At 46.1% G+C, this 72,089-nt stretch overlaps 1 protein-coding gene across 1 annotated transcript; it reads left to right on the top strand.

Annotated features, from left to right (window-relative positions):
• The first annotated feature begins 42,030 nt into the window (after positions 1 to 42,030).
• LOC139832201 (uncharacterized) lies at positions 42,031 to 44,612 on the top strand. The gene is made up of 8 exons (XM_071821841.1): positions 42,031 to 42,549; positions 42,644 to 42,790; positions 42,872 to 43,084; positions 43,163 to 43,634; positions 43,720 to 43,916; positions 44,007 to 44,204; positions 44,288 to 44,416; positions 44,508 to 44,612. The coding sequence occupies exons 1-8, from the start codon at positions 42,031 to 42,033 to the stop codon at positions 44,610 to 44,612; spliced, it is 1,980 nt and encodes a 659-aa protein (XP_071677942.1).
• The last annotated feature ends 27,477 nt before the right edge of the window (positions 44,613 to 72,089 follow it).

Below are 72,089 nucleotides of genomic sequence, written 5' to 3'. Positions count from 1 at the left end.
TTGGGGGAGTGATATTCCTTTGAGAATATCATGATCCTAAACAATGTGTGTACATGAGGAATATCACTTAGAATTGATATTGCGAGATTATCTAGTCGTTATGTGGTATGTCATCTTCATGAGAAATTCAAATTCTAATGTCCATTAATATCTCTACTTGGATCTTATTTGCCTCTTGTGAAAATAAATTCCTTATCACATTATGGGGGAGTAATAAGCTTTGTGCATATTACAAGCCTAGAAAATGTGAACATTTGAGGTTGTGTCACATAGAATTGATACCGTAAATTATCTCTCTCCTATGGGGCATGTTTGCTCAAACAAGCTCCAATTTGCTTAAATGGCTTCATTGCTAATATCTTTGTGGATCTTATTTGTGAAAGTTTGTCTTGGCATGGTTTTTCACAACGTGTCCCTCAATACATTTTTGGAAAACCATGTGCTTCAAGTCATACTATTAATTGCTTTGCATGTTGGTATGAATACTATTAATTGCTTTGCATGTTGGTATGAATGCTATTAATTGCCTTGCATGTTGGTATGACTAAATGAAGCTATCAAGAAACTATCTTTGCATGATGGTTAACTCTTATCTTTTACCATATGCTTTGTTCGTTGTAAATATGATCTTATGTATACTTACAAACTACCACCGGGAAATATTTCCTAATACCTCTTGTCCTAGGACAATTGGTAATCAATTATGAGGTAGATATTTATTGATCATATCTACATTGGCTCTTGTATTTATATTGCCTTATTTATTGCCATGAATTTGTTGTGCTTTGACTCCCATGTGTCTTCCTTGCATCTTATGGATCTAAGTTGTCTATTCAAACTTTCTTAGCAATCTTAGAAGATATAGGTAGCGTGATGATCCTAGTTTTGTGCATTTTGTATTCATATAAAAAATCCTAGATAATGCACCAAACTTGGGGGAGCTCTTCTATATTATTAGAATGCTTAACATCTCTTGATCTTTATAAAAAATTTGGTTTTGGGAGACATAAAATTTTATTTTTGGTACTTTGTGCCATCATAAAAAGTTTTGAGGGTTTGGTTTATTTGTTGGAACCTTGCTCTCTTGGGAGTTGGTTATCTCATTCCTTTGTGTTTAGGTTTAATTAGCTTCTTATAATGAGATAAGTCCTTGAAGTCAATCTTGTGTTGATTTGATTCTTTGACATAATTTGGACAACCATTGTCTCTTGGTTTATTTGGTGTTTTTGTCCAAATTGTATCTTCCTTTGGTTCTTGAAAGTATTGTGCATGCATATTTAATATATGTATATCTTATGGCATGTGTCACTTTCTTTGATCCAATATATAGGGTAAACTCCATCAAATCCTAATTTGGCTAAGATGTGCATGAAATTCAATTTCATATCTATATGCACATAGAATTGTGGAGTTTGTCCTATATGTTGTAGTGTGTCTAACTACTTTGAACCCAATTAGTTTGGGGACCTTTTTGTACTTACCTTTGTGTTAGGTACAATGGATATGCATTGGATGCTTGTCTCACTCTTGGGGAGAAGTGGTGACTCAATGGTAACTTGAGGCAAGCTAGGATGGTCAACGAACACATATCTACTACATCCTCACCAATGCTATCTCGGTAACAAGTATCTTCTCATGCATATTTTTCTAGCATCCAACCATGTGGTTGCATCTTGGCATGAATCTCTTGATTTGCAAATGTTGTGCTTCTTGCTAAATCTTAACGAAACCTCTTTATTGTGAATGTGAGTAGTTTGAGATGAGCACATATGTTGGGAAGTATATAAAATCATGATCATGATTCACCCATCCCATCTATGCCTATCTAGCAATTTTATTGCATATCAATTCCTCAAGCCTCTCACATGTGCAATATCGATGAAAGTGCAAATTGAGTTATTTCTTTTAGTATCCCCGTTTGTGATACTTGTTGCCTTTCTCAAATGCATCCCAACTATCTTCTATCCCTTGTTGATATTTGTGATGTATTTTAGTTGTTTGTGGTTGAAGTTCATGAATGTACAATAAGATAAAATTGAGCCTTTGGCCATGCTATTAAGCAAAAATTCTTATTGGTATATTGCATGACTTTGTCTTGGATATCATGCTATATTTCTTGTGTATCTATTTTGTGTGTGCATGTTTCTTTGTGGATAAATATCTTTGTGATATTGCTCACTTAGAGAAACTTATACACATAAGAGATGATACATCTCCATTCGATATCTTATTTATTTGTTGCGTGTTGATTGGTCATGCTAAGCAATATAATTCATTGAAGACTATGATGATGCTTTTTGCTCATCCTTGTAATAGTCTTATAATATGCTTTATCATGCCTTTCACATATCCTCTTGGTTGAGCCTTTTATTATGGTGCCTCTTACTTGTTGCTCAACCATTTGTTTGTTGCAAGTGGTAAGCTTAATTTTCTATCTATGATCTATTGCAAATGTTTGTGTTTTAAATGGTAATGAGGGTGAGGATTCCATGTTATGCATATTGTATTCAAATGCAACATTTTATTTTATGCATGTACCTTGGGGAGCTTCCTCATATTATTTAGAGCAATCTTCTTGATCTTATCATAATATCTATCTTCCTTGTGGTTCATTTGGTTGCTTGCTTCATTTGTTGAAGCTTCTTGACTTTGTTATCTTTTTGCAATCTTTGATCCTATCTATAGTGTGATTCCTTCCAAATATTCGTCATTGGATATGTGCATTTGATTCCACTCAAATTATGAGAAATGCACACGCTATGGAGGAACTCTCACTATATTGGCCTTCTAAATTTTTCACCCATTTCGGCAATTGGTGCCAATGGGGGAGAAGTTTGGAGGGTTTCAGGGAATTTGGTTATGTCTTTGCTTTGTGCTTAAGCATGTGCCTTTATTGCATTGCATCTTGTTGCTTTGCATAGTTGAATATTTAGAGGAAACTCCACTAGGCTTTGAATGCCAATATATGCAATGAAAGTCAAGATCATTCACACATGCATATATTATGGGGGAGTTTGCTCTATATATTCAACTTATTTGTTACTTAAATTCCTTATATAAACCCTCTCAAAGAGATTGTCATCAATTACCAAAATGGGGGAGATTGAAAGTGCATGGAGCCCCCATGTGTGGTTTTGGTAATTAATGACAATCCCTATGGACTAATGTTTGCATTGAGTTATATTTGTAGGAGTTGTCCATAGGCAATTCTTGAACCATTTGTTGGCTTCAAGGTTGCAATAAGAAGAAATTGATGAAGGAGATCAAGTGTCAAGTATGTCTTGAAGATGAAGATGAAGTGAGCCCTCAAGTTACTTCAAGACATCAATATGATGAAGAATGAAGAATGAAGTGCAAGTTCAAGATGAGCCATCTCGAAGAGATCCTTTGCTTGAGTCTTGCCATCCACATGGTGGTCATGGTTATGTGAAGATGCGCCGAAGAAGAAGCTCTCCCATGGTGGATTATGGGGGAGCAATCCACAAGACTTCGTCAAGCAAGCACAAGCAAGAAAGGCGTTCCATCTTGTTGAGGTCAAGATCGTCGTCATCGAGCTCAAGTGGAATGCGCAAGTATAAGGTTTGCTCTTGATAGGGTTTCTTTCTCACCGGTCTCATAGTGTAGTTGGAGACCGGTTTATAGTTTAGTTGCCGTACTATCAAGAGGGCTCTCGAGTGAGTATCTCGATCGTATCGTTCGGAGAGAGCTCAAACCTTTGCATCCTTGCATCATCTTTCTTGGTTGTTATTTGGACCTTATCCATGTGATGTTTTAGAGCTTGTGCTTATTCTCATGACAAGCTCTAGTTCATCGAAAACGGATTTCGCATAGATCACTTGTTGCGTTTTCGAGTTTGGTTCATCATCTTACTTGGTTTTATTTGGATATTATCCATGTGATGTTTTAGAGCTTGTGCTTATTCTCATGACAAGCTCTAGTTCATTGAGAATGGTTTTTCCATGGGCAACTTGTTGCATTTTCAAGATTGGAGGTTTTACCGGTATGTCTTTTTGAGATAGGTCAAACCTTTCATCATTTGTTTCTATCCTCCTTTGCTGGACTATGATGTTTCTATGCATATTGTTGTAGAGCTCGTTGTTGTGATTTCAACGAGCCCAAGATCATCGAAATCGGAGTCCGGATGCAAAAGTTATGCCCGTTTTAGTTTTGGTGTTTCTGCAGTTTGCTTAGGCCGGATATTTCGGAAATATCCGGGCCGGATATTTCGGAAATATCCGGCCCCCTCGAAATCGGCTAAGGACCTCAGGAATTGCTGCTCAGTATAGGGGCCGGACATTTGCCCGGATTTTGACCAGGTTTTGTCCCAGAGGCCGGATTATCCGGGGGGCGGATTATCCGGCCCTTACTTAGGCCGGATTATCCGGCCCTGGTTTTGCCCAACGGCTCGATTTTCTTGGGGGGTATAAATACCCCCCTTCTTCCTCCTTGGGCTGTTGCTTCTTCTACTCTCTCTCTCCTCCATTGTTGTTCTTGAGAAACTTGCCCTTTCTCTCTATCCCTCCATGATTCTTGCCCCATTTTGAGGGAAAAGAGAGAGGAGATCTAGATCCACACTTTGACCAAACCAAATCATCTCTTTGTGAGTGAATCTTTGGGATCTAGATCTTGGAGAATTTTGTGTTCTCCTCTTTGTTCTTCCTCTCCTATTCCCCCAATAGCTTTTGTAGCTTTGTTGGAATTTGAGAGAGAAGGACTTGAGCATCTTTGTGGTGTTCTTGCCATTGCATTTGGTGCATCGGTTTGAGTTCTCCACGGTGATTCGTGGTGGTGAAAGCAAGAAGATTGTTACTCTTGGGTTCTTGGAACCCTAGATGGATTCTAGGCCTTTGTGGCGGTTTGTTGGGAGCCTCCAATTAAGTTGTGGATGTGTGCCCCAATCTTTGTGTAAGGCCCGGTTTCCGCCTCGAAGGAAATCCCTTAGTGGAACCGTGACCTAGGCCTTTGTGGCGAGGGTCACCGGAGATTTAGGTGAGGCGCCTTCGTGGCGTTCGGTGTGTGGTGTGAGTACCACATCTTGGGGTGAGGCCTTTGTGGCGTTGGTGTGCATCGAGCAACCACACCTCAAGGTGAGCCTCTTGTGGCGTTCGGGAGCACTAAGCAACCGCACCTCTCCACCGGAGATTAGCACTCGCAAGAGTGTGAACTCCGGGATAAATCATCGTCTCCCGCGTGCCTCGGTTATCTCTATACCCGAGCTCTTTACTTATGCACTTTACCTTGTGATAGCCATCGTGCTTGAAGTTATATATATCTTGCTATCACATACTTGCTTGTATTGCTTAGCATAAGTTGTTGGTGCACATAGGTGAACCATTGCTTAGAATAAGTTGTTGGTGCACATAGGTGAACAATAGTATATAGGCTTTGGGCTTGACAAAGTAAACGCTAGTTTTATTCCGCATTTGTTAAGCCCATCTCGTAAAAGTTTTAAATCGCCTATTCACCCCCCCCCCCTCTAGGCGACATCCGTGTCCTTTCAGAAATGTTTACCAAAACCTGCATTGGTATTAGACTTTCTGGTCTAATATCGTACCTAGTTCATTAAACACCTCTTTTCTATAATGAACTTGTTGAGTACGCTCGTACTCATACCACTCTTAAATCCCATGCTTAGATTGTCTGAATCATCTCGAGGAGGACAACGACAACCCTGAAGGAGCCGAAGTCATCGGCTATGAAGAACCAGACATCTCTGGAGGTGTTGAAGGTGTAGACTACCTCATAGTCTACGGAACCGGGGAGGTTTCCGGAGGAGAGCAAGCTTAGACCGATCAAGTAGTAGTAGTATCCGAGCAGTACGAACTCTAAGTACTTAACTGCTCGAGGAGAATAAAATGTACAACTTAGTAAGACTCTTATATTGTAAGTTAAGTTGGGTTCGCCTCGAACCCAGGAGTATCCCTCTTGGGACCCAAGAGGAGCTCCGAGATGATATGTACATGTTGCTTGTAATAATAATGAATGAGTTATGGACCTGCTATGTTCTGGTGTACTACTCTGAGGGATGTAATATTTGCGGATTGGTACTTCGTGAATGTTATATCAACGACTGGCATACTACAACATGCAGTGGTATGCAGGGTCACCATAACCCCCCTAGGGCTATTGGGGTGGCGGCGTGTAATAACCCAGAACATAGGAACAACGAAGGGTAGATTTAGAAATGGGATGTGCATTTCATCGCAAAACAGGGAAAATTTTCGCGCCTTATTGCAACTAAACCTAAGAGGGATCGAGGTTCTCTCTCATTTTGCACTTAGGATTAGGCATTGTGAGTTAGGGAAATTTCGACATGATCTCTTTTGTATCTTGCTTGATTTGGGGAATTGATTTCATTTGACAAGTGTCAATACATTAAACAATAAACATTGAACAATATAAATGGAATTCATAATTCAAACAACTTATGAATTCAAACAACTTTGAATTTCAAAGTGAATCACAAATACAATATTTATTCTAGAATATAAATATCACATCATCAAAAGCTCATAAACAAAAACTTGGGCTTTATTGATAACAACACAGATTACAAAGTCTTTACAATATTCTTGATACAAGAATTGATAAATAAGAAACAGAAATGAAAATGAAGATTACAAGTTTATTCCTAATCTAAAACCTAGACTATATGACTTGGAGAATATCTTCTGGCCATGTCCAACTTCATAAACCTGCAAAACAAAGAATCAAACTAGCCAAAATGTTAGAGTTAGCAAATGACACAATATTCAGTTTGGACAGAACCAAGTCACAGCACACTTGTGCTTGTCCAAAGCCAAGGACAGCACAAGATAGGATCAGGCAGACCAAAACTGAGCAGCTGCAGTAGGCTCAAGTTTCAGCATATGAGAGCACACAGCTCAAGTGTCTTTGGGCAGCAACAAGAAGGCAATGCAAGGGGTGAGTCACAAAGTGACCAGGCCTTGTGTGTCATGGTCGAGTAAAAGAAGAGATGGTATAAAAGGATCACAAACCCTAGAACCAAAGGCACAATCGACCGAGATAAGAATCACCAGGTAAGTGTGAAGTTTGAGCAACACATAGTTCATCCTGTTCTTGCTTAAGAACAGCACAAACACACAAAACCTCAGCCATCAGAAATCATGGTGACCTGAGAAGATCATCCAAGATCTGGAGGTGAAGGGCTTTGCACAAACCACAAGACTGCATCAACAAAGCATTACTTTCTAGGAGCTGGAACAAGGTATACCTAGTTCCTGGAAGAGATCCAATGGATCTAATCCATCATATGCATAAGCATGGGATGAGCAGATGCTCATATGGGTAGATCATCACTTGGTTTTCACCAAGGATTACCTGCCGATCAAAGGCTACTAAGATAGACACTATCCAGATACGAGATCATGTGCACAGAGGCTAGAAAGCATGAACAGATGCACACTAGCAAGATCACATGCACAGATAGCACCAAGAGATAGCATAGATTAGCAGCTAAGACTACACAGAAGATCCTAAGCAAGCAACCATCAGAAACCCTAGATTTCTTCACAGGCAAGCATATTGGCATTCATACTTAATATGATCCCCAAATATGCAAGCAAAGTGAGTAGCCAACAAGATCAAATCAATCATGTGAGCAACCAATCAGTAGCAAGCTACTGAGGTCACATCACACTTAGCACCAATTAAAGAAAGCCAAATAGATCACATCACTATCCAGAAATGGATTCAGATTTTAACTGCTTGTAAAAGAATCATGAACAGCAAACTCATATACAAGCAAGACATTTAAATCATCACTGCATAAGCAGTTCATCATGATTAAGTAATCCAAGCATGAATTTATTACAGATCCATGCTAAACATGACAGCAGCATACTGTTAAGCAAGACAACTTAATTCATAGCCACTAGAGCAACTCTAGATAGCTAGAAATAAGCAACAGCACAAGTAAGCAACCACACAGTGATGCTTGAGCATCAGCATCACTAAATAATTGATTCATATAGCCACAGAATTAGCCAGTAAGCAATCACTGACAAGCTATTGATCAAATTGATCAATCATAGCAAGCCAAGCTACACAGAGAGATTTGCCAACAAGCAAGAAATGATCCAATGGATCATTGGCTTGCAGAATTAGTACTGAATTATATCACAGGCACCTCTGGCACACACACAAGTGTCACAGATGCATCACAAGTGCACCTAGACAAGCAAGTATGAATAAACCAGTAAGCATAGCAAGCCTATAAGCATGAACAGCAGGGTATATCAAGCCATAAGCAAGCACAGCATAGCATGGCAAGTATAGAGCAAGCTAGGAGTAGCAGAGAAGCAAGCATAACATGAACAGCAAGCAAATCGACATGTGCCAGTACCAATAACTGGTAATCTGACCATAAGCTTGCAGTAAACCGAAGCACGGCAAGATTGCGCAGCAGTAGCATGACTCTAGATGATCACAAGATCACCAGAGAGTAGCATAGCATGAGGAGGAAGAAGCACAGTAACATGGGGAGGCGCACAGAGGAGTAGGAGGAGGAACAGAGAACCTTACCCGCGCCTGGAGGCAGAAGCTATGGCATGGCGAGGCAGTGCCCGCGCGGCCATAGCAGCTGCAAAGCCAGGGTAGTCGCCAGCGTTACGCCGACGAACACCACCATAGCAGCACAGCACGGAGACGACGGCATAGGCGCTGCGAGCAGCACCCGCGCCAGGTCGGTCTCGGAGGCGCACACATCGACGGCGTGGGCGAGAGCTCGTCGGAGCTTCACAATCGCCCGAGGCGATTCTCCAGTGGATCCAGATCGAGGCGATCCGCCAGGAGAAGACGAAGAGAGGAAAACTGCTCGGACAGATCGATAGATCTGCTCGAGGCGGTTCTAGATCGGTAGGTGGCTACGGCGGAGGAGGCCGGTGATGGCCGGAGCAGAGCGGCGGCCATGGCGGCGACGCCATCGCCACGGGATCGCCAGAGGCTAGGGTTAGACGAGTGAGGAGAGGGCCGAGTGAGAGTGAGTGAGGTGGGCCGCTTCGGCGCCACCGAATCCAAGAGGGGGCCAGCCTATTTGGGCCGTCCCTGGGTTAGTTTAATTGGGCTGGGCCCAATAGGGGTCCAGGGGTATTTTGGTCATTTTACAATTAATAAAAGACCAAAACTTTACCAAATTTTTATAAATCATAAACAACTCTAAAAATCCAATAAAAATTGGATTTATAAATGAAAAATAAATCTTAACCAGAATAAAATATGAAATGAAATTATGGAACAAATTCAAAATTATGAATTTTTAGAATTTAAAAAATAACTTGGAATTTTAAATTATTATTTCCTTGTATTTAAAATTCAAGGAAAAATCTCAAATAAGTTCAAATACTTATTTTCCAACATTTCAAAATGGGATTCTATTATTCCAAGTCATTTCATTTGAACAAGGGAATTTTTCCCAGAAAACTACTATATTTCTTTTTTTCCCAAAACTATAGAGGTAACTCTATAATTTCAAATTATTTTGGAATGACTAAGGTAATTATCAAGTAAAATCATTTTACTTTGAAGATTGTTGTACTTTGTGTGAATTACCATGATTAATACTTTTAAATCAATTGTAAATTACCGTCAAAGACATAAATCTTAAATACAACCCTAACTTGTAATAACTCAATGGGGTAAAGGGATTCAACATAAAATAATACATCCATGATTGCATTATTTGGATTTTTATAACATTGTCCTTACCGGACAATGATGCTTCTACAGAACCCGAGGTCCAGGTTCCATCAATCGCATTGAACTGCACTATCTCGCAGTCTACAGGCAAGTTCACCCTTGCTCATGTCAACTTGATTATTTTCTAGTACTTTAAATGCAAAGCTATATACTTATCATTCCTGCATCGCAAATAAAATATTACTTTCCAACTATGAATATGACTATGTGGCTGGCAATGGAACCATGGTATGTGTTGATATGGTGGAGGTTCCATTGCAATGGGTTATATCACCCTAGGATTAATTACCAATGCCGTCCAGTGATTCTAGCGCCGTACAAACCGCGTTGACCATGAGATCTATAATGGCTCTGGAAAAGCCAGCTGTATCTTTTCCCTTCTGCACGCCAACGGATCGGAGAGACGGTGGGGTGCTGGAGGCACTGCCACAATAGGTTGGGAAATCCTTTTAAATCCCCATCCATTGGTGATGTTAATCTCTTCCGATCTATGAAGGATTGTCCAAAGTACACCATGAGTAAAGCCGTATTATCGGGGGAAAGTCTACTGGAGGTGTGCGGGTGGACAAAAGGGTGGGTTTGCAGTCGCGGAGAAGGCGGTGTGGGCTTGGATCTTTATACCTGGCCTCACACCAAAGGAAGTGTGAACGGGGGCAAGTCCCTGCGGATGGCAAAAAGGGTGAGATCTCTTGTGGGAAAAGTAACGCATCTCTGCAGAGTGTATCAAATTGTGGCTGTCACTCCTTGTTCCGGGAAGGGAACTGCGAACGCGGCAGGAAAGGAACTCCACGAAGTTCTAGTCAACCTGTGAAGACTGACGGGCATAGTTTTCATAATAAAAGCAACCTTTTGAAGAAATGTTTTCAAAACATGCATTGACCTGCGATTTCCTGATCAATGGTCGTAGCTAGTGCATCAAACACCTTTTATTCTTTTAGAACTTGCTGAGTACCTCTGTACTCACTTTCTTTCGACACCCTTGCTAGACTGTGATCCTGAAGTGGAGGCTATCAACGATGGAGCACCAGAAGGAGGCTACGAGTTGGTCTACGATGAACCTGATCTTACCGGCGGAGTGGAAGGCGTAGACTATGGGATAGTCTACGGACCAGATGACACGGAGGTGGAGGAGTAGTGACATACCCTTAGTATCATAGAGCCGAGCAACGTAGAACTTACCTAAATAAGTTGTTGAGCTCTTTATATTTGTTATGAGTTGTAATCGTACTTAAGTAGTATCTTAGGGTGTTCTCATAGGACCTGTGAGAATACCAACTTGTTAAGACAATGTTTGTAATAAAGTATGGAGTGTTATGACCTGCAATGTTTCTGTTGTACCACTCTGAGGGATATGGCAATTTGTGAGGAAGCCCCTTCACAAAGATCATATCAACGACTTGTATACTACAACATGCAGTGGTATGCTGGGTCACCGCAGCTGGTATCAGAGCAAATGTTGCGACCTTAGGTTGGAAAAACCTAGTATAGGGAAGGAACCTGTAGGAGTCTAGTAGAAATAGTAAAGGATTCTCTAGAAATATGGTGATTATTCACTTGAGAATAGCAAAACCATATATTTTAGTGCGATAATTCTTTATTATAGCTATTATGATGCATTATCATCACTAATATTCTGCTTTTGTATACAGCCATAATGGCGAACACTTTTCCTAAGAGGACTTTGAGGAAAGTTGAGGGTTGGCTCGGTGATTATGATGGACCAATAACAGCTCTCCTGTGTGGGATGCTGAAGGAACTTCATTGCGATCCACGGATACCTGTTATCAAGTATACTTACTATGATGGGGAAATCCTAGCCAAGTGCAGAGTATCGGTCCAACTACCGGAAAAACTGCTGATGAGTCGTATAATGCCATACGGAGAAGCCAAAACTATCACCATAGCCTACCATATGGGTCTATTCAAGGCAATCCTTGAGATAAGGCAGCACAAGTCAAGAGAATCGCTATGTTCGAGAGTTTTCTCATATACCTCATGCCGAGGAAGATGAGGATCCCACTCTGAATCATTTGGTGTTAGCACACAGAAGTCCTGAAGCTGCAGCACAGCACATGGATAGTTGTAAGTCTTTATTGACCACGATGTACCTTTTACACATGAAGATGAGAGGTGAGATTGACCACATGCTAGCTGAGTTCACGGACCCTGATAAAGTCCAAACTCGGATGCGTGATTTGAGGGCACAACCACAACATACTACACCCTTCTTTAACCCAGATAGTGATGTAGATTTGAGTGACCAGTGGTTCAAGAGAAATCTACCTACAAGAGATCCACTTACACCTAACTTTGTCCCGCACTATCCACACGTGTCAGCATCATATGATACTGGATATGGGGAAGACCACTCATGGAACATAAATTGCTCGGAGTCACCGATTGAAAACTCGACGGGTTGGCGTTTCGGGGAACCTTTCGGTGATGAGGAGGAGCCAATTCCATGTGATACCGGAGATGAGAGTGATGCGGTTAACCCGAATGTTAACCAAAGCTTTGAGCAGGAAGAGAAAGGTACTGATTCCATTTCTTTAGATTTGGAGATGGGAATATCTAAACCATCACAGTACGAAGTAGGTGAGAGTTCTGGAACCAAGAAAAAGAAGAAGAAGAAGATGAGGGGTCAAGTTAATAGGAATCCTTCATGGATGACTGGGGAAGAGGAGATGTATTCCACTGGGGATATGTACGAGTCTTTATCTAGTTACTTTGGCATGACAGATCTCTGTCTCGGCACTTCGTCCGATTCAGACTACATACCTACGGGAAGAACTTTCATTCCGGACGGTCTTCGGAGGACAGACCGCTGTACCGGATGGACCCCAGGGATGTACGCGGAGGCGAATGAAGACGATGAGGAGTAGAGTTCCAATGAAGAATAAAGTAATCTAGGTGGTATTGTAATAGAACGTATTTTAAATTTCCGTTGGCTTGGGCTTTGAGCCAAATAAGTGGTTTATATGTACCACATGTAATATAAGTTTGTGAGTGTGTTATGTATTATACGGTGTATATACATAATAAATGTTTGTTTTGGATTTGCTTCTTGATTTCATTGTGTGACTAGTTCTGGGCATTGAGTTGAGCTCAGAAAGCATTTGCATGGTGTAATTATGAGTAATCGCTCTTTGTTACAGGACTAGGGGGAAATGGCGTTAGTAGAAACTGAAGAGGCTCGCAGAGAGCGGGAAGCCAGAGAGAAAGAGGAAGTAGATGCAGCAGCTAGAGCAGAAAACGCACCACCACCACCACACCCAATGTTGCACCCAGACTTCCAACAATATATGAGGTCAATGGAGGAAGATAGGAGGCGTTACCAGGAAAGCCAGAGCAAGAATATGCAGGATTTCTTTACCCATGTCATTAATGATAGGGGTAATGAAGGCAAGGGAGTAACACTATCGGACTTCCAAAATGCAAGACCATTACCATTTACATCAGCTCCAGAACCAATGGACGCTGAAGATTGGCTCATGGATACGGAACGGAAGTTGAAGACTGTTGGATGCAACGATGAGGAGAAGATTAGATACACCACGTATCTGTTGTCAGGACCAGCAGCATCATGGTGGGAGAACCTTGTAGCAGTACACCCTCCGGATAAGGTATTCACCTGGGAGGAGTTCAAGAAGAAGTTTCGAGATGCTCATGTTCCGGACAGCGTGGTGGAGTTGAAGAAGAGGGAGTTTGAAGAATCGAGATGAATCTTCGCACCAATTATGCAGTATGTTCGGGATTTCAATAGGTTATCCAGGTATGCACCTGAGGATGTAGATACCGAGGAGAAGCGGAAGAAGCGGTTCATGAAAGGCATGAATCCATACATGAAGATGCAACTGAGGTTGGCACGGACTGCCGAATTCCAGGAACTGATTGACTCGGCAATCACTTTCGAGGATGACTACAGGCAAGTCCAGGAGGACAGGAGGAAGAGAGCTCGTATAGAGCCAAGGAAGTACCCAATCAGTAAACCAATACCTGATCGGAGTTTCAAACCCAGATATCGACCTACTACGGTAATCAATATAACCGGGAGGTCGAGTCGAACCCAAGTAACCAGATCATCTGCAACAGTTGTGGTCTGAGAGGGCATTTGCAGAAGGACTGTCAGAAACCCAGAATCATCTGCTATGGTTGTGGGAAGGAAGGACACATCAAGCCGGAGTGTCCGAACAAGTCATCTTGGAGCGGACAGAGCTCTGGAGGACGAGGTGGAAACAACAACAACAACAACAACAACAACCGCAACAACAACAACAACAACCGCAACTACAACTACAACAACAAGAAGGGAAAGCCTTATGGAAAGCTGAATTGCACATCTTTGGAACAAGCGGAAGAGTCGGATCAAACAGTCTTAGGTACGCTAAGCATTCTTACTCATCCTGGCAAAGTATTATTTGATACTGGAGCAACCACATCATTTCTTGCATTGGAGTTTGTGGAAAAATTCGGGCTTAGATGTTCTAAGTTAGAAACCCCTATAACTGTCCTATCCGCGGGGGGAACGATCTTAGTAACCCACGTGAAAGAAGCACAAGTCCTAACCATATGTGACTGTGTGTATTTCGCGGACCTATTCATCATACCCATGAAGGACATATCAGTCATCTTAGGGATGGATTGGTTGACAGAAAATGGAGCGGTGATTAACTGTGGAGATAAAACAGTGTCACTTCGCAACTCCATCGGAGGTAGAATAGTGTTCCAAGGCGATAGGTACAGTGAGTTGGAGATTGGATTGGAACTCAACAGCCTGAAGGAAGTGAGAATTGAAGATATTCCTGTAGTAAATGAGTTTAAGGATGTATTTCCTAAGGAACTACCGGGGATGCCACCCGATAGAGAGATAGAATTCACAATCGATCTGATTCCAGGCACAAGACTAATAGCACAACCGCCATATAAGATGGGGCCAAAGGAGTTAGTGGAACTAAAAGCTCAGATAGATGAACTGGAACAGAAGGGATTTATTCAAGAAAGTGTGTCACCATGGGGTACACCAGTTATTTTTGTGGATAAAAGAGATGGAGGAAAGAGAATGTGTGGAGATTACAGAAATTTGAACAATGTAACTATCAAGAACAAGTATCCTTTACCTAGAATTCAAGATCTTTTCGATCAAGTTCAAGGAGCAGGAGTCTTCTCAAAGATAGATTTAAGGTCAGGATACCATCAAATCAAGATCAAGAAGGAAGATGTACCAAAAACAGCATTCGTATCAAGGTATGGACACCATGAATACTTGGTTGTACCATTTGGACTAACAAATGCACCAGCAATTTTCATGAATTTGATGAACAAGATATTCATGAAGTACTTGGACAAGTTTGTGATAGTGTTCATAGATGATATTCTAATCTATTCCAAAGATAAAGAAGAACATGCCAAACATTTGAAGATAGTTCTTCAAAATTTGAGGGAACATCAGCTATATGCGAAGTTCAGCAAGTGCAAGTTTTGGTTAGATAGTGTTGAATTTCTTGGACATGTGATAACCAAAGAAGGCATAGCGGTGAATCCAAATAAGGTTCAGTCCGTATTGGAATGGAAATCACCTAAAAATGCTAAGGAGATACGAGGATTTCTTGGTATGGCAGGCTACTATAGAAGATTCATAGAGGGATTTTCGAAGATTGCAGGACCAATGACCAAGTTACTCAAGAAAAATGCTCCATTTGTGTGGATCGATGAGTGTGAAGCCAGCTTCCAAACACTCAAAGATAAGTTAACCACAAGACCGTATTGGCGGTTCTGAACTGGAAAGGATTATACGGTGTATTGTGATGCTTCCAAGAATGGACTTGGATGTGTTCTTATGCAAGATCGGAAGGTAATAGCCTATGGATCAAGACAGTTGAAACCACATGAACACAACTACCCAGTACATGATCTCGAGTTAGCGGCAGTTGTGTATGCTTTGAAAAGTTGGAGACAATTTCTATATGGATCCAAGTGTGAGTTATACACCGATCACAAGAGTTTGAAATATTTCTTCACTCAGAAAGAATTAAACATGAGACAGAAGAGATGGTTGGAGTTGATTAAGGATTACGACCTTAAGATCAACTATACCCCAGGCAAAGCTAATGTAGTAGCAGATGCTTTAAGTAGGAAGAGTACGGAGAATCAACCTACGGAATGGGAAATTCCAAAGGAACTTTGGAAAGAGTTAGAAGATGCTCAGATCTTGTTTATTCAAGGTGATGTCAAAGGAAGTTTAGCAACCATGAGGATAATGGATGAGATGTACTCAGACTTGAAATATGAGATTATCCGAAAGCAAGCGGATGATTTGTTCATCCAAGAGGAGATAAAAAGGATTGGCGAAGGAAGACCATCGGAATTCCATCTAGGGGATTTTGATTCATTATACTTCCAAAAAAGGATCTGTGTACCTGATGATCAAGAAGTGAAGTCAATCATATTAAAAGAAGCACATGAAACCCCTTATTCCATACACCCGGGAAGTACGAAGATGTATATGGATTTGAAGGAGATGTTCTGGTGGAACAACATGAAGAGAGAAATAGCACAATATGTCTCGGAATGTCATACATGTCAACGAGTGAAGGCAGAGCATCAGAGTCCTGCGGGATTACTCAAACCACTAGAGATACCGGAATGGAAATGGGATGAAATAGGAATGGATTTTGTTACTTGGTTTACCAATGACTAATAAGAAGAAGGATATGATATGGGTAATAGTGGATAGACTCACCAAGAGTGCTCATTTCATAGCCGTAAACACAAAAGATAATGCGAAAAGCTTGTGGATATATATGTGAAGGAAATTGTGAGTAAGCATGGAGTACCAAAGAAGATAGTCTCGTATAGAGGTTCGATTTTCACATCAGCATTCTGAAAACAACTACAAGAATCTTTGGGATCCAAGTTGGATTTCAAAGACAAGATATCATCCACAAACCGGAGGACAAACCGAAAGAACCAATCAGACACTTGAGGACATGCTTAGAGCTTGTGCTCTGAACTTTGGAGGCTCATGGGAAGATCATTTACCTTTAGCAGAGTTCTCATATAACAATAGTTATCGTAGTAGCATTCAGATGGCACCGCATTTAAGCAGCGTACGGAAGGAAGTGTAGATCACCAATTTGTTGGTTTGAAACCGGAGAAAACAAGGAGTTTACACCAGACTACATCAAGGAGAGACAAGACGTCATCGAGGTGATCCGGGATAGACTCAAGATAGCTCAGAGTCGTCAGAAGAGTTACGCCGACTTAAAGAGAAGAGATTGGGAACCAAAAGTGGGAGACATGGTATATTTAAAGGTTAGCCCAATGAAAGGACTTAAGAGGTTCGGAGTGAAAGGAAAGTTAAGCCCTCGATATATCGGACCATTTAAGATACTCAGTCAGAATCGAGGAACAGCTTTTGAGTTGGAATTACTGGCACAACTAAGTCAAATTCATAATGTATTTCATGTATCACAACTCAGAAAGTGTTTGAAGGCACCGGATGATCCTATCACATATGAAGAAATTGAATTGCAATCTGATCTAACCTATGTGGAAAGGCCTGAGAAGATCTTAGAAGTACAATGGAAGAAGTTAAGAAACAGGGCAATCAAATATTGTAAAGTGCAATGGCAACATCACCCTGAGCGAGAAGCCACTTGGGAGACGGAAGAAGAACTCAGGAAGTCTTACCCCGAGATGTTCAGGTACCAATCTTAACTTCGGGACGAAGTTTCTGTTAAGGGGGAGAGGCTGTAATAACCCAGAACATAGGAACAACGAAGGGTAGATTTAGAAATGGGATATGCATTTCATCGCAAAACAGGGAAAATTTTCGCGCCTTATTGCAACTAAACCTAAGAGGGATCAAGGTTCTCTCTCATTTTGCACTTAGGATTAGGCATTGTGAGTTAGGGAAATTTCGACATGATCTCTTTTGTATCTTGCTTGATTTGGGGAATTGATTTCATTTGACAAGTGTCAATACATTAAACAATAAACATTGAACAATATAAATGGAATTCATAATTCAAACAACTTATGAATTCAAACAACTTTGAATTTCAAAGTGAATCACAAATACAATATTTATTCTAGAATATAAATATCACATCATCAAAAGCTCATAAACAAAAACTTGGGCTTTATTGATAACAACACAGATTACAAAGTCTTTACAATATTCTTGATACAAGAATTGATAAATAAGAAATAGAAATGAAAATGAAGATTACAAGTTTATTCCTAATCTAAAACCTAGACTATATGACTTGGAGAATATCTTCTGGCCATGTCCAACTTCATAAACCTGCAAAACAAAGAATCAAACTAGCCAAAATGTTAGAGTTAGCAAATGACACAATATTCAGTTTGGACAGAACCAAGTCACAGCACACTTGTGCTTGTCCAAAGCCAAGGACAAGACAAGATAGGATCAGCAGACCAAAACCGAGCAAATGCAGAGGGCTCAAGTTTCAGCATACGAGAGCACACAGCTCAAGTGTGCTGGGCAGCAACAGCAAGGCAATGCAAGGGGTGAGTCACAAAGTGACCAGGCCTTGTGTGTCATGGTCAGAGTAAAAGAAGAGATGGTATAAAAGGATCACAAACCCTAGAACCAAGCACGATCGACCAGAGATAAGAATCACCAGGTAAGGGTGAAGTTTGAGCAACACATAGTTCATCCTGTTCTTGCTTAAGAACAACACAAACACACAAAACCTCAGCCATCGAAATCATGGTGACCCGAGAAGATCATCCAAGATCCTGGAGGTGAAGGGCTTTGCACAAACCACAAGACCGCATCAACAAAGCATTACTTTCTAGGAGCTGGAAAAGGTATACCTAGTTCCTGGCAGAGATCCAATGGATCTAATCCATCATATGCATAAGCATGGGATGAGCAGATGCTCATATGGGTAGATCATCACTTGGTTTTCACCAAGGATTACCGCCACCAAAGGCTACTAAGATAGACACTATCCAGATACAGATCATGTGCACAGAGGCTAGAAAGCATGAACAGATGCACACTAGCAAGATCACATGCACAGATAGCACCAGTAGATAGCATAGATTAGCAGCTAAGACTACACAGAAGATCCTAAGCAAGCAACCATCAGAAACCCTAGATTTCTTCACAGGCAAGCATATTGGCATTCATACTTAATATGATCCCCAAATATGCAAGCAAAGTGAGTAGCCAACAAGATCAAATCAATCATGTGAGCAACCAATCAGTAGCAAGCTACTGAGGTCACATCACACTTAGCACCAATTAAAGAAAGCCAAATAGATCACATCACTATCCAGAAATGGATTCAGATTTTAACTGCTTGTAAAAAAATCATGAACAGCAAACTCATATACAAGCAAGACATTTAAATCATCACTGCATAAGCAGTTCATCATGATTAAGTAATCCAAGCATGAATTTATTACAGATCCATGCTAAACATGATAGCAGCATACTGTTAAGCAAGACAACTTAATTCATAGCCACTAGAGCAACTCTAGATAGCTAGAAATAAGCAACAGCACAAGTAAGCAACCACACAGTGATGCTTGAGCATCAGCATCACTAAATAATTGATTCATATAGCCACAGAATTAGCCAGTAAGCAATCACTGACAAGCTATTGATCAAATTGATCAATCATAGCAAGCCAAGCTACACAGAGAGATTTGCCAACAAGCAAGAAATGATCCAATGGATCATTGGCTTGCGGAATTAGTACTGAATTATATCACAGGCACCTCTGGCACACACACAAGTGTCACAGATGCATCACAAGTGCACCTAGACAAGCAAGTATGAATAAACCAGTAAGCATAGCAAGCCTATAAGCATGAACAGCAGGGTATATCAAGCCATAAGCAAGCACAGCATAGCATGGCAAGTATAGAGCAAGCTAGGAGTAGCAGAGAAGCAAGCATAACATGAACAAAGAAGCAAATCGACATGTGCCAGTACCAATAACTGGTAATCTGACCATAAGCTTGCAGTAAACCGAAGCACAGCAAGATTGCGCAGCAGTAGCATGACTCTAGATGATCACAAGATCACCAGAGAGTAGCATAGCATGAGGAGGAAGAAGCACAGTAACATGGGGAGGCGCACAGAGGAGTAGGAGGAGGAACAGAGAACCTTACCCGCGCCTGGAGGCAGAAGCTATGGCATGGCGAGGCAGTGCCCGCGCGGCCATAGCAGCTGCAAAGCCAGGGTAGTCGCCAGCGTTACGCCGACGAACACCACCATAGCAAAGACAAAGACGGAGACGACGGCACAGGCGCTGCGAGCAGCACCCGCGCCAGGTCGGTCTCGGAGGCGCACACATCGACGGCGTGGGCGAGAGCTCGTCGGAGCTTCACAATCGCCCGAGGCGATTCTCCAGTGGATCCAGATCGAGGCGATCCGCCAGGAGAAGACGAAGAGAGGAAAACTGCTCGGACAGATCGATAGATCTGCTCGAGGCGGTTCTAGATCGGTAGGTGGCTACGGCGGAGGAGGCCGGTGATGGCCGGAGCAGAGCGGCGGCCATGGCGGCGACGCCATCGCCACGGGATCGCCAGAGGCTAGGGTTAGACGAGTGAGGAGAGGGCCGAGTGAGAGTGAGTGAGGTGGGCCGCTTCGGCGCCACCGAATCCAAGAGGGGGCCAGCCTATTTGGGCCGTCCCTGGGTTAGTTTAATTGGGCTGGGCCCAATAGGGGTCCAGGGGGTATTTTGGTCATTTTACATTTAATAAAAGACCAAAACTTTACCAAATTTTTATAAATCATAAACAACTCTAAAAATCCAATAAAAATTGGATTTATAAATGAAAAATAAGTCTTAACCAGAATAAAATATGAAATGAAATTATGGAACAAATTCAAAATTATGAATTTTTAGAATTTAAAAAATAACTTGGAATTTTAAATTATTATTTCCTTGTATTTAAAATTCAAGGAAAAATCTCAAATAAGTTCAAATACTTATTTTCCAACATTTCAAAATGGGATTCTATTATTCCAAGTCATTTCATTTGAACAAGGGAATTTTTCCCAGAAAACTACTATATTTCTTTTTTTCCCAAAACTATAGAGGTAACTCTATAATTTCAAATTATTTTGGAATGACTAAGGTAATTATCATGTAAAATCATTTTACTTTGAAGATTGTTGTACTTTGTGTGAATTACCATGATTAATACTTTTAAATCAATTGTAAATTACCGTCAAAGACATAAATCTTAAATACAACCCTAACTTGTAATAACTCAATGGGGTAAAGGGATTCAACATAAAATAATACATCCATGATTGCATTATTTGGATTTTTATAACATTGTCCTTACCGGACAATGATGCTTCTTACAGAACCCGAGGTCCAGGTTCCATCAACTGCATTGAACTGCACTATCTCGCAGTCTACAGGCAAGTTCACCCTTGCTCATGTCAACTTGATTATTTTCTAGTACTTTAAATGCAAAGCTATATACTTATCATTCCTGCATCGCAAATAAAATATTACTTTCCAACTATGAATATGACTATGTGGCTGGCAATGGAACCATGGTATGTGTTGATATGGTGGAGGTTCCATTGCAATGGGTTATATCACCCTAGGATTAATTACCAATGCCGTCCAGTGATTCTAGCGCCGTACAAACCGCGTTGACCATGAGATCTATAATGGCTCTGGAAAAGCCAGCTGTATCTTTTCCCTTCTGCACGCCAACGGATCGGAGAGACGGTGGGGTGCTGGAGGCACTGCCACAATAGGTTGGGAAATCCTTTTAAATCCCCATCCATTGGTGATGTTAATCTCTTCCGATCTATGAAGGATTGTCCAAAGTACACCATGAGTAAAGCCGTATTATCGGGGGAAAGTCTACTGGAGGTGTGCGGGTGGACAAAAGGGTGGGTTTGCAGTCGCGGAGAAGGCGGTGTGGGCTTGGATCTTTATACCTGGCCTCACACCAAAGGAAGTGTGAACGGGGGCAAGTCCCTGCGGATGGCAAAAAGGGTGAGATCTCTTGTGGGAAAAGTAACGCATCTCTGCAGAGTGTATCAAATTGTGGCTGTCACTCCTTGTTCCGGGAAGGGAACTACGAACGCGGCAGGAAAGGAACTCCACGAAGTTCTAGTCAACCTGTGAAGACTGACGGGCATAGTTTTCATAATAAAAGCAACCTTTTGAAGAAATGTTTTCAAAACATGCATTGACCTGCGATTTCCTGATCAATGGTCGTAGCTAGTGCATCAAACACCTTTTATTCTTTTAGAACTTGCTGAGTACCCCTGTACTCACTTTCTTTCGACACCCTTGCTAGACTGTGATCCTGAAGTGGAGGCTATCAACGATGGAGCACCAGAAGGAGGCTACGAGTTGGTCTACGATGAACCTGATCTTACCGGCGGAGTGGAAGGCGTAGACTATGGGATAGTCTACGGACCAGATGACACGGAGGTGGAGGAGTAGTGACATACCCTTAGTATCATAGAGCCGAGCAACGTAGAACTTACCTAAATAAGTTGTTGAGCTCTTTATATTTGTTATGAGTTGTAATCGTACTTAAGTAGTATCTTAGGGTGTTCTCATAGGACCTGTGAGAATACCAACTTGTTAAGACAATGTTTGTAATAAAGTATGGAGTGTTATGACCTGCAATGTTTCTGTTGTACCACTCTGAGGGATATGGCAATTTGTGAGGAAGCCCCTTCACAAAGATCATATCAACGACTTGTATACTACAACATGCAGTGGTATGCTGGGTCACCGCACGGCGCCAAAAATCATGCCCACAATTTCGTTTTGGCCCCGGCGTGGCCCATATAGTTGTCTAGCGCCCCCAAGCCGAACCCAACTCGGGGGAAGGGGTCTAGCGGGGGCATGTGACGGATGGAAAAATGATGCAACTCGATCTACACCTGCTCGTCGGGCTATCGGTGTCCCCTGGCTGGAGGCTGAACGCTGAAGGCATGTCGGTCTCTCCCCCTCCCTCCCCCCAAGGTGTTGCTTGCCAGGCGACCATCACCAACCACTACTATGCCGAGCTCACGTGTCGGAGCAACGGATGGATCCCACTGGGATCCCGAAAACAAGTGACTTGGAACGACTTCGCCAATCAGTGGGAGAGGCAGCTCGCCAGGTACGAGTACTACATGCCTAGGCGGGAGTACGACTACTTTATTTAAATCACACATGTAATGTTGTTTAAATTTCAGAATTTATAAATTATTTGTTTGTTATGGGGGCATGGCTGGGAGCCAACACCCCCCCCCCCCCCCCATTTGTGCGTCCGCACCGGCGGCCCCCCATACGGGCCAAAAAAAGGGTTGCGTCAGACGTCGTATGGGGGAAGGGGCACGGGTGGAGATGCTCTAAAATAATTGTCTAGGACCAGTGAGAGTCTATTTGATTCATAGCATAGAAAAAAATGTAGAGTAAGAAAAATGTAGATTGCAATGAGAGTTTATTCGATTCATAGCCCAACTTCAATCCTGCATAAATTTATATGAACCAAAAAATTGTTTGATTCCACCATAGAAAAAAAAAGATTTTGAAAAAAGAGGTATGAGTGGATGTTAGATTTCGTACAAAATCTAGTGTAAAGGATATTTTTAGGAAAAAAGTCATATGAAAATCAATCCTACAAATCAAACAACCATTATAGAAAATTCTCCCATGGGATTCAATCTTACAAATTTTCAATGCAAATCCTTTGATCAAACAAGCCCTAAAGCGGATTTGAAAACTTTAGCGAACATTTCATACGCCATGGCAACGACCATGGTTTTGATGCCGGGTCATAACGGCACGTCTAATAGTCCGATAAACAAGGGATTCTATGAATCCAGTGCCCATGATCCCGCTATCATGTGCGGTCGAGCCCGCTCGCCAATGCAGCATGCGCGCATGACTATATCTCAAAGTACATCAGATCGACAACGTTCGTGGTATCCGGAGTGATGCCTTGACCGTATGCTATGTCTTCAATACGGGATTTGTGAGTTCGACCCGATGTATCGCCGTAGTTTACCTGTGGTGAAGTGAAGATCTATTTTCCGGTGTCCAGTGTGCAGTGGCAACTCCGTCCATCTTTAGGGTACGCTTTGGCACTTTTTTTGCTGCGGTTACCAAGAACACATGTTAGTATGTACTAGCAAAATTTGCCCGTGCGTTGCTACGGGTTAATTTTTTATTTTCTACTATTAGCAGAATAGTAAACTCTATCGTAAGCAACCCAACGTGTAGAATGTCAATATCAGGAAACCTGATGCAGAGCAACACATTTTGTACCGGCCGCAAAGCTTCAAGGATCTCAAAGGTTGTGAGCAACCAGATTGGCTATGCCTCTCTTTGTGAGATTCAGCTTCGAAGCTGAAACAGATGGCTACCATCGATCTATTCATCTCATTCACAACTCTACCCCTTGTTCAGGGATTAAGAGGTACACACCGAGATCTCACTGAAAACTATTTTTACGCAAGCTCTTACAATTTCAATAGTTTCACGCTAAATTTGTTCCCTGCATACATGGCTACAACTCAAGTTTGACTCAAGTATAAGCTGGAAAACTACAACTAAGACTATCTGTTAAAATTAATTTTGCTTCACTCTTGTTATACAGGATGCAGCAAATAAATACATCAAGGTTGCGAATAAGCTCAGCTAACCTTGGGTCCAGCTTGCTATGGGATTCGTTCAGGATCGCCCATTCACAGGTAGAATCATCATTGGAGTGGCCTCTATGGACCAATTGAAGGAAAACATGGATATGTTCACCGTGTTCCACATCCTTTGCCGTCACAAGTGTAGATGACATTGAGATTATTTTTGAGAGATACGAAGACCCATAAGTATATGGATGTTTCTTTCATCTTTTCTTTTTCTGATAATATGAGCAAGTAATCTTCAAGATACATTACACCATATGGCATGTTTCTGTTTGTTCATGTCCACGGCCTATGAAAGCATAATAACTTCACTGCTGGTATCTCATAATGTGACTAATCAAGATAAAATTCATTTTCTCTACCAACTTAAGATGAGTATGTAAAGTACAAAAATAGGAAACATACGATTATGAAGCAAGACACCAAGACACCAGCTATATCAGTAGTCTCCTGCCCAATGTACATTCTCATGCAATGCCTGGTTTCTAAAATTACATGGACAGGGTTAGAGATAAAGTTGAATTGTATGAGTAAAAAAACAACCTGCTTCCCAATGGTCAGGAGCTTTAGGCAAAGAACACGAACAATGTCAGATTGGGTGAACAGCGCGGCACAACCGTTGTATTTCATTAGATTGGCAGCCTCGACAACTGCGGCTGCTTACTGATTTACTGGCACAGTCGTTGTATTTCATTGGATCGGCAGCCTCGACAATTGCTGCTTACTGATTTACTCAAACTAATTACCATCAGTACTCCTCCCCTGCTGCAGAATCATCATGCGATGCATCCATGATCTACTGCTGTCTCTTCACCCCGTTACTGCACCCCACATTGAACCAATCTGCCGCTGCTGCTACACCCCTGGTTACTGAGACTCGGTAAGGAACGTTTTAACAAAGCGCGACGGGCAATCACTCGTACTGCAGCTTCAAGATGTGTCTTGGCCTGTACACATACTGCAGTTCAGAGAGAAAAACAAATCAGAAAGGAAGGGGAAATCAGCAATGACCAACCAGCAAGAAAGAGAGCGAGAAGGGAATCCTCCGCTGCTTCCCACCCGCCTCCTGCTCCGCTCGCCGCTCACTCCTGCAGCCGGCCCTAGTCCACGGCCGCCGCCGGCCAGGACACAGAGGCAGCCGCGAGGGGAAGAAAAATGAGGGGAAGCAGAAAGACGATGATGCGCAACTTCGACTGGAAGGCACGGGGACGATGGTGGCGGCGCTCGACCGCTGTAGGTGAAGAAGATGAAGTCCAATCGCTTGATCCAGTGCGGCCCGGGGCTGATACTCCTCCGTGTGAGGCCCTTTATTCCGGATCCTGCCGCGTTGGGCGTGGATCGCTGTGTCTCCCGTTGGTTTGGTTGCCGTCCATCGCCGCTGCTCGGAGGCTAAAGGAGCGAGGCCGAGGGGATCGAGTGGAGGTCAGACGTGCTGGACTTGGACCAGGGTTGATGAACCAAGCCAACCAAGCGAATTGTTACTTCAGTTGTGCGGTGGCAGTGGTCGTAATTTCTAGGAAAAATCAGGAGCAATATAAAAACGGACGAAAAATTGGGAAGAAATCTTACTTCCTTTATTAGTAGGTAAAGATAAATACATAATGACCACACTAACCTGGTGGTACTGGGTAGGAAAATAATGTACAACCAGATTTAACATGATAGAACTTTTTCCACCGCATGTTGCTAAGATTTAGTTGGAATATTCTCTCCTTAACCCACACAATCACCATATCTCTGCGCAGAGTCACCTTACTACATGTTTCACGTGACATGGAAATGATATGTCAAAGGTAAAGATAGTAGCTAAATTAATATTACTATGAGGCGTCCAATCATAATCGCCTGATGATCTCGCACTGGACTACGTTTGTAGGGTGAAACTTCTGATAACCACAAGGCCAACACTTCCACTATCTTAATGATGGGAAGATTGAGCCTGAATATGTCATTTGTCGTGTGCGGACCTTAACATACAGCAGATGCCATGTGCTGTCGCAGGGTGACGACGATGCCTGTGGGCAATTAAGTTGCTTGAGGCTGGTGCCAATGCACCGCCCCGCTCCCGCCCCGCCACGCCAGCTTTTCTCTCATTCTCACCCCACTCTCACCCCACCTTGCCAATGCATGGGCTATAGTCCCCACTCTCACTTCTCTCTCCTCCACATCACCATTTCTTTTCCACATTAAATTATTTCACTCGATTTTGTTTAGACATTCAAAATAATGCAAGAAATTATTTTATTCAACTTAAAATGTTACCGATTACATAATAATTAATAAAAATTGCATAATAAATATTAAAAATTACATAATAAATAAAAATTCTACTCTTCTTCCTCTTGTTCCTGCTCCTCCTCCTCGTCGTCATCATCTTCCAGACCAAGCTCTTTTTCCACCATCTTCATGGCCTTCGCATGTTTGCGCTTTTCTGCTTCGTTCATGTCGACGGTTGATCGGTCTTTCATTTTGTTCCATTGCTTGAATAGCTTAGCCTTCACTAAACTCTTCATCATGTTACTCATCGCGAAGGATTTACTTCCTACCTCACTGCTTGATGAGGTTTCCTTCCCCTTCCTCCTGCCCTTACGTACCGCGGCCTTGGCCCTATCGCGGCCCGTTGGACGCTCTTCCTCCGTGTCGCCTGTCGCGTCGCTAGAGCTGAACTCACCAGAAGGTCCTAAACAGATTCTCTTGGAACTGGAGTCGGTTCCACTACCAGGACCATGTTGTCCTTTCCACTTCGCTTCATTTTTTACAGCATTCCACCAGTGGTGCTTTCTGAACGGCTGAGTCACTCTTTTGTCATTCGCGTACCTCTCCATTGCCGCCTTCATGACCATATCATCGTCTGCTCCACTCTGACGCATATTTGTTTCTTGGATGTGGTATGCATTGAACAGGGACAGCTCCTTGTTGTAGGCGTTCCAATGATCCTTCAGCTGCTTCGAGGTCCGATGACGGGAAGGATCCGAGGTAGAGTTGAAGGTTGCAGCTATCCCACCCCAAAAACTAGTGCCGGTCTTGCAATTACCGGCAACAGAGTCCTTGGAGTTAAAAAGCCAAGCATTAACCTACCCCGAAATAGATATTGTTAGTGACAAATCATAGCAAGAACCAATAATGCAATAAATATGTGATGGGTTTGTAAAGTACCAGTTTCTCCTCTTCCTGGACAGTCCAGTCAAGCCTCTTTGCACGCGGTGGTACGATTGTTTCCGCGGCATTGGACTCGGAGCTTGGAGCTTCGGAAGGTGGTGGGGGGTACGGACCATATGGCGCGTATGGATACGGAGGTGGAGGGTATGACCCGTACGAAGGTGGTGGGTACGGGGGTACAGTGCCACTCCCGCTACCTACAGGTGGAGCATTTGGAGGTGCTTGGGGGTATGGATACGGAGGCGGATGAAATGAACCATATGGCCCCGGAGGCGCCGGAGGTGGAGCGTATGGGCCATATGGCCCCGGAGGTGGTGCGCCGGGGGACCATAAAACTCGGGGAATCGGTGAAGAAGCTACATTGGTGCGACGATGTGTCGGAGAGACACCTTCGAGGTCTATTGGTGACCCGTCTTGCATCAGATCCGTGAACGTGGTGAAATCTGGTGGAGTCCAACCGGACATGGTGGAGAAGTTGAGAGAGGGAAGGTGATGAATGGAGATGAGATGGGTGTGGAGTGTGAGTGAAACATATGGGGGTATTTATAGGGGTGGAGCTGAAATTTTGAACCAGCAACGGCTAGCTGACGTGGACCAATCGCGTCGCGCCACGTCAGCTAGCCGTTGGGCACTCCCGCCCCACTCCCGCCCACTCTCGCCCGCCTCTCGCCCGCATCCCGCCCGCCTCCCGCCCCACTAACGCCCGCTCTCGCCCGCCCTACCGCCCGCCTGCCTCTCGCCCCACCCCGCCAACGCGCCGCCCCGCCTCCGCCCCTCTCCCGCCTCCTCTCGCCGCCAACGCGGGCGCCAGCCGGGCGGGAGCGGGCGCTAGCGCCGGGCGCCCGCCGGCGCCCTCCCTCTCGTCCCGCCCGCCTCCCGCCCCTCTCCCGCCCCGCCCCGGGCGGTATCGCCCTCACTGGCGCCCGCGTTGGCACCAGCCTGAGTGACAATCGTGGTTTTTCGAATAGAGAGAAGCGTGGCATTCTTATATAAATATTGGTCCACCCACATGGTGGTTTTTGTATTTAAGTTTGAATGCTCCTGATTGAATCCCGGCGTGTGCTCCGGTACAACCCCCCCTCCAAAATTAGTTTTGGCTCAAAAGCCCACCAAACCCATATCCAAGCCCGTATGACGCCCGTATGTGAACTCGTATATGACCGTCTCTATACCGTATGCGTCTTCCTCCTTCCTCCCACGATCGTGATCGATCGTTCTCCCACGTTCGAACTCGACGAGCCGGCTGCCGCCGTCCCGTCGCACGATCTCGGACGCCACGATCACCTCCTCACCGCCGCACTCCTCCGCCACAGGGCTCCTCCGTCGCTTCTCCACGATCTCCTCTTCACCGGCATCTCCCCGGAGCTCGACGAGCCGCCGTCGGCGCCGCACTCCGTCACCATAGACCTCCTCCACCAGGGCATATCTTCCCGACGATCTCGGCACTCCCATCTCCACGATCCTCAGGGCCTGCTCGACGAGACGCCTCTGCTGCACGCCGTCGCGTCGAGCTCCGTCTCTCCGGCGAGCCGATCTTCCGCTGGGTAAGTTTGAATCTCTACCGCCGGACATGTCCGGCGGCTCATTTAGCGTGTCCGGCGCACGGAAGACAGTTCGGCACACACGAACCAGACAGTCCGGCCTTCGGCGGACAGGCCGGGGTCTCTCTTCCAGACTGTCCGCTGTCCGTGTCCGTGTACTAAATATGAAATAGTGATTTGCATTGCGTTATTGTTTAGAATTTTGCATTAATTCTTTATTGCGTGCGGGTTTTGTGTAGTTTTTGGAGAAATGGGGGACTATAGCTCAACTTGGAGTGACGGGGATGACGGATATACGGACGATGATGATTCTACTTCGGAGAATAGTTCCAAATCCAGGATCTATGAAAATATACCTCCTTTTGGGGAGAACCTTCCATCATCGGCCTCCTCAGAAAACATGAGTGAAGTATGTTGATTATTTTTTAATGGCTACCAATGAATGGAAGCAATGAAGTGACATGTTACATTCTTTGTTTTTGGCTGTGTAGGTGCTATACGGTGGTCACGAGGAGGATGAGTATTCAGACATGGAGGTTGGGTTTGATGAATATAGCGTGGAGGTAGGACTGCATCACAAGGAATCAAGCTCTGAAAATAAGAGCGAAGTAAGTATATAGTTTTAGTATGGCAAACCGTCAATGTTACCGTTGGAACGACAACTTTTATGACTTATTTTCCCTTCATGTGTAGGTGATATCTGGTGCTGACAATGGGCGTGAACATCACAGTCAAGCAGACCCAGATATTGTGAGTAATGAATATAAGATGCACTCTATGGAAGAGCACCTTGTAAAATCTTTGGACATGACATTTTCTTCCGAACCGGCGGCTTTTGTGTGGTACAACAGCTATGCGAGAGAGCATGGCTTCAGCATCCGGAAGGACATTTTGAAGAGGGCAAAGCGAGGGAAACGTGGTAAGGGAGAAATACGGTTAAGGCGGTATGTCTCATTCCGGGCGGGAAACGTCAGGAAAAGCTTTTAACGCAGGAAGGCCGCAGTCGTAGGCTACGACCCGAGACTCGTTGTAACTGCAATGCCAATCTCACCGTGAAGCGTGACCTATCGAGAGGAGTATGGGTTGTCAAAAGTTTTTACGGCAATCACAGACATAAACCAGCTAGACCGGACGAAGTACCATTTCTTCGATCGCACAGAAAGATTAAGCCGTACCAGAGAGCTGAGATACTATCTTTGGGAGCAAGTGGGATGAGAAAGTACATGATTATGAAACACTTTCTCAGAAGACATGGCTACGGTGGTGTAGGCTTCGTAAGGCGAGATCTGTACAACCTATGTTGCAGGGAGAAGAGGAAGCTTATTGCGAAGGGTGATGCTGCCACAGCACTTGGTATTATGGCCGCGAGGAAGAAGAGTGATCCTGATTTTTTTTTTGATTACCAAGTAGATGATGAAGGACGGTTGAAAAGCATGTTCTGGTGTGATTCTCAGTCACGGCAGGACTATCAGGATTTTGGCGACGTGGTGGTGTTTGATAGCACGTACAAGATGAACCGGTATGCTATGCCATTTATTCCTTTTGTAGGCCTGAACAATCATCGTAAGACTACGGTGTTTGCATGCGCTCTCGTGTCAGACGAGACAGAAGATACATATGCTTGGCTGCTTCGGACATTCTTGACTGCAATGTGTCAGAAGAAGCCCAAAGGTCTTATTACTGATGGGGACGCCGCAATGATATTAGCTATTCAGAATGTCCTTCCAGACGTGTGGCACCGTCTATGTACTTGGCACATAGAGAAAAACATGAAGAGACACCTTGGTCATAAATCGCTAAAGGAATTTCGGCCATTCTTATACTACGCCACTTCAGAAGCCATTTTTGAGGAAAGATGGAGCGCGTTTCGTCGCAAGTGGGAGACAGATAGTACCCAAGAATGGCTCAAAAGGATGTACAATAAGAAGAGAATTTGGGCTGCCACGTATCTGACCGGTGGATATTTCCTTGGTATGAAAAGCAATCAGAGAAGTGAGAGTTTGAACTCATGCCTTCACCTTCACCTGGATTATGGTATGACCCTAGTTGACTTGATAATGCATTACGAGAATGCCATTGTTCGCATCCGTGAGAGCGAGGCCGAAGATGACTGCATCTGTTCCCAGAGTTTACCGGTGGCAGTTACTGAATCCAAAGAGATAGAGGTTGCTCTTGCCCATGCCTTCAGTCCAGCCAACTTCTACATCTTGCAGCAGGATGTGAAGAAGCTTGGTGACCTCGAGATTTTTGAGGAATACGTGGGAACAGGGGGCTCTAAACAGTTTATGGTCAAATGGAGGAATAGCGGCAGATACTCGTTTATCGTGGAGTATAGCCCTAATCAGCCGAAAGAGTTAATACAGTGCAGCTGCCGAAGAATGAATCGTAAGGGGCTTCCATGCAAGCATATCCTATATGTATTGAAGCACCTGAAATTGTCCGAAATACCGGACTGTTGTGTTCTTCGGCGATTCTCCAAAATGGCAAGAAATGGATTGCCAGCACGGCGCAGAAGCGATCTTTTCGCGTACGGTTACTCGGGGCCAGGGAAGCGAAAAAGATACAACGACATGGAAACGATTTACGGAAGCTATGGATGCGGCAGTAGATGATCCAGCAATGTATAATGAGTTCATGGCATATATGAAGGGCTTAGTAGCAAGAAAATATGCGAAAAAGAATGGACATGATGGTCACACAGCCTTCGCTGAAGAAGACGCATATGATTTTCAAGGCAATGCAGTTCCGGTTGGTGATCCCAATAAGGTTGCCACGAGAGGAGCACCTAAGCAAAACACAAAAGCTGCACAAGAGGTAAATCACCCCGTGACGAAAAATGGTAGACCACTAGCGTTCGACGAGCGTAAGACCCGGAATCAGGGGTGCACCGCCTGTGGTGGCATCGGTCATAACAAACGGAACAAAAAGTTGTGCAAAAAACATCCGGAGTAAGTCTTCTTACATATTTTTCTTAGCTAGGCCGATTAATTAAATCTATGTTAAACGAGTACTAAATAATTTCGTTTTGTAATGCAGGTATATGGAAAAAGAAAGCAAGTAGAAGTGCATCTTCACTAGCGAAATTACAAAATTAAAGCTTTACCTTGAAGATTATGTATTTACTTCGCCTTAATTGTAATTGACCGAAACCATTTGTGATTCTATACCATTTTTCATTTTCATGTACTTCCATTCATTTTGATTTATTATATAAATTTTACTTTCGATGTGTTTCCACAACTAAGAAACGTCAAAGAAAATACCACAACGGACAGTCCGGCGAACGGAGAGGGCAAGTCCGGCGATTCCCCGGACAGACCGGCCTGTCCTCGTTCAAGTCCGGCCTGGTCTGCGGACAGGCTGGTGAAACCGCCGGACGGCCGGGTAGCGTGCTGTTAAGTTCCAGGGGCTACAGGAACTGCCCGGACAAGTCACCGGCCTGTCTGGCAAATTGTGATGTATGTCCGTCCAGGGCGCCGGACAGGCCGCCGGAATCGACCGGCCAGACCGGCGGATATGGTTTTAAGTTACAGTAACTGGCCGGACATGTCACCGGACTGAGCTTGTTTGGCCGGCTTGGTCAGGAGGCTAGCTTCGGCGATTTGCCGGCCTGTCCGTCCATTGCGGCCGGCCTGTCCAGCTTATGTAAGGAACAAGCTATTTTCCTTACCGGACTGTCCGGCCATAATGCCCGGCCTGTCCGGCTGAAGATTTACTGATGAAAGAGTCAGTGTAAACAAGCAAACTTATTGTCAACGAAATTCACATATGAAAATACAGGAAGTATCACAAGCATTCCATTACAACACAGTACCTAACGGAATGCAACATGGCATCCAACACACATAGTCTTACACATGAAATCCATCAAACATAGTCTTTACACATAGGTAATGGATAAACAAGTTTCACATGCCAATAATAATCAAAGATTGAGCGAGACATGCAACTTTGTCATTACATACCGAAACTATCATTCTACTTGCTTCAACTATGACGGGCCTCGCCTTCATTTCCGTCGGGCTCATCTCCATCTCCATCGCTTGAATCATTGTCAAAGTACTCCGCATAGCGTTTGGTGGGAAATGTATACCTGGGAGAAGCGGTGCTTGATGATGCAACCACTTCATCATCACTAGCCTGTCCACCAAGTTCACGCACTTGAGCTTTGTACTTGTTGATTTTCACACGATCAACTGATTTGAGTTTGGCTATCTCGTCGGCATTGGATTTGCAAATCCCAAAGAGCAATTTTTGAGTCTTTGCCATGAATTTCTCAAACTTGGAAGGCATGGTACAACGATCACGAGAAGGACCAGCTTGCTTTTTCTTGGAGGGTCGAGCGGCGGCGGCGGTCTCACCAGTGCCATCTGTTTGAGGAGTCCACATTTTGTGCTTGCAATCCTTGAAGATCTTCTGCTGAAACTTCGCATCAATGAGCACTTGGATGTATGGTGCATATGGGAAGGTCCTATCTTGCAAATAAGAGGCAAGGCGGATTTGTTCGTAAAGAAAATCCGCCAAATCAAACCTCTCGGTACCATTAGTGTGCATCCGAACCAATAGGTCTATGGCAAAGTTCCTCACCTTCTCCCTATCACCAATCTTAGGAACTAGCGCCATGTTGATGACCTTGTGCATGAAAGGATACGGTGCCACAAGTAGAGATGTGCTATGTGCATTGTCTACGGTAACATCAGCATTCGCACGACGAAGAGGGGCAAGAGCAACACCGGTCATTGAATTACATGTGTCCGATCTGGCATGGATCTTATAGAGATTTTCACCCGTATGAATATTGAGTAGGCGGGCAAACTCTTCGAAGGTGACACTCAACTGCGTCCCTTCGGTACTCCATACAAGTGACTTGTCATCATCCGGAACAAACCGACACGTGGCATAGAATTGCATTACAGCTTCTTCACTCCAGTCTCGAGAAAGAGTCAAAATGCCACGCAGCCCCATAGCATCAATTATCTCCACACACCCTGGGAAGCTTGCACTATTGCTATCAATGAACTCCATGTTGACTGATTTCTGAGGAAGGATAGCATGCTTCAGAATTATGCTTTCATAGATATCTTGGTGCACACGAGACAAAAACCTTGGATCAGTAGCATTCTTTCTTTGCGCAAAACAATCAGCTTTCCTTGCAAGAATGTAATCCTTCCTCGCATTTTCTTGTAGTCTTGCAACTTGTAGTTTTTGGGGTGTTTTGGCCTTCTTTTCTCCATGACTAGGCCAGTACGCATGGGCAATCCACGAGCAGGAGCAGGAGCACGAGACTGAACAGGAGCACGAGCACGAGAACCAGCCGGCTTCTTAGTTGTTGTGTTGCGGCTGGAATACCGACGTTTCTGAACTGCCTCAAGATGAACCGGATCCTCATCATCATCCTCATCCTCATCCTCTTGCTCTTCCTCTTCCTCTTCCTCTTCCTCACTTCCACCGTCATCCACGTCCTTACTGACATCCTCATCCTCTTCCGAACTCTCAACCTCAACATCTTCGTCAATTGTACCACTTCCACTTTGTCCTTCATCACCAATAACCGGACGCTTGCAGGGTCGACCTCTTTCTTCACTATCCGAGCTGTCACCACGACGAGTATCTACATTTCAACAAAAGTCTAAATGTAAGGCAGTAAATATGATACATCATATAGTATAGTTCATAGTAAAAGAGTTAAGTTTGTTTGTCCGGCCAAGGCGCCGGACAGGCCGCAAGAGCTGCCCGGACAGGCCGGCCATGGTAGATTTAATCCCCTGGAAAGGCCGGACATGTCGCCGGACTGGCCGGCAATCGAGCTTGTTTGTCCGGCCAAGGCGCCGGACAGGCCGCAAGAGCCGGCCGGACAGGCTGGCCATGGTAGATTTAAGCCCCTGGAACAGGCCGGACATGTCGCCGGACTGGCCGGCAATTGAGCGTGTTTGTCCGGCCAAGGCGCCGGACAGGCCATAATAATCGCCCGACCAGGCCGGTCGGATGGTTTTAAGTTATATGCGCTACTCTATGTAACCTAACAAGTGATGAATAATGTCGGCCAAATTAGAAATGTACCCTAACAAGTGATGAATAATTTTTCAAGCTAACAACGAGGCCTTGATGCAAATGACATTGACGGTGGGATAGATGATGATCTTTGGTACCAAGTAAACTAAGCTAGGCCGAGTGTTAATTTTTCAAGTTATTGACTATCAATTTTTGAAGTTACTTAGTGGGCATGACATGGCAAGGACGAAAAAAGTACCCAACAAGGTGTTCCATCACAAAAATATGCTGCAATATGTTCCGATAACTAGAAACAGCGGTGGTGAATGGAATGGGTGGGAGGAGGTTGGAGGATGGGAGGAGACCACATGCAAATGAGTAGTAAGGAGATGAAAAACACAGGCACCATACCTCTGGGGCCAACATTCTTCGTCCTCGCCATGTCCTACTCCCCGCGCCGCCGGCCTTGACTCGGGCAGGATGCAAAATGATTGGTGGAGGAGTAGATCGGGGGTGGATCTTCGATTTCGGCGGAGAGAAACGGCCGGGGGTGAATGGAATGGGTGGTAGGAGGTCGGGGGATGGGAGGAGACCGGCGGTTGTTAGGGTTCGGCGGAGGCGCCTCTTCGTGGAATATGGAGACGACAGATGGGGAAGATGGAGTTGGCGTTGATGTAGTGGGCCGGCCCGTCATACAGGGACCGGACAGGCCGGCACAGTGGGACATCAAGTCCGGCCCCCGCGACGGTGTCTGGACTGGGCCGCAAACCAATAGTTCGAGCGGGCCGGCCCGTTTTACCAGCCCGGACATACCGGCACATACTCAGCCGGACAGTCCGGCGCATTATTTTATGTAACAAATTATAAAGAAGAAAGTCCACTTTTAATCCTCCAACTTTGCTGAAAGTTCACATTTAGTCCTAAAGGTTTTATGTGGTTCAAATTAGACCTTGAACTTTCATAATTGTTCAATAGGATAGTTTTTGCAAAAAAATTATCTAAAAACTCTTGCTTGAATTATTTAAAAATGAATCCTATACTCATCATGATTATCTCTCTTGCTGAGGTGCTGCTATTTTATAAGATACTATTTATTTGGGTCACTAAGAAAATTCCTTGTGAGACAAAATAGAAATGGAATATTGGTTTCACTCTACTCACCCAATGGTATTTAGTCCTTAAGTATATATGGCTTGGTTTATACTTGTGATCAATGATACACAAGTTAGGAAACAATATTTTATGTGAATTGGATCCTATGTGAAAGGGTTTAGGAATTTGATGATGCTTCACTAATTGAAGTATAAAATAGGCACGAGGCATGGCAGGGTTCTACTTATGATCCAAAGTAATACTTAGATTGGAATTCAAATGTGGCCTAGGTTTTAGTAGTGATCACCAAGGTGATACACCACTAGGTCCTAGGTTAGGACTATATTTAATTGGCTAGGGTTCCTCCTCCTCACTTAGGTAGAATTATTGTATCAAGGCAAAGCTAGGTTTATCTCAAGTTTTTGGATAGGCAAGGTTTGAATACCATAGCAGTACTACTCTACACAAGACATGAGGATTGGTTTGGTTGGCTACTAGTGATTTACTTATTATTTCCTGAGAAGAATGAGATCTATGGATCACATATATAGGATTAACTTATCATCTCAATTTATAAGGCAAGATCATGCATTAGACATGATCCACTTATTCCTCACTAATCTCTCTTCTTTAATACTTCTCTCATCACACTCACTTAGATTCTTAGGGTTTATGATCATCACCCAATTTGTAATGATCAAAGTATTGGCCTTGGAATAATTCATTAGTGAATCATGGTTCTCTCTCCAAGATCAAGTATTAGTCCATACACTTGGGTACACCTCATAACTTGAGCTCTCTTGGATAGATAGAGTTTCTCTAGGGTTTATGATCATTACCAAACATTTGCCTCTCTTGAATCTCTAGTCAAATAGGTACTTACTTACCATCAAGTGTGAGCTAGGTCAAGTAAGTTTTATTTGAAACAGACAACCAACCTAGAAACCCCTGGTTAGAAAGGGTGGGCCACCCCACCATGCACAAGTGTGCCAAATATTTGCCCCATCCATGGTGGTTACATCTACATCAGGGCATGTTGGACCCATGTTGACCCTAAAACCCTTGTTTCGGCGTCTCCCCACCATGGGATCACCATGAAACAGACAACCAACCTAGAAAACCATGGTTAGAAATGGTGGGCCACCCCACCATGCACAAGTGTGCCAAATATTTGCCCCATCCATGGTGGTTACATCTACATCAGGGCATGTTGGACCCATGTTGACCCTAAAACCCTTGTTTCGGCGTCTCCCCACCATGGGATCACCATGAAACAGACAACCAACCTAGAAAACCATGGTTACAAATGGTGGGCCACCCCACCATGCACAAGTGTGCCAAATATTTGCCCCATCCATGGTGGTTACATCTACTTCAGGGCATGTTAGACCCATGTTGACCCTAAAACCCTTGTTTTGCGTCTCCCCACCATGGGATCACCATGAAACAGACAACCAACCTAGAAAACCATGGTTAGAAAGGGTGGGCCACCCCACCATGCACAAGTGTGCCAAATATTTGCCCCATCCATGGTGGTAACATCTACATCAGGGCATGTTAGACCCATGTTGACCCTAAAACCCTTGTTTCGCGTCTCCCCACCATGGGATCACCATGAAACAGACAACCAACCTAGAAACCCCTGGTTAGAAATGGTGGGCCACCCCACCATGCACAAGTGTGCCAAATATTTGCCCCATCCATGGTGGTTACATCTACATCAGGGCATGTTGGACCCATGTTGACCCTAAAACCCTTGTTCCGGCGTCTCCCCACCATGGGATCACCATGAATCAGACAACCAACCTAGAAAACCATGGTTACAAATGGTGGGCCACCCCACCATGCACAAGTGTGCCAAATATTTGCCCCATCCATGGTGGTTACATCTACTTCAGGGCATGTTAGACCCATGTTGACCCTAAAACCCTTGTTTCGCGTCTCCCCACCATGGGATCACCATGAAACAGACAACCAACCTAGAAACCCCAGGTTAGAAAGGGTGGGCCACCCCACCATGCACAAGTGTGCCAAATATTTGCCCCATCCATGGTGGTTACATCTACATCAGGGCATGTTAGACCCATGTTGACCCTAAAACCCTTGTTTCGCGTCTCCCCACCATGAGATCACCATGAAACAGACAACCAACCTAGAAAACCATGGTTAGAAAGGGTGGGCCACCCCACCATGCACAAGTGTGCCAAATATTTGCCCCATCCATGGTGGTTACATCTACATCAGGGCATGTTGGACCCATGTTGACCCTAAAACCCTTGTTTCGGCGTCTCCCCACCATGGGATCACCATGAAACAGACAACCAACCTAGAAAACCATGGTTACAAATGGTGGGCCACCCCACCATGCACAAGTATGCCAAATATTTGCCCCATCCATGGTGGTTACATCTACTTCAGGGCATGTTAGACCCATGTTGACCCTAAAACCCTTGTTTCGCGTCTCCCCACCATGGGATCACCATGAAACAGACAACCAACCTAGAAACCCCTGGTTAGAAAGGGTGGGCCACCCCACCATGCACAAGTGTGCCAAATATTTGCCCCATCCATGGTGGTTACATCTACATCAGGGCATGTTGGACCCATGTTGACCCTAAAACCCTTGTTTCGGCGTCTCCCCACCATGGGATCACCATGAAACAGACAACCAACCTAGAAAACCATGGTTACAAATGGTGGGCCACCCCACCATGCACAAGTGTGCCAAATATTTGCCCCATCCATGGTGGTTACATCTACATCAGGGCATGTTGGACCCATGTTGACCCTAAAACCCTTGTTTCGCGTCTCCCCACCATGGGATCACCATGAAACAGACAACAAACCTAGAAACCCCTGGTTAGAAAGGGTGGGCCACCCCACCATGCACAAGTGTGCCAAATATTTGCCCCATCCATGGTGGTTACATCTACATCAGGGCATGTTGGACCCATGTTGACCCTAAAACCCTTGTTTCGCGTCTCCCCACCATGGGATCACCATGAAACAGACAACCAACCTAGAAACCCCTGGTTAGAAAGGGTGGGCCACCCCACCATGCACAAGTGTGCCAAATATTTGCCCCATCCATGGTGGTTACATCTACTTCAGGGCATGTTAGACCCATGTTGACCCTAAAACCCTTGTTTCGCGTCTCCCCACCATGGGATCACCATGAAACAGACAACAAACCTTGAAAACCATGGTTAGAAAGGGTGGGCCACCCCACCATGCACAAGTGTGCCAAATATTTGCCCCATCCATGGTGGTTACATCTACATCAGGGCATGTTAGACCCATGTTGACCCTAAAACCCTTGTTTCGCGTCTCCCCACCATGGGATCACCATGAAACAGACAACCAACCTAGAAACCCCTGGTTAGAAATGGTGGGCCACCCCACCATGCACAAGTGTGCCAAATATTTGCCCCATCCATGGTGGTTACATCTACATCAGGGCATGTTGGACCCATGTTGACCCTAAAACCCTTGTTTCGGCGTCTCCCCACCATGGGATCACCATGAAACAGACAACCAACCTAGAAAACCATGGTTACAAATGGTGGGCCACCCCACCATGCACAAGTGTGCCAAATATTTGCCCCATCCATGGTGGTTACATCTACATCAGGGCATGTTGGACCCATGTTGACCCTAAAACCCTTGTTTCGGCGTCTCCCCACAATGGGATCACCATGAAACAGACAACCAACCTAGAAAACCATGGTTAGAAATGGTGGGCCACCCCACCATGCACAAGTGTGCCAAATATTTGCCCCATCCATGGTGGTTACATCTACATCAGGGCATGTTGGACCCATGTTGACCCTAAAACCCTTGTTTCGGCATCTCCCCACCATGGGATCACCATGAAACAGACAACCAACCTAGAAAACCATGGTTAGAAATGGTGGGCCACCACACCATGCACAAGTGTGCCAAATATTTGCCCCATCCATGGTGGTTACATCTACATCAGGGCATGTTGGACCCATGTTGACCCTAAAACCCTTGTTTCGCGTCTCCCCACCATGGGATCACCATGAAACAGACAACCAACCTAGAAACCCCTGGTTAGAAAGGGTGGGCCACCCCACCATGCACAAGTGTGCCAAATATTTGCCCCATCCATGGTGGTTACATCTACTTCAGGGCATGTTAGACCCATGTTGACCCTAAAACCTTTGTTTCGAGCGGAGGGGGCGGCGAACTTGGATTGGAGCCATATATGGCACACTTGCATGGTGGCATGTCGCACACATGTTTCGTAGGGTCTTCCCATTTTTGTGTGCTTTCCAAGGTCACCCCATGGTGCGAAGGAGTCGAAACCAGGGTTTTTGGGGTTAAAACGGTATTGCATGAAAACCCTAGTTTGGACCACATCCTTCACGCGATCAGCACTGAATTTTGTCAACTTTATGGTATATTGACTTGTTTATTATGTTTTGGCTGATTTAAAAAAAGTCGAAAAAATCATCTTTTTAGAAATGGTTCTATTAGGCCTACCTATGGGACCGATTTCTGAGAAGTTGATTTTTTTGACTTTCTTCAAATGGTCCAATCTTGTTTCTCCGAGTTAAAATAGATATATTTCACATGATTCAACAAAAAAAATTATAAAATATGTTGCAAATATGAATGAAAATAATTTGGTAATTTAAACTTATCCGGACAGTCTGGCTGTCTATAAGCCGGACTGTCCGGCCTCTTTTTTTTTGCACTCCCGGGCCGGCCCAATCGCGAATTGGCAGGGCCTTCATCGCCGGACAAGGTATGTTATTTGGCCGGACTGTCCGGCGTAAGCATCTGTTGCAACTACCCCTATTTACGTGGGACAAAACCGCTCCATCCGAGACATGCTCGCCCTATATATATACGCCCCACCTCCACGACGCAACAAATCAACTACTCGTCACCGCGACACCGCCGCCATCGACAAAAAGTCTTCCGGTCGCCGCCTTGCTTCGAAGCGAGGTGCATGACCCGCCGTGGCGAGCCACTCCGACGAGTGCCATCGAAACCACCCACGTCGCGTCCAAGTTCTGCACCATCTACAACTTGGAAGCATCCTACAAGGTATTACACATCAACCCTAAGGTTCATCAATGTGGCAAGTAGATTAATGGTAGGGTTCTGCAATAGTACAAGTTCTTCAATCCTTTGCGTATGTAGATCATAGTAATCTGTAAACAATGGCGAAAATAGGGTATTAGGGTTCAGACTAGGGTTCATCAATGTCATACGGATCTACCGGACAGTCCGGGTTTGCACGACCAGCCTGACCGTTGCTCACCACGACGGCCAGTCCGTTGAGCTCCCGACAGGGCTGTCCGTTCCCCTACACGCCAGCCAGTCCGTCAATCTCGCCGGCAAGTCCGGCGCGTGTGCCGGACAGTCCGGGATGTTTAAGCCGGCATGTCCGTTGCTGTTTCGGCCTGTCCGGAGCTCTGGCCGGCATGTCCGGCAATGGCGTTGTATTACCAATCCTGCCTTAGTTAATTAGTTTAAGATATTATTCTATTGAGACAGTATTACTTATATTTCCATGTCTTCAGTACTTAAAATTCATGAATCACTTGGGATGCTTATATTTAATTATACACCGCTCCCGCATCAGCTTGTTCTAGTCCCATAATTTTTTTCCTGTTACACCCGTAGTATCACCACCGAAAAGTACAAATTTTTTTGTTAAATCGACACCTTAAACAATTGCCAATTTCTAATTGCTAAATAATCATGTATGTTATCTACAGGATGGAAGAAGTTGACGAAGTTCCTTGCTCGGTTGAAAAATGGTGCAGCTTTGTTGATATGTTGTCAAACGAACAACGAGGTGCACTTTTTGGATCCGGTGTACATTGTATGCTCGAAATGCCAAGGATAAGGATGCGGCAGTCTGTGCTGAAGTTTCTAGTGCAAGCTTTTGATCTTAAAACAAGTACATTTGGGTTAAATGAGGGAAAGGACCATATTTCCCTAGGAGGCAAAGAAATCTACGCATTATTTGGTTTAGAAGACAAAGGTTTAAACGCTGTGGCCATAATTGCTCAAGAAGGCAAAGAAGCGCAGGGACGGATACCACCTGAGTGGCTCGATCCGTCAACAGAGAATCTCTTAATTGATGATTTAATATTGGATGTTGAGCTTCGTGGTGCCTCGGATGACGATTTTGTACGCAAGGCCATGATGGTGCTTCTCGCCACAGTAATTGCACCGTACTCTAATAAGGTAATTTCGAAGCCGATGTATGCATTGGTAGAAGACCTCGATCGAGCTAGGAAGATAAACTGGAACTCATTCACTCTGGAGTACACCTTGGAGGGCATAAGGCAGTGTAAAGGTGGACGCGTAATGAGGCAGTGGCCAAAAGGAAACATGGCGGCATTACAGGTAAACCGTAATATTTCTTAGTCAGGTAATATTTAACTACAGTTTTTTGGTCACAACTATTTCTTACTCATTCTTAACATCTTTTCTTCTGCAGTACATGTATTGGGAGAAGGTGCAACCTCCTGGTGCACCAGCCTTTAACCCATTGGTATGTATGTACCCATTGATGAAGAACTGGACCGAAGTAGAAGGGAAGAAGAGAGACGCCTCCGACGCGCAATATGGCCGTGGGAAGGGAAATGTAAACAATTTTTTCTTGTTCATATTTGTTTCAGCAGCTCATATTTAACAACAATAAATAATTTGATGTTGTAACATGCAGATTGACAACGATATTACTGCGGAGCATAGACTCTCAAAAATAAACACAGCAAATAGTGTTGGGAGAAAAACATCTGTTTCAAGGAAGGCCACAAAAACTCCTGCGAAAAACCCCCCTTACATGGAGCAACTTTTGGAAAGGGTTAATCGCATGGCTGGGGAGCTTACTCTTGTCCGTAAGCAGATTGCAACTATAGCAGACTTATGCGCAGAGGTAAAAACGTGGCGAGTTTAATTATGCACGCATCATTCATTTTGGACCTGCCATGACACATTTTTTTTTCGATTGCAGAGAGTTATTGCAAAGTTAAATCAGGAGGGGATCATTTATAGACGTGAGAACAAAGGCACGTCTGAAGGGGACAAGGAAAGCGAGAGCAGCCAGAAGGGAGTTTATCCATCAAAGTACTTCACATCAGTTCAGAAGGACGAGGATGCTGACGACGAGGATGTTGACGAGGACGAGCTAGACAATGCAAATGGCAGCACACCTGCACCACCTGTTGCACGCAAATTAATGACCGATGATCCTCAACCATCTGTACTGTTTAATTGCAGCAAGGGTGACAAAAAAGATCCTATCAAAATTACAAATGATGTTCCCGCTCGATCGTCATCCTCATTATCGTCTTCAGCATTTGTATCTGCAAAGCCAAATGAACCTCAGAAGCAGAAGCGCATGCCATCCGCAAAGGTCCGGTCCCCTTACTTGTCTGAAAAAATGGCAAACAAGCGTCAATTCCGAGATGACAAAAATTCTGAGGGTAAGTTTGTTCGTCTCACATGCAAATTTCTTAACGACCTTTGCATATCACTAACCGCAGTTCACCCGTTACTTGTTCGTTGCAGGTAACTTCCATTCACTAGATGCACTACTTCAGGTAAATGATTTGACTGAAGATCACGTCGAAGTTGCCGTGTCACTTGTAAAAGAACTATCAAAGTGCTCCCGACGCCGCAACAAAAAAGTTTACAGTTCTGAAGGACTCGTGCTGACTGCCCACCATGTTGCACCTATTATAACCCATGACTGGTTGATGGGTGATGTAAAAACAATTTTTTTATCCCTGTTGTATTACACAATAACTTTCTTGATTGAAGGGCTAATTAGTTGTGTGTACCAATAAATTTTGCAGGTCATCAATGCTTATGTGCGACACTTGTCTAGTCGTGTTCCAGATGATCGTGTCATGTCCACCACATGGAGGTCGACGCATCTCATAGAAGGGAGGACGAGGGGTAGAGATGTTTTTCCACCCGGCCACCACCAGATCGAAATAGAGAAGAATCGAGCCATTCACAGATGCATGGACGAGTATTTCCATAAACCGAAGGTACGAGCACATGCAATGCAATGCAATGGTGTACACAATTCATTCAGTGTATATTGAAACATACTTACATATTTTTATTGCAGTACTATCTCGCTGTAAACGTTAATGGCAATCATTGGGTCACCGTCGTGATGCATGTACCCAAGAAGGAATTTCAAGTATTAGATTCCCTCTATGTTCTTCGCAGTTACATACATATCATTGAAGCATTGGTATGTTTTCATACTACTTTACTCTGTCATAAGTATTTTGTTAAAATATTAATCATTACTTACTTAATCTTAACTACTCGTTTTACTTCAGAGAACCGAACTTGCTTATGACATAGCAAAAGCAGATCATGGTTTTCCTGATCCTTCAAACTGGCCTATAAAACAATACAAAATGCCAAGACAAAAGGATGGGTGAGTACATGGTGCAACTAATTTTCATCTATATTATTAATATACAATGCAATGTTACTTACTGTTTTTTGCTTGTCTTGTATTATGACAGAAACTCATGTGGACTTTGGGTCCTAAAATGTATGGAAGAATGGGATGGAGATGAATTTAGAACCACTATTACACAGGTAGGTAAAACAAAATTCTACTTACATGATGAACTAGCAGCACATGTCATAACATGTTCTCTTAATTTATTTTTGCAGACACTCGTTGACTCTACCAGAGAAGTTATGGTCGGTGAAATAATTTTTTCACCTAGTAACGAGCTGGATAGGGTCAAAGATAAACTACTCAACCCCAATGGCGAGGAAGATGATGCTTAGGTCCAAGGTCTAGTGGATATGGTCGGGTTTTCGTCCCGTAGAAGATTTCCCGGCGGTGTTCAAGACTTTGTTCATTTTATATTCTATTTGCTGTGTAATGACTTGGAAACTATACTTTACAATACCTATTTGCGTCATATGGAATACCATACTTTGTGGAATATGTATGCAATCATCAAGTGCCCGATAGTCTCACTATTGTCCGTGGACATCACTATAATCTTTATTGCGCAGAATTTGTTGTCAAACTTTTGCAAACAATCCGTTAACACCTTTGCGGATGATAATAACTTGGTATGAAAAGCTTTATCTCCAAATACTTCAGGTGCAGAAATTTACCCAAAACCAATTGTGTATTGACTTTCTGAAAAATAATACCCAAAGATTAGGACTTATTAATAGCTTAGGTCAACAAATTACTGAACTGGTACAAAAGGGATAACACTAGCCTCATAAAGTGAGTTCACAAAAAGCGTTTCAACATTTGGCGCAATGGATAAAAGTTTGGTACTTGTCATCTGCATTTTTCTTGGTGGTGTTAATTCATTGCCGGACAGACCGGCTAAGGATCACGGTCAGGCCGACAGAGGCTGCTGCCTGTAAGTCTTCTCCCCGGACATGCTGGTGGCTGTGGCCGGCCAGACCGGAATGCAGTGCCAAAAGCCCTCGTATATTCGTTAATTATTTTCCGGCCTGGCCGGTTCTCTACGCCGGCCAGGCCGACAAAAGCTGCGTACAAAAATTCCTTGGCCGGACAGGCTGGCCCGTCTGGCCAGACAGGCCGATAGAATTGGCAAATGCCTCTGGAAATTTGATGTTCCTCCGGAACAACATTACCGGTCTGTCTGGTGTATATGCCGGACAGTCTGACCGGTCGATCACGTAAACCGCGCCCCGGACAGTCCGTCCCCTATGAACTGGATGTCCGCCGTATCCGGACTGTCCGGCTAGGTCTTGACCGGACTGTCCGGCTAGGTCCTGACCGGACTGTCCGGTGTCTCCGATCTGCCATGGCTGGCCGGCGCCCACCACGATGGTGCACAGCCCACGATGATCCGCCAAACTCGCCGTGGGCCCACAACTGTGCCGTACTTGTATCTCGTATAATTGACTGATTGAATTGGGCTATACGAATTTTGTATGGTGCCACGTATCGGTATTTTATACTAATAACGAAGGGGTATCGAGCGATCTTAGCCGTTCTTCTGTTTGAGCCCGCTTAAGCCCAAACTGAGTTTGAGAGAGTTTGGGGGGGGGGGGGGGGGGGGGGGTTTTACCGGAGCACACGCCTTGAATCCCAAGAAACTAATGGCAATGGGTCGTCTGGATAGTACACACCCCTGAAAAGCACACGACAAGCACACACACCTTGCCCAACAATCGGCCAAGAAGGCACAAGATTGGGGCACAGGGCCTCTAGGCCGCATCACAGCTGAAACAAGACTAGTTGGAGCAACCCAATCTCTAGGATGGCACACGTCAACGTATGGCCCACCCATGGCACCTAGAAGATCAGTGAGTGTACAGCATGACCTGGCTGGACATGAGGATTGTGTCATCCGAAAACTGTCGAAGCTAGTGTACATTGCGCCCAAGAGACCCACGCCTTTCCCTCAAAAAAAAAAAAAACCCACGCTCCAGGCGGCGATCGACCTTGACTCTAATGGCCAACATGGGACTCCACGAGCAACTCAGATAGCGCCTCCAAGAAGGGGATGGCGCTGTGTCGCCGCCGCTATCTGAACCAGAAACTGGGTCTAGGGTTTCCCCCGTTGCTCATGAGGATACAAAATGGAGGGGACCGGATGACGCCTTCAGGCAGGTGACGACGCCCACAGGCATCGTCGTCATCCTGCGACAGCACATGGATTTCTCCCATCCCTACCATCAGCCCGAGGTCCAAAGAGGCAAATAGGAGCCAGCAGTCGGACATCACCAACGAGAGGTCGAAGCACTTGACACCAGCGAGGGAGGTGCCAACCACCTTGAGTTTCACCCCGGCCAGCCCAAGGATGTTGCCAGCCTTCTTCCACTAGGTGGGGGCAAGCAGCACCGCATAGGAATCGGGCAGTGCAGCCCAGACCATTGCCGAGCACCAGAGAAGAGGCGCCAAAGGGGCCCGTGAAGCCCTGGTCAGGCCCAGAGACCCATCTTGCCCCCACGTTCGACACCGCCGGCCGCCGGCCGCCGTCCTCACCTAGCACCAGCTACGCCACCGCCCCAACTTCACCCCATCGCATCAACCCCCGCAAGGGCAGCTGCAACACTGTGCCAGGGTCCTCGCCCGCGCGAACGCCCGTTGCCGAGCGTCGTACCCAGCCAGCTGGGCCGCACCGCCGTGCTCAGCCGCAACACAACCATCATGACCCGCAAGCCGCCATCCCCATGCAAGGACGAGTAGCCGGGGGTGCATGTCCACTCCCGTCGGGCGCCGCCGCCACTACCGGCGGTGGCGAGCGACCCGGGAGGCAGGAAACAAGGTTACCGTGTACAATTTTATGGTCAAAGCAGCATACAAGTTACATCTGATTTTAATCAACGGTCACGAAAAATCAGATTAGATGGAACCATATGAAACCTAGGTTCCATTCCAATCACGGTAAAAGAGTTTAGCTTATTACCTTGCTGGGAAGCGGAGTAGTATGAGAAGATGGAGGCCACTCGAGAGGATCAATCAATATGGGTCCCCAAATCTCTGGCTCCATCGTGTGCATGGCTCAGTGAGCAGCTACCGCCTGTTCAATGTAGGAAACTGAACGTATGTCTCAAATCAGTGTTGCGTTTCACTTAATAATACGTGGTAAAGCTTAGATATGTATAAAATGCGTATGTATGGTATTAGCACTATGCCAAGTATGGCGTCTGAGGGTACAGAATGGTAATGCAAAATTAATCATCCCAGATAACATGAGGACATATGAATCCAGTCTCCTTGCATATATGCTTGAAAAATGTTTCAGGTTCGTCAGGACCTTCCGTTTCATCCAAAGTTACAGCGCAACGGACAGTAAGTGAGGTTTCGGGACTAATTAAAGATCCGAGGCTACCAGTAATAAGTCATGCATACTCTATTCAACCATGGTGCTGAAGGTGGCAGATGATACCCTGATCGACAGTGGAAGGGGGTGCAGTTCAGGTGACCAAAACTTGTGGATCTGCAGAATCTAGACACGCTTGTCAGCTTGGAATGCTCCGTCCCCACATGTCGAGCCCTGCCGAAGGCTTTTCCATAAGCTAAAGCATACCGTAAAAATTCTCGCCAAATGGGGACGTCGGTTGTTCTCCAACACCAAGGTCACGATGCACGCGGCACTTCTTGTGATTCTACACTTCGATATGGTCCAAGAAGTGCGCCAACTTTCCGTGGGCGAGTTGGACATCCAAGCCAAGCTAAAAAAGAAGGTAGTCGCGTTGGCGGTGGTTGAGAGAGCCCGCAAGAGACAATGTGCCCGCATTGACAACATCAAGGAGGGAGATGCCAACACGAGATCTTTCCACATGAAAGTCAATGCAAGAAGAAGAAAGAATCACATTCATAGGTTGAAGCACAACAATGGGTGGATGACCGAGCATGCAGCCAAAGAGAAGATTGCTTATAACCATTTTCATGTGGCTATTGGGAGAGGGGGGCGTAGAAATTGTGATCTTAATTGGGACGAGCTCCTCTTTGAGGATCCGGGATTGCAAAGCCTTGGTGACCCCTTCTCCGAGGAGGAGGTGCGCAACGCCATTAACCTTATGCCTAGTGACAAGGCCCCAGGTCCGGACGGCTACACCGGAGCCTTCTTCAAGAAATGTTGGGATATTATCAAGGTTGACGTCATGGAGGTGGTGCACCTTTTTGGGGACCTTCATGCGGAAAACTTTCATTGGCTCAACTCCGCCAACATTGTGTTGTTACCTAAGAAGGAGGGCGCCGAGGAGATTGTTGACTACCGGCCTATTAACTTGATTCATGCCATTGCGAAGATCATTGCCAAGATGCTTTCCATTAGACTTGGGCCATACATGGATAGCCTTGTCTCTAATGCTCAAAGCGCTTTCATTAAGAAGAGGAGTATTCATGACAACTTCCTCTATGTCAAGAATCTTGCTACTAAACTACACAAGAGCAAGATTTCGGCGCTTCTTTTTAAACTCGACATTCGCAAAGCCTTTGACAACGTGCGGTGGGACTACATTGTGGACCTCCTTCAAAAGAGGGGCTTTCCAAGTAGGTTCCGTAATTGGATCGTGGCTCTCCTCACCACCTCCTCTTCGAGGGTCCTCCTTAATGGGGTTGCCGGGCTCCCTATCCGGCACGGACGGGGCTTGAGACAAGGCGACCCACTATCTCCGCTCTTGTTCGTGCTCGCCATAGACCCGCTTGCCCAAATCCTAGAGAGGGCAACTACATTCGGGCTACTCCACAAACTACGGGGGCGGAGGGATATCTTAAGGACGTCCCTCTATGCGGATGATGCTGCCGTTTTCGTGGCTCCTTTCAAAGAGGATATCCAAAACTTAGCAACTATTCTTGGAAACTTCGGGGATGCAACCGGCCTTTGCACCAACTTCCAAAAGAGCGCCGTCGCTCAGATTCGTTGTGAGGCTTTGGACCTTGACGCCATCCTTGAGGACATGCCGGCCACTCGCACCACCTTTCCGATGAGATATCTTGGGCTTCCGCTTTCGGTTCGGTGCTTGAAAAGAAGGGATATGCAACACCTTGAGGACAAATGTGCTGGAAAGCTCCCAACATGGAACGGGAATCTAATCACCACGGCGGGTAGGACCGCGCTAGTGAAATCGGTCATTGCTTCCCAAGCTACCTACTACCTCACTCCCCTTGCCATGCCTCCGGGCACCATGAAATTCATCGACAAGATCGAGAGGGCGTTCCTTTGGTCCGCCAAGGATACTACAACCGGGGCCAAGTGCAAGTTTAATTGGGAATTGGTATGCGGCCCAAAGAAGTATGGAGGTTTGGGGGTGCTACACATGGAAAAAATTTGCGGCGGCGCTTCGACTACGGTGGCCTTGGCTTGAATGGAAATATCCCACGAAAATTTGGATTGGTTCCGGCAACCCATGCACCAACGAGAATATGGATTTGTTTTATGCTGCAACTTGCATCACTCTTGGGGACGGGAAGAAAACTCCTTTTTGGCATGCACCTTGGCTAGACGGAACAAAACCCATAGATGTGGCACCATTGATTTACGAGAGCTCCAAGAGAAAGAATTGGAAGGTGGCGCAAGCTCTTCACCAAGATGCTTGGATTGCCAAGATTGACCTACAACGCACCTTCTCCTTAGACCATTTCATGCAATTTGTGGACCTATGGACGCGGCTTACTACCATACATCTCAACCCCGGGGTGAGCGATGAGATTTCTTGGAAGCTCACGGCAAATGGCCTCTACTCCACCAAATTGGCCTATGAGATGCAATTCTTCGGCTCCACCCCCTTGAACAAGATGGTTTGGAAGGCTTGGGCACCGCCTAAGATCAAATTTTTTGCTTGGCTTGCGAATCAAAATAGGCTTTGGACGGCCGACCGGTTGGCGAAGAGAGGGTGGCCAAATTGCGGCCCTTGCCCCCTATGCAAACAATGTGTGGAAACCGTTGACCACCTCTTCGTCCATTGCCGCTTCACTACTCGCTTATGGACCGCCGTCAAGCAATGGTTGGGTATATCCGAAGACGTCCAACATGATTCAACAAACTTCATCATCTCCGAATGGTGGCAATTCATGGCAAGGGGGGAGCGCCAAAAACCGCAAGGCCATGGCTTCCATCACCCTCCTCGTTTCTTGGGAGGTGCAGAATGAGCGTAATGATAGGGTCTTCCCCAACAAAAGTGCTCCGTTTGATGTAGTTTTTGGTAGAGTTAAGAGAGAGGCTAGGCTTTGGGTTATTGCGGGCGCCAAAAGGTTGGGCGGAATGATACCGGGAGAGTAATCCCTTGTAATTCATTTGCATGTACTTTCATATTAAACTTCTTCGCTTAATCAATAGATTGGATCAAAGCTTTTGCCCCCGTTTCAAAAAAAAAAAAAGACACGCTTGTCTGGATCGGCTAGCTAGCTAGCGCGTGTGCAGGATGCGTCTCGCCTAATTGCAGTTGACGTCTCAGCTGGCCAACGCGGGTGTGCAGGTGCGTCACCGTGGCGTCTCTCGTGCATTCGATCTAGCCCAAGTCGCAGCCTAGGGGCTGGGGAGTTGCAAATTTGCAACTTGCAAGTATATCTTGTATTGTAAGAGCATCTCTAACAGAGTCCGTAAACGTGTAAATCGTAAAACGTGAGTTTAAATCAATGAAGTTTACGGATCGAAAAAGTGCCGACGCAGATCAGAACCCGTAAAATAAAACCGTAAAAAAGCATATTCTAAAATATGCCACTGGACCCCTTTTTTTTCATCACTTCTTCTTCTTCCTTAACCTTCCCTGCGTGCAAAATCCGGTCGCTCCGCCCAGGCCCCGCCCCGGCCGCGTCGGCCGCCACGCCCGGGCCGCACGCCGCCCCGTCGCACAGGCCCCGTGCGCGCCGCCCAAGCCCCGTCCCCGCGCCCGCCGCCCCGGACCCTGCCCGTCTGCCCCGCGCGCGCCGCCCCACCCGGCCCCAGCCCCGTGCGCCCCGCGCTGCCCCGACCCCGTGCTGCTCCGCCCGCCCTGCCCCGCCCAACACCACCATGGCGAGCTCAACCCCGCCCCGCCTCGTCACGGAAGCCTCCAGCTCGTGCCCGGCGAACTCGTGGCCGGCCGGCTGTCCGCTCTCCCTTCCCCGAGCTCGCAACGCATGGCTCCGCCGAAATTTGGTTGACATTCGGCCGGATTTTATCGAATTTGGTCATAGTCCGGTAGTCCTCCGGCGGAAGTGCAAATTTCAGCCCGCCAAAACATCACTTGGAGTACAGTTCAGCGTTCAGTTTGACCTTTCGACCCCTACAAATAGGGGCCAGAGTTTGGCTTCAGTCTCGGCCCGTAAAAAAAATTCGGTTTTATCCTGTTTACAGTAACTGATATGCGCCGATTTTCGAACTAAACCCGTATACTGACGGTTAGTTTATAGTTTTGGCTTGTTTATGGGCTCTATTAGAGATACTCTAAGGGTCATTACCTGGGCTTCCGAGAGGAGTGGCGCACGTAGTCCCGTCGAGGAGTGTGACGGTGGAGAAATGACAAGGGCGGAACGTGGACGGCAACCGGAGGAGGAACAACGGAGTGGAATAGTGGACTAGAAGTTAATGTGTTGTGTTCACGGCGAGCAGAGGAGAAAGCACACGCCTTTATAGACTCAGCACCCCGCAAATCAGATCGTTTCTACAGCCGAGAAAACCTAGCCACCTCCACTTCAGCTCCCTCCATTGATCGGTTTCCTTTTTTTCGGCCGGTTTGATAGATCGGGAGAAGTGGGGAACCCAATGTATGCGTTGAGATTTTAACTAAAGTAGTCTTTTCTTGTTGATTTTCCCTCAATGGAGACGATATTGTCTACAATAAGTGATCTTCGCCTTTTCATTCGATGAGTAGATCTCCTTCCTAACGTCATGGTTGTTTAGATCTTGGATCTTTTTTCTCATGGTTGCCACAAGAAGATTATGCTCGCAGTTCTTAGAGCATCTCTAACAGAACGGAGCCCGAACTCGCGGTCTGGCCGGTAAAACGAGTTCGGGGGCTCGAGAAACTCGGCGGCCGCCCTGTATTAATCGGTTTCTAAACCCTACTCCTCTCCACCGCTACCCCTTCCATCGCCGCCGCTCCTACCGCTATCCTGAGATAAATTATGCTGCCGTTGACGCCGCTCCGTCGCTGCCGCCACCACCCCTCCGTCCGCAATGGGCCGCGCAGGACACGTAGGTAGGGGAGGGGCAAATCGGCAGCGGGAAGCCAGCTCCGCGTCCACCGGGTGTACAGTCCGAGGCGGGGCGAGGCGGGTGCGCTCCGACGGCGCTTGGAAGCGAACGACACGGAAGTGGCCGCGTGCTTTCGCGCGCCAGGCAGCGCCGAGGAGGCGCGCGAAGGAGAAGCCGAGGAGGCGCCCCCCACCGGCTCGTGCAGCCCGCCGCTGTCGGTGCTTCTCCCATGCGGCGATGGCAACGACGACGACAACGCAACCGAGCCGCCTCTAGCCTACGGGAGCTCGGCAGAGGCGACGGTGCCCGCGCTCATCGTCGCGTAGGAGACGCCGGCGCGGAAAACCCTCTGCCGCTGCAAAACTGCCCGGTGACAATCTAGGACCTAATCTAGTAGTTTAGGTCTAAAATTATCGAATGTAGCTAGAACTGCTACATATTTTGCCAAGTTTAATGTAATTATTGACGAATGTTGCTCGATCGGAGCAAAATGGGTTCAATCTTGAAAAGATAGAAACAGAGAGAGAACGAATGGATGTGAATGATTGCTTTATTGATACTTTGGTCAGGTTTATATACTACCCAAATGGTCGCTTACAATGTCGGTTATTACATGTTGGTGTCTCTTGGCAAAGGACACAACTGTTCGCTTTACATAACGATTAGACAAATCACTAATATGCTAACTCCTATAGGGAATATTCTAAGGAATCTGCTAACTGCCTGATTAGCCTAAATCTAAAGCTAATTTATTCCTAACACTACCCCTTGGACAACAGTGTATTCTAATCTTCATTATCTTGATAATCTTCATATATCTCCGAGTGATGGAAAATGGTAGTAAGATCCTGATAACTTTCAATCTTGAATAACAGACTTTTCGTGACCTTCTTGAGTTGATATCCTCCAACAAAACCTGTAAAATTATAAGGAGAAAATATAGGAATCCGATATACCGTTGGTATAATAATTGTATCATTTAAAACCTATATGAGAAATCCATTAGAGAACTCATAAGGAAAAGTACAATGTATTGTTATCGGATGATCAATACTAAGTTCAGTCCTGGCAAATTTCTCCCCCTGAACTTTGCAAATTTCTAAGTCGTCTCATACCAATGCCATGAATGCATTTTCGAAATGCAGCTGCTGGTAAAGACTTAGTGAACAAATCTGCAAGATTGTCACGAGATTTTGTTTGCAAAATATTAATTTCTCTATTTTTCTGTAATTCATGAGGAAAGAACAGTTTTGGAGCAATATGTTTTGTGATATTACTTTTAATATATCCCATATACATTTGAGCAACACATGCGGCATTATCTTCATAGATAATAGTTGGTGATTCTAATGAACCTATGCCACATGAGGTCTGGATGTGATTAATCACTCTGCGAAGCCATACACACTCACGTGAAGCTTCATATAATGCAATTATTTGAGAGTGGTTAGTGGAAGTTACTACTAGAGTCTGTTTAGTTGACTTCCATGAGATAGCAGTTCCACCGAATAAAAATACAAATCCAGTTTGTGATCTAACATTATGGGGATCAGAAAAATAGCCAGCATCAATATAGCTAGTCAAAGTCATGTCTTGATTCTTCTTATAGAATAAACCAAGATCTTTGGTACCTTGTAAATATCTGAAGATATTCTTCACTCCAGGCCAATGGCGTTTTGTTGGAGCTGCACTATGTCTAGCCAGTAAATTTACTGCGAATGCAATATCTGTGTCTAGTACAATTTGCAAGGTACATTAGTGCTCCTATTGCACTAAGGTATGAAAAATCAGGTCCCAATTCATCTTCGTTATCATCCCTAGGTCTGAAAGGATCCTTTTCCATATCAAGGGATCTAACGATCATGGGTGTTTTGGATGGATATGATTTCTCCATATTGAATTTTTCCAAAACTTTCTGAATATATGCGGGCTGATAAACGAGTATTCCTGAGGGAAGATGCTCAAGTTGTAAACCTAAGCAGAATTTGGTTTTTCACAAATCCTTCATCTCAAACTCCGTCATTAAATGATTGTGTGCTACAGATATATCTGTCGTGTTACCAATGATGTTGAGGTCATCAACATAAATTGAGATGATGCAAAATCCTTTTGAGGATTTCTTTATGAAAACGCATGGACAATCATCATTATTTGAGTATTCTTTCTGAAGAAGGAACTCACTAAGCCAGTTATACCACATTTTACCCGACTGCTTTAAGCCATAGAGTGATGTTTGTAATTTTACACAATACATGTTGCGATTTATGTTTGGATTAGGGATTTTAAGTCCATCAAGGACTTTCATATAAATATCCGCATCGAGTGACCCATATAGATATGCGGTCACTACATCCATTAACTGCATTGATAAATTTATTTGTACTGCCAATAATATTAAGTATCGAAACGTAATTCCACTCATTACAGGAGAATATGTATCGTCGTAGTCGATACCGGGTCTCTGCGTAAACCCTTGTGCTACTAGTCTCGCTTTATATCTCACCACCTCATTATTTTCGTTCCTTTTTCGAACGAAAACCCATTTAGCTCCCATAGGGAAGACTTTTTGAGGAGTAGGTATTACTTTAGAGAATACCTCTCTTTTATTAAGCGAGCGCAGTTCTGCCTCAATTGCCTCCTTCCATTTAGGCCAATCCGAGCGCTTCAGGCACTCTTTCATAGATTTTGGCTCTGGATCCAGTTCAAGGGTTTTAGCAATTTTAGAGGAGAAATATGTGTCGACAAGTGTAGTCTTTCTATTGTATGATTCACCCGAATCGATATAGTTTATGGAAATTTCATTGATTTCTTCAGGCACCGTGTGATTTCCCATAACAACGGCGTCTGGTTGTTTCGATGTCCCAGCATTAGAATTTGTGTGCACATTTATGCTAGGTTCTTGATGTTGAACATCATCTTGGTGTGTATCAACTTCAGGTTGATTTGCATTTACCGTCATAGATTTCCTTTGTTTCCGCGGTGGCCTTGGAGAAGCCTTTTCCCTTGAGACCAGATTTCTCCCCCTTTTATTTGCAATTGGGAGTTGAGTAGTTTTATTTGGTACCTCTACTCGTTCTAGTGCATTGACTGCAGGGATATATATATATATGATTTAGTGACACCTTTGTGATCAGTAAATGTGTCTGGCAAGTTATTTGCAAAGTGTTGCAAATCTATTATTCTCTGAACTTCAGATTCAGATTCTTTAGTACGTGGATCTAAGGATTGGATGCCTTTTACATTCCAATCTATTTCCTGGCATTTTTTGTGGTTTGTTTCTCCCCCTAATGCTGGGAAATGATCCTCATCAAAAATTGAATCAGCGTACCGGGCTGTAAACAGGTCCCCTGTTAGGGGTTCTAAATATTTTATAATTGACGGAGATTTATATCCCACATAGATTCCAATTTTTCTATGGGGGCACATGGAGGTACGCTGCGGTGGTGATATCGGTACGTATACAACGCAACCGAATTTTCGCAGGTGGGAAATACTTGGTTGATTGCCTCGTACTATTTGAAATGGGGAAGTTTCATGATATGCTGTTGGTCTGATTTGCATCAGATCTGCGGCGTGTAAAACCGCATGTCCCCAACAAGAGGTTGGTAAATTGCAATTCTGCAATAATGGTCTAGTAATTAATTTTACTCTTTTGATTAAAGATTCAGCCAATCCATTTTGAGTATGAACATAAGGTACAGAATGTTCTAGATGAATGTCTAAGGCCATACAATAATCATTGAATGCGCGTGAACTGAATTTAGTCGCATTGTCCATTCTTATTGTTTTAATCCTGTGTTCGGGATGATTTGTTCTTAATTTGATAATTTGAGCTATTAATTTGGCAAAGGCATGGTTACGTGTTGATAACAAACACATATGTGACCATCTAGTAGATGCATCAATTAGCACCATAAAGTACCTAAATGGTCCAGATAAAGGTTGTATTGGACCACATATATCTCCTTGAATTCTTTCAAGAAAATTAAGTGACTCATTTTTAACTTTGAGGTAGGATGGCCTAATAATTAATTTCCCGGTAGCACATGCGGTGCATACAAAATCTGATGACTTGGGAAATCTTTTAATTGGTAAATTATGACCAACAAAATTGCTTATAATTTTCTCATCATACCTATTCCAGGATGACCAAGGCGATCATGCCAAGTCTTGAATTTATCAAGATTTTGAAAAATTATTTTGTACGCAACATAAGGTACGGGTTTGATGTATGTAAAGTATAATCCGGATGAAAATGAAGGGAATTTTTCAAGAGTTTGTTTCTCATATCCATCGCTTTTTGTTAAAAGCAAATATTCTTTCTTATCCATCTTAATAGTTTTAAGATGAAAATCATTTGATCGGATATCTTTAAAACTTATAAGGGTACACGTTGATTCAGGATACAAGAGTGCATTCTAAATTACAATAGTAGTACCCATAGGGAGTGTGAATGTGGCTTTTCCTGAACCAATTATTGCTTTATTACTCCCGGTTATAGTCATAACGTCTTCCTTTCTCTTAGTAAGAGTTTGGAAGTATTTTGTTTCCCTTAAAATTGTGTTAGTGGTAGCACTATCCACTAAACATAATTCTTATTTCATCGGATTTTCTTATAAAATTTCTAAAAATAGAAAGAGAATATTTTAGAATAAATTTATTTTATTCATGTATTCATCAAATTACATACATAGTATTTATATTACAAATTCGAAATATAAATACATTACAATATTATGTCTGATTCACATAATACAATACATGTAGTCTCAAATACTTTATTCTACTTATTATTACACAATATATAACACATTGTAGTATTTAAATAGCTAAGTGACATCAATTGTTTAGGAGATCAACCGGGGTCTCCAAAAACATCTTGGGTGTAGTCCACAAGCATGTCTTCATCGAGGATGAAGTTGTCTGATACGCGTGAAGTACACGTCCGTTGGGAACCCCAAGAGGAAGGTGTGATGCGTACAGCAGCAAGTTTCCCTCAGTAAGAAACCAAGGTTATCGAACCAGTAGGAGCCAAGAATCACGTGAAGGTTGTTGGTGGCGGAGTATAGTGCGGCGCAACACCAGAAATTTCGGCGCCAACGTGGAACCTGCACAACACAATCAAAGTACTTTGCCCCAACGTAACGGTGAGGTTGTCAATCTCACCGGCTTGCTGTAACAAAAGATTAGATGTATAGTGTGGAAGATGATGTTTGCAAAGAACAGTAAAGAACGAGTATTGCAGTAGATTGTATTCGATGTAAAGAATGGACCGGGGTCCACAGTTCACTAGTGGTGTCTCTCCAATAAGAAATAGCATGTTGGGTGAACAAATTACAGTTGGGCCTTGACAAATAAAGAGGGCATAACAATGCACATACATATTATGATGAGTAGTGTGAAATTCAATTGGGCATTACGACAAAGTACATAGACCGCTATCCAGCATGCATCTATGCCTAAAAAGTCCACCTTCAGGTTAGCATCCGCACCCCTTCCAGTATTAAGTTGCAAACAACAGACAATTGCATTAAGTATGGTGCGTAATGTAATCAACACAAATATCCTTAGACAAAGCATTGATGTTTTATCCCTAGTGGCAACAGCACATCCACAACCTTAGAACTTTCTCACATCCTTGTCCTGCAGATTAAATGGAGGCATGAACCCACTATCGAGCATAAATACTCCCTCTTGGAGTTACAAGTATCAACTTGGCCAGAGCCTCTACTAGCAACGGAGAGCATGCAAGATCTTAAACAACACATATATGATAGATTGATAATCAACATAACATAGTATTCCATATTCATCGGATCCCAACAAACGCAACATGTAGCATTACAAATAGATGTTCTTGATCATGTTAGGCAGCTCACAAGATCAAACAATGATAGCATAATGAGGAGAAGACAACCATCTAGCTACTGCTATGGACCCATAGTCCAGGGGTGAACTACTCACACATCACTCCGGAGGCGATCATGGCGATGAAGAGTCCTCCGGGAGATGATTCCCCTCTCCGGCAGGGTGCCGGAGGCGATCTCCTGAATCCCCCGAGATGGGATTGGCGGCGGCGGCGTCTCTGGAAGGTTTTCCGTATCGTGGCTCTCGGTACTGGGGTTTTCTCGACGAAGGCTTTGAGTAGGCAAAAGGGCAGAGTCGGAGGGCTGACGAGGGGGCCACACGCTAGGGCGGCGCGGGCCCCCCTTGGGCCGCGCGGCCCTAGTGTGGCGGCGCCTCGTCGCCCCACTTCGTAATCCTTTCGGTCTTCTGGAAGCTTCGTGGAAAAATAAGACCTTGGGCGTTGATTTCGTCCAATTCTGAGAATATTTCCTTTGTAGGATTTCTGAAACCAAAAACAGCAGAAAACAACAACTGGCTCTTCGGCATCTTGTCAATAGGTTAGTGCCGGTGTCATCGTGGCGAACGAGCAGATGCCATAGGATGGCTTAGATTGGGGCCGAATGGACGCTAGAGGATTCGGGGGAGGGTTTGCGACTAGATGGGATGAACTTCCGGATGCTTTCCTCAAGAACACAACCAAAGGCCGGTATGCAAGAAGAGAGACAAGAGGAAGAACTCTTTACTAGATCGCTAGCTTCATTGATCTCAACATGGTTACAAGTGCTTGAATACAAGTTCTATCGTCTAATCTCCTCTGTCGACACGCGCCTGTATGAGGCAGTACCCCCTCTCCTTATATAGGGGAGAGGGTGGCTTACAGAACAAGAAACCCTAATGGCATCTTTGACTGGACAAACTACTTTACAAAGCTACTTTAATCATAGATGACGCCGGGGTCCTCTTTAATCAGGAACGCTGACGTCCTCCGACTTCTTTCAGCGTCATCTCTCTCTTTGGCGCCAGGGCTCTGATTAAAGCCACTTTGCTTAGCTCATCCTTGTTTTCTTGCTCTAAAGAGAATCTTTGACCAGTCCTGCCGACAGGCCCTTCTCTCCGGTATCTTCTTTACCGGGTTCCGGCATACCCCCTTGGGGATACCAGCTTAGCTTCACTTAGCCCAAACTCCTACCTTTGTTTCCAGTAAGAACATTAAACCGGTATCTCGATGGCTCAAACCATCCGGTTTGGCATGCCTTTGGCATACCGGGGGTTATCCCCCCAACATTAGTCCCCGAAGCTGGTATAGTCTGGCAGATTCTATCCTACAGACCATGCCAGGTTTTCATCTTTTTAGGATACCGGTTTAATCTCTCCGGCCTGAGCTTGGATCCGGCATCTTTGCCCTTTTTTGTCTTTTCTCTCTTTGCAAGGCATCTTCCGGCATCTCTTTTCTCCGGTATCATTCGCATTTACTCTTTCCTCGGCGAAGTCGAGAATATTTCGGGCCCCGCGCCTGTCAGTGACATGCGCACTGTTAACTGTCGCGCCAGTGTCAGTTGTCACTTTGCTTCGACTCCCGCGCGCTCATTAAATGCACCACTGCGGATCCCACTAGCCACTTGGGATCCTGTGTGTGCCCCCGTGTGGCTTCCCATTTTCTCGCGTGTACTTCCTCGCCACGTGGTGGCCCGTGGTGCGAACCGTCGCGGGCCGCGAGGCGAACCGCCGGCGGCCCACCTCCTCTCTTCTTTATAAGGACAACTGCCCTTTCTTCTTCCTCTTCTCGCATTCCCCAACCTTCGCGCACAGTGCTCCTCGCCTCTGCGCCTTCGCCGCTCTCCGTCCGCCGTCGTTTGCTCGAGCTCCGTCGCCCGGCGAACTCACGCCGCGCTTCCGCCGGACCTCGTCGTGCGGGAATCTTCTGCAGCACCTTCGTCGCGCCCGCTGCATTCTTGCTTCTTCGTGACCTTCTTCGCCTCGCCGTCGACGGTGCTCGTCGGCGACCGTAGGTCCGCTCCTTCACCGGTGAACGTCTTCCCCAGCGACTGCGCCGCTCGAGGTTAGTGCCAATCTCACTTTGCTTGCCATCTGCTCGCTTTCTAGATCTTGGGTCGACGGTGTTCTTATTTCCTCTTTTCCTTTGATTTTCTTCTTACTCGTAGATCTTCGCGCGGGGTTCAAGTGTGGGATTTCTGTTTTTTCGCCTACCAAACCAATGTCTGGCGAGGAATCTTCCTCTGCTTCTTCTTCTTCCCTCTCCGTTAACCGTCGTAGACAATCTCCCGGTGAATCCACGGCCTCAGATCCGATGGATACCGATTCCGGCAACCAGCAGGGATCCGGTAGCCACCAAGAGTCCGGTGGCCATCTAGAATCCGGTAGCTCTAGCCAAGCATCCGGTAGCCACCCAGAAACGAGTAGCTCTAGCGAATCATCCGGTGGAGAGCCCTCCCCCATCACTCGTGGAGCCTGGATGGGCTCCAATGTTACTGAATATGAGATCGATTGGTTATACCGGTCCCGCAGGATTCCGGAAGGAGTAACCTGCCGGATTCCCGGTGACGAAATTGAACCGGAGCCCCAGCCCGGTGAACATGTTGTTTTTCATGCTCATTTTGAGCGTCGCTTCGGCCTTCCTGCCTCTCCTTTTTTCCGGGAGTTCTTAAATTTCTATGAACTCCAACCTCACCACCTTCCTGGCAATGCCATCTTTTACCTTTCTTGCTTCGCCACCTTCATGGAGGCCTACATTGGCATTCGTCCCACTCGTGAGACGTTTGCCCGCTTCTTTGCTCTGCGGATTAATTCCGTTCAGGGCAAGGAAATTCCTAAACCCAAGCCGCCCGTGGAGTGCGGGTCTTGCATCGTCGGCTCCCGCCAAGGGAGCACTTTCTTTAAGTTCGCCGGCCTCGAGTCCTGCCGCGCCTGGCAAGGAACCTTTTTCTATGTGAAGAACAACGACCGCGCCAATCTCATTGATCTTCCTCCGTTCCAAGTGGGGCCTCCCAGTAGAGCCAATTGGAGCTATAACCCGAAGACGGATCATGCCGAAACCAACCGGGTGGTACGCTTCATGGCCTCTTTGAAGAAGGAGACCAACATCTGCTCGGATGATATCATCCGCACCTTTATTTCGTGTCGGGTGCTTCCTCTGAAGCGCCGTGTGCATAGGATGAGCGAGATGTACGGTCCTGGCGATCCCACCAAGATCACAGGCCGTCCCCTTAGCAAGAAGGACGTCGTCCGCAAGGCTAAGCAGATCTGCCAAACTGCTATGCCGTTTGAATGGGAATGGGGCCTCCTTCCTCTCAGCACTACTAACCCTCCGACCCAAGAAGTAAGAGATTATGCAATTAGGGTTGATTTTGCCGGTAACTTTTTGCTCTTGTTAACCCTCTTTTTTCGTGTTTCAGGCCAAGGACCGCTTCCCCCTCATCCAAGCAGAGCGGCGTGGGATCTGCGTGAAGCGCGCCCTTGACTCCTTCGACCCAGATCCCTACATTCGTTGGAAGGATCTGAAGATGGGCAAGACTCCGGCTGCGCGCCTTGGCCGGTCTCCACCGAAGCCAACCGGGTCCTCCGATGACCTGACCATGCTTGAGGTATTTTCTTTTCCGGTTTCTTATACTTTTCCGTTATTGCTTTCTTGCGAATTTTTTCTTAGCTATGCTTAATTTATAGATCCACGAGCACGCGCCGCCTCTGCACGCCGAGGCCGGCCATGAGTTTGTGGACAAACTCATGGCCCAGGGCCAAAAGAACAAGCTGCCGGCATCTGATGCCGGTCCCAGTCAGACCCCTCCCTCCAAGCGCTTCCGGACTGAGCCCTTGGGGGAGAAGGAAGTGGGCGTGCGCCGCTACGGGCGCAAGCAGATGCCGACTGCTTCCGGGTAAGTTTTTTATTTTCTTGCTTGCCTCTTTTTGCCAAGTTCTTTTTCCGGTTGCTTTTCTCCAACTATCTTTCTTTCTTTTTCTCAGCCCTGCGCTCATGCTTGGCTCAAGGCCATCGGGCTCTGAAGGTTCCGCAAGGACCTCAACCCCTCCTCCTCGCTCAAGCCCGGCACCATCTGGTGCCGGCAACACCTCTGCCTCCCTTTCGGGGGGCACAACAAGTTCGGGGCGTGCGGCCCCTTCATCATCAGATCACCGCACGGAGGAGGATCTTTCCTTCCTCCCAGAGAACCAGGATACCGGCGCCAGCAACATCGGCGCCGAGGAAAAAGCTGCCGGGCGGGCGGAGCCTTCGGCTCCTCCCGTCCTCGAAAAGAAGACAACTTCCGCGCCGGAAACTTCCGCGCCGGAAAGTTCCAATCCGGGTGACGCGCCTAGCGCTCCCCCTTCTCCACGAACCATTCTAATGCCACCTCCAGATGCTCCTCGCACCAAGCCCTCCAGGGCTGCTCCAACCGCGCCGCCGCCCAAGATCTCCAAGCTCATCAAGGGGAAGGCGACGGCCTCCAGCGCCCCTTCCGGCGGCCAGCAGCCCCTGGTGCTGCACGTCTCCAAGGCCGCCAGAGATACCGCCACGAAGGCCACCGGCCTTCTTGGCCGTATCACTGAGTTCCAGCGCAGAGGCCGGGACCTGGGGCATCTTCTGCCCTACGCCCAGAAATGGAACGCCGCAGACATGACTCCGGCGACCCGCGGTTTGGGCAAGGACAGGCTATCGGCACCTGACCCTGTTGGGGACCGGTCTTCCGAGGAGCACTTCATGCGGCTTCGCAGCGCCGTGAAGGAGCTCGACAGCGCGTGGTACGATGCCACGAACAACTCGATGGTACGCTTTACTAACTCTTTTCAACTTTTACCGGTTTCCTTGCTTCCGGATTTGTTCTATCTTTTCTTTAGTTTCATGCCGGTTTCTCTCTTGTCTATCTTCCCAGTCCCCGAGTTTTGTGGTGAGAGCGCAGCTTTTAGCACAAAACTTTAACTTAAAAACTTAGCGTGAAACCGGCACTGCCAGCCCCCGAGTTTCGGGTTAAGAACTTTGTTCTTAGCGCAAAACTTATCTTAGAAACACGCAAAACCGGCACTGCTAGTCCCCGAGTTTCGGGTTAAGAACTTTGTTCTTAGCGCAAAACTTAGCTTAAGATGCGCGAAACTAGCACTGCCAGTCCCCGAGTTTCGGGTTAAGAACCTTGTTCTTACCGCAAAACTTATCTTAGAAACACACGAAACTGGCACTGCCAGTCCCCGAGTTTCGGGTTAAGAACTTTGTTCTTAGCGCAAAACTTATCTTAGAAACACGCAAAACCAGCACTGCCAGTCCCCGAGTTTCGGGTTAAGAACTTTGTTCTTAGCGCAAAACTTAACTAATCTCTTTTTCCTGAACAGCTCACGGCTGACGCTCGGAAGGCCCTCTTTGAGGAGCTCCTATGGGAACACCGGGACCTCGCTGAGGCACACGACAAGTGCCAAGGTAATTTTGTACCACCGGCATCTTTTTATCGGAAACCTTTTTTCCTTCTAACATTTATAACTTTTGCTTAACAGTGATCCCGGAAGCTTCCATTGAGGCTCTCAAGGAGCAGCTCGCTGCCGCCCAACGTACAATTTTTTCCTTTCTCCTGTTAACTTGGTTTCCTTTTCATCTTTACCAGCACAATCTTGTTAACACCTTCTTTTCCGGGTTGCAGGGGAGAAGGACCAGCTTATCCGGCGGCATCAGGAGGAGCTGAGCGCCCAGAAAACCAGCTACCAGGAGCTCAAGTCCCATCCCAGCTCATCCAGCTGGGGCTTGATCATGCCAAGGCCCTCAAAGCTGCCGAAACTGATGCAGCGGCCAAGATGGATGAAGCTCTTGAAGATGCCGGCAACGCCAACTCGGTGTTGCTAGCTGAGCTGGAGGAGCTGGCCAAAGCCCAGAAGGTTGCCGAGGAGAAAGCTGCGCGGCTGGAGGAGGAGCAGAAGGAGTGCAACAGGCTGGTGTTGCAAACCGACACACTTGCCTATCGTAAGTCCTTTTCCTTTGCGCTTTCTGACTACTGCCCGCAAGCCTTTTTTCTTCCGATCGCATTTTCTTCTCGCTATCTTTCCTTCCGGTTGCATTTTCTTCCGGATTCCCTTCCTTAGCCTTTTTCTTTCTTTGCACAGGCCTCTTTCCGGACTCTCAGAAGTATGCTGTCAAGAAAGTTGACGAGCGCCGCACTGCCCAGGGCCAAGCGAATCTTGCCGTGCCATGGACCCCCTATGACCATCTGGTCGCGCTGAACGCGCGGGTGTCTCACATGCGCGCCATAGATCGCAACTTATCTGATATTCCTGATGTAGCTACCCAGCTCTTCAGGACTCTGTGGCCTGGCGAGGAGGTGCCGGATACTTTCTCCCTCATCAGCGACCGTCTCAAGGGCGCCGGCAAGAGGATCCGCGAGTGGCAGTGTTCTGCTGCCCGCGCTGGAGCAGACTCTGCCCTCCGCGTCGCTTGCTCCTGGTACCCGGAGCTGAACCTGGATGCCCTTACCGGAGTGCGCGAAGACGCGGAAACCGATCTGGACCCGATTCTCACCGCTAAGCGGCAGGATCGCGCGTACCACATCGCGGAGTACGCCGATATGCGCACCTTCATCCCTCCCCCTCCTGACGTCAAAGATTATCTCGACGAGGAGGAGGATGAAGCCGAGGAGGAGCCTCTGGGCGACGCTGGTGCTGGCGATGCCCCTCCTGAAGCCCCCGCTGCCTGATTATCTACCTGTCTGAAGATTTACCTGTATCATGTTGTTTGGTCCTGCGTGTCTCGAAACAATGTTCTATTAAATTCTGCCCCGGTATGCCGGGGCTTATGATGTAAAACTTTAAGTCCGCTTTTGGTTGCCGCACAACATTTTATGCCGGTAAGTTATACCGGTAGTTAATTATCTTAAGTTTGTCTTAGCATATTTGCTTTTGGTTTTGCTTTTATCCTGCACCGCAAAGATTTCCAAATTGTTTCCGCATCCAATTCGATGCACACTTGGTTCTTTTGCCTTGGCTCTGCCTGCCTTCTCTGGGCATTCTTTGGCGTATGAGCACAAGGTTCTTTCACCAAACAAGCATTTTCTTGAACTTAGAAATAACTTCGAAATTTTGCAAAAAACCGGTTTAACCGGGGTTAGTTAAATTTTTCGGATTGTTCTTTCCTGCTCTCCCTCTTCGCAGTTCATGTGCTTATCTCCTACCGGTTTATCTTGCTTGCCATGAAGCCGGGTTGCGGACAGCAGCAGAGTCGAAGACTCTGGTAGGATTTAGCACACTACTAAACCGGAAAGAAAAAACGTTCAATAAGCAACCGGTAAACTGAAAAAATAAACAAGTTACATGCAACTTAAGTTGGGGTAGTCCCCGAGATTCATTCAAGGTTCCGACATCTTTTATTCATAGCATGTAAGGTACAAAAAGGAACTTCTTACACCACAACTTCAAGAGTAGAAAGGACGCAACAGAGCTACGTTCCATGGACGCTTGCTCTCCTCTCCGGACCTGTCCGCCTTTCCTTTTTTCCACTCCTGTGCATCGATCAAGTAGTATGCATCATTGTGAAGCACCTTGCTTACAATGAAGGGACCTTCCCATGGTGGTAAGAGCTTATGTCGGCCTTCAGTGCGCTGCACTAGGCGTAGTACCAGATCTCCTTCCCGGAAAACTCTCGGGTTAACCTTCCGGTTGTGATAGCGTCTGAGGTTTTGCTGGTAAATGGCTGTTCTTGCCAAAGCCAGCTCTCTTGCTTCTTCTAGTAAGTCCACATCATTTTCTCTGGCATCTTTGACCTCTTGCTCCGTATAGAGCTGTACCTTTGGTGAATCATGAATGATGTCAGTTGGTATGACCGCTTCTGCTCCATAAACCATGAAGAACGGAGTGTATCCGGTAGACCGGTTTGGAGTTGTTCTTATACTCCACAGCACTGATGGTAGCTCATCAAGCCAACATCCCGGCGATTTTTCCACCGCATCAATGAGTCTTGGTTTGATACAAGTACCAAAGCGTTCATTCTTTCCACTTGGCCATTGCCTTGTGGGTGTGCCACTGAGCACAAATCCAACCGGATGTTGTTGTCTTCACAAAACCTTTTGAACTCACCTTGAGCAAAGTTGGTTCCATTGTCAGTGATGATGCTGTGCGGGTATCCATACCGCAAAATGACATCTTTCAAGAACTTCACCGCTGTGCGCCCATCACATTTTGCGATAGGTTTCACTTCTAGCCATTTGGTGAATTTATCCACCATAACCAAGATGTGAGTCATGCTGCTCCTTGCAGTTTTGAATGGGCCAACCATATCGAGGCACCAAACGGCAAATGGCCATGTTAATGGTATTGTTTTTAAACCGGACGCTGGGGTATGATTTTGCTTGGCGTACCTCTGGCACCCGTTGCATTTTCTTACCAAATCCTCAGCGTTTTCCAAAGCAGTGGGCCAATAGAACCCATGCCGGAATACTTTTGCTACCAGCGCCCTTGATGAAGCATGATGCCCACATTCTCCTTGGTGAATCTCCTCAAGCATTTCTTTCCCTTCTTCCGGTTCCACACATCTTTGAAGGACACCGGTAACGCTTCTCTTGTACACCTCACCATTGATGAATGTATATGCTTTGGACCTTCTTTGTATTCTCCTTGACTCATTTTCGTCATCCGGCAAGGTGCCGTTGATCAGGAATTCCTTAATAGGTTTAACCCACGACGGTGTCTCTCGAACCAAAAACACCGGTGCATCTATCTCCATGCTATCTACCAGCATCGTTTCTTCTGGTATGGGTACAGCAGTCCCCGAGCTTGCCGGAGCAGTCCCCGAGTTTACCGGTGCAGTCCCTGGGTTCCCTTCATCGATATCCATGGGTACTACATGCGATTCCGGTACGAAAATTGATTCCGATTCCGGGCTTGGTTTGATCGATGGTACTCTTAAGTGAGCCAAAGCTATTCCGGGAGGAATTTCTTGCCTAGATGAGCCCAGCTTGGACAAAGCATCCGCGGCTTCATTTTCCTTCCTCTTGAGAGGGAGAGCACCTCGCTCAGGTAGTATACCGGCCTCTGGACGGTTTTTCCTTCCTCTTCTCTTTCAACCACAACTACTACGCTCACAACCCGGTTTGTTGCTGCTATGTACAATAGAATAGGCTCTCTTTCTAGCGGTGAAGCCAGTATAGGTGCTGTGGCCAGCATTGTTTTCAGTTCTTTAAACGCTGCGTCTGCCTGAGGGGTCCAGATGAACTTGTCGGATTTTTTCATCAGAGCATAGAGTGGCAGAGCTTTTTCTCCCAACCTGCTTACGAACCGGCTTAGCGATGCCAAGCTTCCGGTAAATTTTTGCACATCTTTTAGCTCTCGTGGGATAGTCATTCTTTCTATTGCCCGGATTTTTACCGGATTGACTTCAATGCCCCGGCTTGACACAAGGAAACCGAGCAACTTGCCGGCAGGGACACCGAAAGTGCATTTTGTCGGATTAAGCTTCATCCGAAACCGTCTTAGGTTATCGAATGTTTGCCGGATGTCATCGATTAAGGTGTTCTTTACCTTAGTTTTTATCACAATGTCGTCTACATAGACCTGCACATTCTTTCCGATTTGATCAAACAAGCATTTTTGCATACAGCGCTGGTACGTTGCACCAGCGTTGCGCAAACCAAAAGGCATAGTAACATAGCAATAAGCCCCGTGCGGGGTAATGAACGCAGTTTTTATTTGATCTTCCTTTTTCAAGGGAATTTGGTGGAAACCGGAATACGCATCCAGGAAGGACAACAACTCACACCCAGCAGTTGAATCAATCACTTGATCGATCCGTGGTAAAGGAAAAGGGTCTCTTGGGCAAGCCTTGTTTAGGTTGGTGTAGTCGATGCACATGCGCCACACCTTCGGAGCTTTTGCCTCCAGGTTCTCATCTTTTTTCTTTTCGACCATTACCGGATTGGCCAGCCACTCTGTGTGCGTGACCTCCACAATGAATCCGGCAACAAGCAGTTTGGTTACTTCTTCTCCTATGATTTTCCTCCTATCTTCAGCGAACCGGCGCAAGGGTTGCCGCACCGGCTTGGCGTCTTTCCGGACATTCAAGGAGTGCTCAGCCAGCTCCCTCGGAACACCCACCAAGTCGTCAGTTGACCAGGCAAAGATATTCCGATTCTCACGGAGGAAGCTGACGAGCGCGCTTTCCTATGCTTGATCAAGTCCGGCACCGATGCGAACGGTGCGCTCTGGGTAAGCCGGATCCAGCACAATGTCCTTTGTTTCATTTGTCGGCTTGAATGCCGGTGAGCCCAAGCTTCCACTCATTGCTGCTAAACTCAACTGTGAGGACTGAGCCAGCGCAACCGCTGTTTGCATCCTTTTCTTTTCCTCCGCGATCACCAGCGATTCCGCTAGGTTTGATCCGGCAGATGCAGTTTCCAGTGAGACTTTGTAGTTCCCCACCACAGTCAAGGGTCCACGAGGTGCCGGCATCTTCATCTTGAGGTAAGCCGTATGAGTGGTAGCCATGAAAGCTACCAACGCTGGTCTTCCCAGCAACGCATGGTAAGGACTGTCTAGGTCTACCACCTCAAATTCAACATTTTCAACCCGGCAATTGTCACGTCCTCCAAATGCTACGTCCACCCGAACTTTTCCTACCGGGGCACAGGACAAGCCCGGAACGATTCCGTGGAACGTCGTACGCGTGGGCTGAAGCATGTTTTCTGTTATGCCCAGCGTATGCAGGGTGTGCTTGTACATGATGTTTATGCTGCTGCCGTTGTCTATTAGCACCTTGCTGAATTTTACTCGAGTTTGCGGCCCTTTCATGATTGGGTCCACAACAAGAGCGTATCCACCCGGATTCGGCATGATCTTAGGGTGATCCTTAAATGACCAGGTAATTTCCTGATCTGACCACAGCATGTATTTGGGGACTGCCGGCATCACAGCATTGACCTCCATGGAGCGGCGGTGCACACTTTGCATGTCTGTTGGCTCAGTGACAAAGACAACACAGCACATATGCGGGCCCTCGTAAACATTCCGGCCTAAAGGTGCCGGTGGAGGTGGTTGATCATCGTTTTGCTCCACCCGGTTAACTTGCTGGTACTGCTGCCTATTTGGCTGCTGCTGTACCGGTAAAGCATTTGCTCCGGTGAGTGGTGGCGGTGGTGGTAGTTGTTGCCGACGCAGCATATCTTGCGATGGTGGCAACACTGTTGAGCACCCTTGTGCCTGCGCGTCCTTTACCGCTCCCTTTTGCATCAAGTACTTAGTCCAAGAACAATCCTTCGTCAGGTGGTTTGACGGGTGATCCGGGTTCGGCGTGTGCCACCGGCAAGGTTGATCCATGGCGGCTTCCATGGTGTATTTTACGGGTTCCTGCCAATTCTTTTTCTGGCCCCAGGGTTTCTTTTCGACCCACTGCTTTTTTGGACCCGCCCATGGCTGCGATCCGGTTTTTTGCCTTTGGCTGCCGCCGGCATCATAATTTTCTTGCACGGCAGCAACGTGCTGCGGAGCGTACCTTCGATCCAGGAAATTTTCCCTTCTCTTGTGGTTTCGGTTGTCCCGGTATTGTTCATGTCGCTGCTCCAGCTCAGCTTGTTCCGCTGGTTGCAATGGGTCTCCCAATGCATAGCTGTCCGCCACACGTATCATCTCTGCCAAGGTTGCTGGCATGCTTCTCTGCAGCTTTTGCCACAGCGGTGATCCTCTCCGGCATCCTTGACTGAACCAAGCAATTGCTTGTGCCTCAATCACTCCTTCACACGTGTTTCTTGTTGAGTTCCACCGGGTAAGATAATCTCTGTCTGTCTCTCCGGCACGTTGCTGGCATAAAGCGAGCTGTTGGGGCCGGTTTGGCCTCTTGTAAGTGCTACTGAAGTTGTTCACGAAGGCTTCCTCAAAGTCCAGCCATCCGTTGATGCTTCCTGCCGGCAAGTTGTTAAGCCAAATCCGTGCAGGGCCTACCAGGTAGGATGGTATGATTCTCACCGCCCAACGCCGGTTTACTCCACCACCAGCTACATAAACAGCTATGACATAGTCCGCCAGCCAATCTTCCGGCTTGGTCGTGCCATCATACGTTTTTGTGTCTCGAGGCAGCTGGAAATTGCGTACCGGTGGCTCCTCTCCCATGATCCGTGGGCCAAAACATTTTGGGCCGGGAGGACCCTCAGATTCGATCATTTCGGAAAGATGTACTCTGTCCAGCCTGTGCCTCGCATCCTGGTCTGGCAAACATCTTTCCCCCAGGCGATCTCCCAAGGGGTTCCGGTAGACTCTTGTTCGCTCTACCTCGGAATCTCCCTCTCCGTATCTTTCCGGTTCCGCGGCTCTTGCCTGCCGGTACCTTGGTGGTGGCATCTCCTCATACGCTGCCCTTGCAGCTCGATAATTTTGCCCGGTCTCATGTCTACCGGCATGATTGTTTCCGGCTTAGCCTCCTCTGGCGTAACCTCGTTCTGCCCCTTGGCTTTTTCTACCGGCATCATGTTGCCCGGCTTGTTGTTTTCTGGCAAGAACCGGATCGTACACAGTCATCTGCTGTGCATTCATCTCTTTTTCTCTTCTCCTGTCCGGATGGGGGGACGATGCCTGCCCATGGGACTTGCTTCCGGCGTTCTTTGTTGAACGCGCGGATTTTGAGGCCGCAGCCTTGTTCAGCTTAGCCAGTTGCTCAGCATTCTGCTGCTCAATAGTTTCTAGCAGCTCTCTAACACGCTCTTGCTGTTTTGCCAAAGCATCTCCGGAAAGCGATTCACACAGCTCTACTGCAGCTTTAGCAGCTTTTATAGTTTTATCTGGGCTGCTGTACTTAGGTTTTTCCACGATGCTAACAGATGCAGAGGTACTTTTGCCGGCAAGAATTTCTTTGCGCAAATCCTGATCTAGGTTGCGAGCTTTTAGCCGGTTCTCCGGTATCCTAGCAGCATGCGCGCTAACAGAAGCAAAGCCATGGGCAGCATTATACTCACGTAGGGTTAGGTTCAGCTCGCGCTGCGCCCGGACGATGTCCTTGCCGCTCTCGAGCACCTTCTGGCGCTGCGCCTCCAGCTCCGCCTGAGCCGCTGCCGGGTCGATGTTCTGCGCGATGGGGGTGGCGAGGACGTTCATCGCCACTTGGAGCGGTGTTTCCGGTGGCGCGGATGATGCTCCCGCTGCGCCTGCGTCGCGCTCCAGCGGTGGCTTGGCTGCACGGGTCGAAGCCGCACGACCAGCACCTTCACCCACAGCTTCTTTTCCTGCACCAACCACGCCAGTCATCATTACCTCGACGCTGCTGGCGGCGCGGCCAGCACAGAGCCATCTTGGCGGGTCCGGTGCCACCAGCACCGGCGAGAGGCGCTGGCGCATAGGGACGGTGCCGAAGTAGACGCGGTGGCTGCCAAACTCGATGATGCGGCCGTTCTTGGGGAAGATGCCGCCGTTGGCGAAGCAGCCCGCGTTGTCGTTGATGAAGTCCATGGCGTAGATGCGCTGCACGAGCGCGGA

Source organism: Lolium perenne, chromosome 1, assembly GCF_019359855.2.
Source record: "Lolium perenne isolate Kyuss_39 chromosome 1, Kyuss_2.0, whole genome shotgun sequence".
Lineage (NCBI taxonomy): Eukaryota > Viridiplantae > Streptophyta > Magnoliopsida > Poales > Poaceae > Lolium > Lolium perenne.
Note: the sequence above shows the minus strand (reverse complement) of the source record. Positions and strands in the feature narration are given on the sequence as shown.

Coding starts and splice junctions, on each gene's coding strand:
- LOC139832201 (XM_071821841.1), top strand. CDS start 42,031: ATGCCAAGGATAAGGATGCGGCAGTCTGTGCTGAAGTTTCTAGTGCAA. Junction 42,550..42,643: donor GAAACATGGCGGCATTACAG/GTAAACCGTAAT, acceptor TTTCTTCTGCAG/TACATGTATTGGGAGAAGGT. Junction 43,635..43,719: donor AGATGACAAAAATTCTGAGG/GTAAGTTTGTTC, acceptor TGTTCGTTGCAG/GTAACTTCCATTCACTAGAT.